This window comes from Amaranthus tricolor, chromosome 14, assembly GCF_026212465.1.
Source record: "Amaranthus tricolor cultivar Red isolate AtriRed21 chromosome 14, ASM2621246v1, whole genome shotgun sequence".
In the NCBI taxonomy this organism is placed as follows: Eukaryota; Viridiplantae; Streptophyta; class Magnoliopsida; order Caryophyllales; family Amaranthaceae; genus Amaranthus; species Amaranthus tricolor.
The window spans coordinates 4959097-5030970 of NC_080060.1; the positions used below are offsets into that span (position 1 = coordinate 4959097).

A 71874-nucleotide genomic window follows, 5' to 3' on the forward strand; every position below is an offset into this window, starting at 1 on the left:
AGTATGCTCATTGTAGAGCTGGCTGTGTCGAGTACCAAATGTCATTGGCCACATGGTTCTACGTAGAACGGTCTTAAATTATTCGGTAATTATAATCAAAGGTGTTCATTCGGATCATCGAGTTGATTTCGGATCAGATCTTTTGGGTCGGATTAAAATTGGGTGTTGTGTTCATATAGGTTTTACATATCATTAAATTCATTTGAAGTCGAGTTCGGTTACATAGTCGGATAAATATCGGTTCGTTGGGTCTGTTTTGAACCAGAGACGGAGCAAAAAATGAAAAATACTATAAAGGCCCTCTGTAATTTCACAAATTACAATATGTTTCTAATAATTTTATATCTTTCATTACTTAACATATACTACATAATTTAATATTAAATCTTTTAATTTTTCAGAACTCTGTGTGATCGAACATGTTAAATTACATGCTCAAAACCTCCTCTATATAGAATACCTCTAATTAAAACTACATATAATTTGACTGAACCTGTAATAATCCTTATATATAAATATTAAATCAAAATGTCAAGATATATATTTACGTACATACACATAAGAATAAAATTTAATTAACCTAAAGCGAAAGTGTATTTAATAGCTATATATCCGGTGTGAAAAAGCATGTCGTTTCCGGTTGCCCACTGCTTATTATTATCCATAATAAATCGTGTGGACTTTGTTCATTCCATTCTCATCTATTTTAACATGCCCTACATTTCTTATTATAAATTACTCTATGGATTTTCAAATAAAATTACTATATGGAACATACTGATACTAATATAGTATTTAATTAACAATTAATGATAGATGTAATACAACAATAGTTAATAGAAGTAATAATTTTTACTTTTTCCATCTAAACATATGTGTTTCATTTTTTATTAGTCATCAGTTCACTATAATTGTTTTTTTTTTTTGAAAATTCGATGTGGTGATTTTGAATTTTTGAGTTTTTCACAAATATTTTTTGAATTCATATTGTAATCTTGAGCTTTTAGATTTTCTATATAGTAGACAAAATGTTAAATATGTTGTCAATTAGGGTGATCACGAATTTTATTTTTTGATAAAAATATCATTAAGTTGGGTAAAAATAGCGTAAAGTTAACAAAAAACACTTTATTTTTGTCTACCACATGGAAAAGTTAGAAACTCAAGGTCGGATTAAAACAAATATTTGTCTACCACGTGGAAAAGTTGAAATTTTAGAATTGCCACATGAAATTTCCCTTATTTTTTTAAGGAAAAATTACCGTGAATAATACAATATTTTGTTAATTTCCCTACAATAATACCAACTATTTATTAACCATTAATAATACCAACTTAAAGGGGTGTTTTCCTAGAAAATTTCCAACGTGTTAAAAATCAAACTATCGGTGATTATAAAACAAAAAAAAATTGATATATTAGTTAATAAACTAAAATTGGTATTATTCTAGGAAAAAATACCCCTCTAAGTTGGTATTATTCATGGTTAATCAATAGTTGATATTATTGTAGGAAAATTAACAAAAAATTATATTATTCACGCTAATTTTTTTTTAATTAAAAAGTTATTTTCACAGCTATTTGAGTCTTACAAGATTCCTTAAGAGAGATACTCTCCTATCATAGATAATAGGACTTCAAGTTGTTTTCTAGACAAAATGGTCACGGGTTTGAACATATATACCTTATACAAGTGGAATATTTAATACATGTTAAAAAATCAACTCAACCAAAAATTTAAACTGATGTTTGAAGCCTCTGAATGCTCTTTTGTCTCAGTCAAATAATTAACCTAATTACTTATGACACGAAAATTAAAGAATTGAAATATAGTGAATTAAAATAGTGTGGTATTTAAAAAAAAGAGAATATAAAAATTAAAATTGATAAAAATAACATATATAGAAATAAAATAAGATAAATTTATTATGAGAGACTAAAAAACAAAATGGTAGCTTGTCTCAATCAATCCTCGACTAATTTGACCAAAGTCAACGTTTACAATAGAATGTATGTCTAAGTAAGCTCAAATAAATAAGAATTGACTTTGCATTGTTGGCCCCTACATAAGTTCTTGTTCAAATGTGAAATTATAATCCTTTCAAAAAAAATGTGAAATTATAATTAGATAAATGTTTTAAAAAATACGTTAGTTTAATTACCAAAGCAAAAGTTGTATCTCTCACATCATAATTTTCAAAACATTATTATTTCAATATGCATTAATTACTTAGCGTTCAATTGAGAAATGAAAGTAGATAAGTGCACATGATCCACTTTGTTTCCATTTGGCACCTAAATCAGACTATATTCTACATTTTTATTTGAAAATTCTCAAAAAAACCAAATTTTTTTCGCTATTTTTTTTACAAAACTATCTTTGAATTAAAAATATATCTTTGTTTAGATAAAGAATTAACTTACATTGATAATTCAAATTTATTTTTTTCCATTTTTTTGTACAATAAGAGCTAAGATTTTGATTTTTATAATATTATTATTTATCTATTATTATTTGTCTATAATCAAATTGCAAACTAAAAAAAAATAAAGGATATTAATTTTAGGACCACAATTTAAACCAATCGCTAAATTATTTGTCTATATATATATATATATAGTGAGGATAAAATAACTAAATTAAAACGAAAAAACATACAAACATTATCATCATTATATTCAGGGTTTAAGGAGGAATGAAAAGACTTAACTCATATCTATAAAAAAGGATGCGATTAAAGAGTTTCTCAACTTGAAAAGATCCCATATTAAGAGATTCTTAAAACGTGAGAGAATAAATGAATCTAATTAAGTGATAGATTTTAGAACTTCCTTTAACTTTACTTTTCATTACCTTAATTATTTATTTGTGTTTATATACACATTTGTTAATATATTCTTGCAACACATTATAGGTTTTCATTATGCCTAAATTCTAGAATTAAAAAGAGTTGCAAATTTGATGATGTACGAACAATAATAAAAGGCAAAAAGAGCATGTGTAGGTTAATTGAACCACCTCAAAAGTTAATAGAAATTTGAATTTATTATGTTTCCTGTTTTTTTGGATGTTTGTCTTGTTGGGCATTTGGCAATTGGTAGGCATAAGCTTTTAATTATAAATAACAAAGGAAAGCAAGTGATTGTATCATCATTTTCTTATCAAAATTAAATTTTAAAATTAAATTTTATTTCAGTAAGAGAGTAAATATTACTATTATTTATAAGTGATTAAATTATTATTTTTAACAAAAATTAAATCTCGTTTCAGTTGATGAGTAAATATTACTAATTTAAACTAGTTGATCAGCCTAATTCGTAATTTAAAAAAATCATCATTTTGGTATATTAGAACTTCTTATCAATCAACTAGTGTTGGACATTATGGGCTTATGGCTATACCCTCCTATAATTGGAATAATAAGGCCTATCAAATTTTTGTTAGAGAACAACTTTTAAAAAGTTTTGTATTTTGTATTTATGTGATGGCTGCATCAAGAAAGAGATTTTTATTATAATAATAAAATAAAAATTAAATTTTATTTCAGTTGAATTTTAATTTCTTACTAACCCTTTTCCTATATCCTTCAATAATCACAAAATGACAGTGTAAATTTAACACCTCACTCAAAATTGGATGAAAATGAAAAATCTGCTTGCCTAAGAGTTTAGCCAAAAAGGTGTAAATGTAGTGAAAATTTATTGTAGAATTTCTAAGCGAGAACAAACATTTTATAAGTCATTCTGAAGAGCTAATAAACACCTTAATAAAAACGAGCTATTCTTATGAGAAACCATTTTATAGATAAACGACCTCAAAACAAAAAGAACTTCTATTATTAAGCTATTTAAGCTAAATATAAAACATATCTAATGATAAGACTGTATCATACGAAAATTTATGAATAAAACAAAAATCAAGGCCATCATAAATAAGATGCTAAGTACAAACAAGGGATTAAAGAGTATTGAATCCCCATAATAATAGTGGACTAGTTAGGACGAATAATGAGGATCATAAAAGCCAAGAACTCTATGTATGAAAAATCGCACCTCGGCTTGGCCTTTGAAGTGAGGGATGACGGTTAGATTTGAATTCGATCTTGACTCGACTAGATAAAAAAATTCATTCGAATTTGAGAAAAAAATTAGATGAAATTTGAGTCCGACAATATAATTCAACTTAAATCAGTGGTGAATTTCAGGTAAAATTCGATAATTCAACTCAAATCCTACTTCAATTTCACTCTAACTCCGATTTAACCCAACATTTAATTCTGATTCTTACCCTACTTTATCCCAATACTTGAGTGTATATAGTTTATTTTATACAAATTTTTATATTTAAAGATTGACGGAGACATATGGATGTGCTTATGTTATACTCCTTTCTATTCAGCTTAAGTGTCCCATTGACTTTATGCACTCTATTTAATGCACTTATTCAATCCTTAATATATCGAGTTATGTATAATTAAAAATTATAAAAAGTTGATATTGATAATCTTTACATCATAACGAATCAAATAAGATCCCACATTACTATGTTTTAACTTATAGATTAGTAATAAAATGCAATTTAAAAGTGATAAATAAATAGTGTCTCAAAAGTAAATGGGACACTTAAGGTGAATAGGAGGGAGTATATTTTATACTCATAGTTGGTCAAGTTCAATTCATCCAGTCTTACTAAAAATGATTATTAAAAAATTTGAGTAAAAGTTGGAGATAGAGTTGAAAAAAGGTCCTGAGTGATTATTATTCTAAATAACGTCAATGCATTTATTATCCGATCTGAGTCTGAACCATTGACATCTCATACTTTAAATATTAAAGCGAAACTTTGTTTGTATTATTATTGATCAATTAATATCTAAATTGTGCGCTTAATCATAAACACAACCGATTTGATTTGAAAATCAATTGTGATTAATTGAGTGAACAAAGATTAAAGATTAAGTTTTTAGGTACTTTCAAGACTCGTATAGAATATAAAGACGATATTTGGTGGAAGTTAGATTGAGGGGTAAGATTGGGTATGAATCTAAGATCCTACCAAACGTATTAGATTTAATCTTAATAATTGAGTTCAATTCTAATAAGTATAAATAAATAGGAAAATTTGTTGGGATGATCATGATTTTTTGCTTTTTAATGTAGTAGATAATAAATTCATGTAGTGATTTTGAGCTTTCAACTTTTCATGTAGTAGACAAAATATTATATTTTTGGTTTAATCAAGAACTCATTTTGATTTGATTACAAAATGTGTGGTTAATTAGGGTGATCGCGACGTCTATTTTTTAAAAAAAGTCATTATGCTATTGAAAAATAGCGTAAAGCTAAAAAAAACACTTTCCTTTTGTCTACCATGTGAAAATGTTGGAAGCTTAAGGTCACTACGTGCATTAAAAAAAGTGTTTATCTGCCACGTAAAGTCAATAATTTAGGATCACCACGTTGAATTGCCAAATAAAAATTAGTATTGAGGAGTAACTTGGAGGAATAATAGGATGGAAATGAAAGGTATTGATTTGGTTTAATTTTCACAAGTCTTCTTCTGTCCTCAGCTTACCTTGTAATAAAAACATGACAAGTCTTATATAAGACTCTTTTATCATGAAACGAGACAATACATTTAGCTCATTTTTCTAATAGATCACTTTAAGATTTTAAGTGATTACTTAGAGGTTATAAGTGATTACTTTAAAGTTATAATTAGTCACTTTAAAATTATATGTGATCACTTTAATATAAAATAATCACTTTAAATTGTAAGTGATCACTTTAAGGCTATTGATGACTTTAAAATTGTAAATGATTATTGTAAAGTCATAACTAATTAATTTAACATTATAAATATATATTGGGTCAATATAATAGAAATAATTTCCCCATAGAACATCTTATTTGAGAATTTGTGTGAAACAAAAAGTTAGCATAAAAAGAGAAGCGTTGGATTGGGTTAATGTCAACCCTTGAGAGTTGGAATAGACAGTGAATCTTCTATACAACGGTCGTAGATGTGCAACTTCTACCGGTCCAACTCAATAAGTTTTTCAAACTTTATAATGTCCATTCTAAAATATATAAGGTCAATTTCAATACTTTAATTGTCAATTTTAAACATTAACCTCAGCAAAAGCGCAATCAATAATTTTGTTTTATTGTTTTATATATAATTTTTTTTCAATCTAAATTTGAGACTTAAAAAGGTCAAATCTAAGATATCATTAGAATTGGTCTTTTAAGCCATGAATTTGGTCTATTAAGTCTTAAAATTGGAAATTTTTAAAAAAATATAATTATACCAAATTTTTAAAACTAAATCTACTTAAATTTTGAAATTGGTCTTTTAACTTTTAGATTGGCTATATAGGTCTTACGTTTAATCTTTTAAGGCTTAAATTTAGTATAATAATACTACAAACTATTTGACCTATTTATGAATAGTTGCATCCACACAATCATTACATACAAAATTTTGTGTGAAATAGGTGGGTCTATAATTTGCGCAAATTATAAGGCCCATGGTCTATATGTAAGGTTGGAGACGAAGTGTTATTTAGTCTATGTATGGAGCGCACCTCTCAGTAAAACTATCTCATGAAACAATTTGTGTAATTTAATAATGGATATTTTAATTTTGATTGAAATAATTGAACTTTTTAACTCAAGTACAATAATTTTATATGCTTCATTTATTTTTAGTTGTTTCTGAAATATAGAATATTGAAAATGAGTAATTAAACAAAAGTAATTTGATGTATTATAATGTAAACTAATTTTTTTGGTTCATTTTATATATTCCCAAAATCACATATAAAACATTCACACAAAATTCTGGGTTGTTATGTTTTGTGCAATCAAAGTATTCATAGAGGAGTGTGTTTTGGAAAAATAGTTTTTTGGACAATTTTGACCTAAATAATGGGTTGAGCGGTAAAACCATCTAATGCTTATGTTTGGTAAATAACTTAGTTGAAACAACTTGTTAATATGAATAAGCTATTTTTAAACAAACTGCTTATAGAAACATGTATAAAATTATATGGTCAAATCAATTGATTAAATCACTTTGTCAAATTGATATCTACAATCAGTAACTATCAGCTATCAATCGTTTGTCAAACACTTCTATAATATGTTTAAGTAATTAAGTATTTCATCAGCATATCTAGTTTGCAACTTAGGGATTGACTCAAATACTAAAAGATTTTTTTTTTTTTTTTGAGTTGATACTAAAGAATTATTTAATTGATGGGAGAATAAATTTCTTTTAATCAAACACAAATATTTTACTCAAAAATCAAGCTGCATAAGATGATGAGAATTAAACTCATATATGATAAAAAATATTAGTAAGGAAACAAAATTAATACAAATACTCACAAAAAAATAATAAGAGTAGGTGATAAATAAGTAAAGAAACAAAATTAATAAAAAAGAAATAATTCCCATACTACATTTACTTTACTAAATCTTACAATCATAATTCATAATTGAATCCTATGATGAGGAATGAGGATGGTAGTTAAACAAAGTCTTAAGGCCCACTGCCTAGCCAGTCTCTAAAGCCCCATGAAAAATTTACATCATTTCAAAAATGGCTAAAGTTACACTGACCCATTAAGTCAAAATTTCTGATTACCAAAACTTCAGAAAAAATTAAAAAAAATTAAAAAAAAATTAAAAAAAAAAAAAGTGCTTCCCCAAGAACACTATAGGAAAATGGAGCTTAACAATGGCCATTAATGGCTAGTACTAGTACTACTATACTAAGATAATAGCAAGGTCTTCTTCACCAGTGCTTTCAAAAAGGGTAGTTTTAATATGTTGAGCCACATGAAAATAAAAAATTTACAGCATTTTCCTACAAACGCCAGGCTCTATAATCGGCTCTTACTACTTATTCTTCCTCTTCACTGCTTGTCGCTTGTTGCCTACCCGGTTTTGCCCGGATACTGGTGCCCATCGGAAATGGTTCCTGTAGGTTAATATAGAGATATAAATTGATCGGGTGATGGTTAATGAATTCATCTTCCAAGATACGCTTCATAAAAGGATGTAATGGGGACCAGTTCATAAGATACTATCAAAGACGCAACGGCAACATGGATCATGTCATTTACATTACGTCGTTAAAACCCTAATGAATTTGTGAATAGTGTAAAAGTCAAACTGTAGTTGTTAAAAAAACACATGTAGGTGACAAACGAAAAGTTATGCACCGATTGTGTTGACACTTGAATGTGAACTGTCGGTGAAATTTCAACACTATGTTCAAAAGTACGTTAAGGTACCAAATTGTCGACATAATGAAACCCTTCTGAACCAAATCATTTCCATCCTACATAAGCTCAGATTGTCGTTAATCGCACAAGATCGATATTACATTACCTTTGTGCAATTGTGTTACCTCGCAACACGTCAAAGTTGAGTACTAACTCACCAACACCATACTTAATTCTCTCTTTAGTGAGGTCAGCTGATTGAATACATGTAACCTCCTTATTCATATGCAAATGGCATGTTTACCAACTCTTGGCCCTTGTATTCAGAAACTACCTAAATATTGACCCTTCTAGCTAACCCCCTAAAAAGGTCAACCCATCAATGATTGAAACAAAAGAGGTATACACCTAAATCTACTCACTATTTTCTGAATTTTTGTACTTGTGTACAAGCGATTCCTAAGGGTCTGGGCGTCTGGGGAGGTTAGGATGACAACAAACCATACCCTTATCAGAAAAGATAAAGAGGTTGCAGCCAGTGAGACTCTAGTCTCAGCTTGAGAGTAAACTGCAAATGCAAAGACGCAGAACACACCATTGGCAAGACAAATAGCAAGGCTAGACGAAGCAAGCATCAAGGATGATAACATAAATGAAATGATAAAGATATAAGAATCATAAAGGCACAAAATTATTGATGAATAATACCCATTAGAATTTGATTTCCTTTACTTAGTACGGTACCCCAAATATATGATATGATTTATACATACCCAATATGTCTGATGCTCAGAAAAAGCGAGAAAAAATATTGACAAACCTGATCACCAGCATTTGGACCATCTGTGTGAAACAAAATGGGACGGCACCGTTTATCCTCATTCATTAGGCTTGAATTTTGAAAATGTGCAATAAGAGCGGCTTTCCCTTGAATACGAGCATAAGCAAGAGATGCAACCTTTTCACTGTTGAACTTCTCCCACTTTCTACCTTCAAATGTCTGTTACGGACAATGACATTTCAGTCTCAGCAAAGACAAATCTCTAGGAAACAATGAGATAAAAGTCCCTATAAATCAAACCTGACGGAATGCAACAATTTGGAGAGGATCAATCATGTTGATGAATGCATAGCCCATATTACATTTATTCTGCCAATTCAACAATTGTGCCATTAGAAAGCCACAAATAATGCTACTTGGACTCGGGTACTGATGTCGGATACTGGTACGAGTCCTAGTGTCGGATACGTCTAAATATTCAATTTTACGCCTAAAATGAAGTGTCTAAGTGTCATACTAATGTCCGAGCATCAAGGATTGGACACAGGTACGTGAAGCAAAATGAAGAGCAAGTAATATAGGTTTTACATGTAGTTCTCTAATACCGATACCAAAGAAAGCACACCTTGAAATCTATTGGTAAGTATATAAAATCGTATTTTCCTCGGTGTTGCTCGTCAATGGTAGCCAATAGCATTTTGGAGGTATACCTGGAGTCACCAAGACATGGCTTAAAGAACAGAGACTAGAGTGATCCATTAAATGATATAATAAACGCCTAAAATTTAACGACTACGTAAGTTAGCATATCAAAATACAAAATCAACTACATACTTGTTAGGGATATTCTTTATCATTAGCGTTGTTCGGTTGTCGTCGCCGCGCAAAATACGATCAATATTAAGCTCGTAATGTTTCCTGTCAGCATGAGTCAAATTAGTTTCATTTCGGCTTCTTCTAACGCGTTCACTGGGAGAGCCAAAAGATGTCGGAAGTGAATTCATCGAATTTCTCTCATGAAACAAGTGATTCATTTGTTGAGGTGATTGTATCCCAGCATTTTTAGACATCTCAGCATTATGAACATGAGTGAAGCTGATCGGAGACGATATTTCTCGGGCAGGAGACGCAGAAAATCCAGGAATACCCACATTCCTCATGGCACCGATTTGATAGCCGGAAGCTTCATGGGGTTCTCCTCCATAGATTTGTTGTCTGTCCCAGAGTTGGGCCTTCACTACTGGAGCTACAGGAGCTGAGCCTACCTGAAGGTGGTGTACAGGTGAAACCATATTCATCATAAGATGTGGAGCTCCGGGAGACCCAGGAAGCATTCCAAGGTGACGGCCATGGTTATTATTCAATAATGATGGAGAATTTGGCATAAGCAAAGATCTTAGATGATTTTGTTGATATGAGTTGGACTTGCTTGCCATAGATTGATGTACATGAAGCCCATTGGGAGAATAGCCAAAAACTGAAGAGAAAAAGAGTTGTAACTTGTAAGTAAAAGCACATTGTACCTCGAAACAAACAAAATTCGGTAAATTCGCTTAACATTGGACATCATAATGTGTTAACTGGAGGTATTCCTGATGTTATCAAACTGAATTTCTATTACACCATATTGCAGTGTAACATGATTCTCCGGCTAATTAATTTTTAAATTGCAACTCCCTCAATATAGCCCAAAAATAGCCCAAAGCTGACCATAAATAGCTAGTTCGATTTGAGATTCACGAGGAGATTAATAAATCATGTGACATGGTTTTTAAGACATAAAAACAAGTCATTGGAAAATATTATAAATTTCAAATTACCTCCGTCATTGGCTTCCCTAGCATGTCCATTTAAGCCCAAATGATGAGCTTCCAAGTTCAAATTTTCAGAAACCCTAGGGCGAAACTCATCAGCAAAGCCGGTTACACCGTCCAACGAGTTATTAGGAATCACATTAACACTATGTATTGGAACTTGCGGAGAATGAGAACGAAAATTAGGAATGCCTCTATTATCGAGCTGAATTTGAGGAAAAGATTGGCTGCCTTCAGTATGAACATATTCATTGCCAACAGACGCCACTCTAACCGGAGAAGGAAAACCATTGAAAACACGAGAATTTTCATGAAGTGATGCATCACTCATCACAGCACCATTGGACAATCTTGTATTAGAATGGATCCGGGATCCATGATCCATCACATGAAGGGGGCGCGGCTGATTCTGATGAACTCCCCAATGATATCCCACATTTCTCCGGCCAGCTTGTAAATGTTCTTCGGCATCTAACTCTATGCCACCACTATACGTAAACACATCAAAGTCGTCTAAATCATCGACAGCGTTAGCATTATTCATTTGTCCCATTTCATCAGCAATCCCCGAAAACAGCTCTTCTTCATCAGGAAGAAAATTATTGGTAATCTGCCCTTCAGTTTCTTCATGGGTGTTAAAGGGTTCCACCTCATCTATTTGGGGAACAACAGACGATTGTCGGGACTGAAATTTATTGGATGACATTCTAACTGCAAAACGGGAGCCATGTAAGTAAACTTAGATAATGGTAGAATCCGTCAGCGACTCAACATACAATCAACCTGTTAACTTCACAGTTTTGAGACAAAATTAAATGTGTACATTCAGATGTTCAGCTAGGTTTCGCATATAACATCTCGGGCAAAGTTATTAGAATTGCAATTCTGATCTACGATTCTACACCTTAAAACTTTAAAAAAAGAACAAATATGATTGATAATCAGTAATCTAAAGCACATTAATGCATACTTGTTGGATCACACGACCTCACGATCCGACTCCACCGATTTCGATCCTACCCCTCAACGATCCTAGTTAGAATCTCGATCCTAATAACCTTGATCTTAGATAGGGTTAAATTTGATTCTTGTGTGTACATACATATCTTGACATTATAATTTGATTTTTATATCCGGGTTCTTTGGGGTCAAGTTGAGTCATACAATTTTGGACAACTCCGATAACAATAATATGCATATTAAGTGCATCGCAGAGACAAACTAGGCAAAACATATTGGAAAAAAATTGTGTAGAGGCGGAGCTTACGCTTTTGATTGAACAAGTCGGAGAGCGAACTCGAGAAAAGACTGCTTTCATTTTGAGCCCCAACAACACCAACAAGATTCCGGTCCCCATTCGTATAAGGGGAATCAAGGTACATTTCAGCGCGTATTGGTTTATTCTGATTCACAGATCTCGAAAGACCTCTATGCACACTAATACTATTGTTTCCATCTTCTCCAACAACATCAATCTTCTGGTCTCTAGCTACAGAAGATTGTGACATTACCAAGCAATCAGAAAGCTTACCAACGGCCGAAATTTTCTCCAAAGATGACAAAGTAACCATCTTTTTCTTGCAGCTTTCTATACCAAAATTTCAGTAGCGCCCTACACAAGCAAGAACAGAGCAAATTGAATTAGTTTAACTTAAATATAGATATTACTCCGGCTATCAGGGTGTTTGGCAAAATAGCTTATTGGACTGATAAGCTAATATACAACGACTTGCTCCCACCAAATCAGTAGATAGAAATCAGCCGGTTAAATCAGCTACTAAGCTAATATACAACTAGTTGCTCCTACGAAATCAGTTGACAAAAATCAGCTACTAAGCTAATATACCACAACTTGCTCCAACCAAATTAGTCGATAAAAATCAGCCGGTTAAATCAGCTACTTAGGTAATATAGAACAACTTACTCCCACCAAACAGTTGATAAAAATCAGTCGGTTAAATCAGCTACTCTAATAAGCTATCAGCAGTTTGAGAAAACCCTAATAACCATGAAATCAGTGACAATTCTAAAAGAAAACCCAAAATTTTTTCTTTAAAAACACTCAACCCCACTTCACCTCAAGCATTAAATTCCTACATAAATATAAAAGATCTACAAAATTCAGGCAATTAATGATATAAATGAATAATAATTTAACTCACATGAGTCTTAAAACTTGTTTCAGAACTAAATGTACAATGCATCAACAGCTGAAATTGGATTAAAAACTCAACCTATCAAATAAATGAATCAAAATTTATAAACCCAAGAAGAGAAAATAGGCAAAAATTTACATTTTAATTTTAAGTATTTAACAAAAACTGAAATTCTATAATTGTACAGATCATAAAAATAGTAAAGTATTTGGCTTTTATAATAGAAGTAGAGAATACAGATCAGAACCAACAAATAAGATAAGGACTTAAATTAGCTACTTTGTAGGTAAAAGGTAGACGTAGCAACAAAACTTTACTCATTTTTTATAATTAATTAACTTATCATAAAAAGATTAATTAATACCTAATTTGAAAAGAAAGAAAGTAGACCAAATTCTAATTGGGTCATAATCATATAAAGAATCCCCATTTCCGCGTTTCTTAATATTTTAATTTTAGTTAATAAAAATAAATAATAAATCTGTCGACATTAACTATCAACTTAACTTTTTGATTGACATATCAAAAGCTCAGATCACAAATTCAAATCTCCGAGTACGGAAAACCCTCTCTATAAGTGGAACAATTAACGCTAAATACGAGTTATTTGCTTTTGTGCTTCAAAATTCATCAACCCAGAATTACATAATCCGCAACAAACAGTCAAATACCAAAACGTCAAGCAAGAACAGATGGGGAATTCAAAAACTGTGTCATTAATTAAAAATTAAAAAGTTTTAACTTTAAAATTATAAAAATAAATAAATTATAAATTAATACCAAAAACCAATCAATTAGTCGGAATAATAAAATAGGAAGGAATAATAACTAGGTGAACAGCCTACGAAAATAAAATATTCTCTACCTCAGACCAACAAATTAGAAATCAGAATTATATTTTTTATAATAATTATAAAAAATATTAAATTTAGAAAATATTCAGGAGATAGATCGGAACATGATTTTCTCATTTTATCACTTAATAACTACCCACAAAAATTAAAACTAAAAAAAAAAAAGAGAGAAAACAGTAAAACGTACCGTACAAGTCTAAACTACCAGCATGGAAAATGAATTTCTTCTCTGAATTTTGATTTTGAAGTGAAAATTAATTTAGGAGATCTTCTGCATTGCAAAGTTGGAAGGAAAAATAGGTTTTATGGTTGAATTTAGGGGAAAAAAGAGAAATTAAATCAACCCAAGTATGATTTTGGGATCCAAAATAGAAAATCGGGTTGAATTTTTCGGGTACTACACAAAAAATTGGGTAAAAAAAAGAATGAAAAATTGAAAAAAGAAAGTGGGTAAAAATTGTAGTGGTGAGAAAGAGAAGGAAGAAAAAAGAGGGAAGAAGAAAGCAAAGGAGAAGAAGGAAGGAGACAAAAGAGAAAGGGAAGAGAGGGTAAGTAAGATAGAGAGAGAAAGAAAGAGAAGGAGGGTGGGTTGTTTTATCTTTTGTTTGTTGTATGAAAGGGATGAGATTTGACACATGAAAGACTTTTAAGAGTACTAGACAAATAATCAGTGTTTTATTATATTTATGGAATTAAATGTTTTATTTTGATTATTTATATTTTTTTATTTTATTATATTTGTTATAATTTACTTTTTACGTAATTTAATGTATAATTTTTAATATCTTAAAATTACATTTAATTAAAATTTATAAAAACTAGATATTATAAAAGTATGCAATTTGACGATTTATCAAAAATCTCACATGACTACATTTTTATTTTACATATTAGCCGTAATATAAAAAATAAGTTTGAAAGATGAATAGTGATAACAAGACTAATGTAGCGAGTATTTCAGATTGGAAGAAATATATTAAAATATGCATAATTAAAAATTGCAAAAAGTTAATATTATGAAATTCTGTAATTAGACAATTCAAACAAGATGATAAGTATTTGACTATTTTTTTGCACATTAACCACAATACATAAAATATGCTTAAACATTGAATAGTGAGAAAATTTTAATATAGCAAGTATTTCAGAACGGAGAAAGTATACGACAAAAATATTATAGTCTTTTTTTTCCTTGAAATTGATATTATTGTATATTGTATGAAAAGTAAGAAACAATGAAGTTATTTACATTACATAGAGGATAATAGTAATTAGAAGTAAAAGTTGATAATAATATGAGAAGACTACAATACCTCTGTACGATACAATATGAAGATTAACAAATATTGAGATTATTTAAATTACGTAGATGATATTAATAATAAAAAGGAAATAGTGGAGAGATTTTCAGCAAGAGTTACTATTGTGAAAGTTTGAGAGATTGTCTATCGATTAAACGAGCTCAAAACAAGAGATATATATACTGATAATTTGTATTCGTTGGGTTATTTAACTCGTATATGGGGCATATATTATGGTGAGACTGTCTCATTCAAGAATTTGCGTTTTCACCAAAGAAAATTGTAGTAAAATAGAAGAGATAGATTAAAAAGGAGAATGCGACAATTTCTTAGAGATCGAAAAAGTATATTTTGCTCTTTTATCTCTAATTGTATTATTTAGCAAAAGTATTGGCGTAAAATTATTTGGATTAAATTATTTATCAATTATTGGTTGTTTTTAGCAAAAAAAGGTCTTAAAAACTAAAAAAATGAAAAAGTTACGGTGAGTAATTTTTTGATTTTGACTTAAAATTTTGTTTTTGCTAAATGATCTTTTTTGTTATTTTGCCTATTAAAAAATCAACTAAAACACCAATAAAAAAAATTAATCGTTACACCCTATTGTTTTAAAAGGTGTTTATTTGATGTTCAAGTTATTAGGTTTGTTCACTTGGACACACACAACTATCAAAATAGTAAACGAGATAAATCACTGTGTCACTTTTCTTTTTAATCTTAATTACTATACTTGTTTTATAATTGTTTCTCTCAATTAATATGTGATCCTGATCACACTTTTACCATTCACCCAACAAAGTAAAAAGGTTGACTTATTAATTTTTAATGGGTGATTAAAAAACAAGTATATGAAACAATTATGCAATTGAGATCAAGAAAGAAAATAAATTACACGTAAATAAAATTTAAATGTAGCAATAGCAAAATAACAAGTAATGATTCAAAATAAAAAGTACCAAGATGTGTTGGGTATTATTAATAAGGACAATTTGTACCGGATGGATAACAATCCAATATTTATTTTAGTTTACTAGCAACATATCCTATTATTATCTATTATTAGTAATAAGGTATATTGTGAACAAATTTATCACAAATTAAAGGTTGGATTATTAAAAAATAATCCAAAGGTATGATTATTTACAGCGGAAAGATTGGATTATTAATATCAATTCTTCTTAATTTTTTTATCAACTCCAATATTATATTGAATGTGCATAACAATATAATTGAACGAAGTATTATTGTTGAGATTAATTTTAGTAAAATAAATGCATTACTTTTGCTATAAAAATATTTTGTTTCAAAATAAGAATTAATAAATTATACAAATTAATAATAGAGAAATAAATGTAATTTAATGAAAAAATAAGTTGCTTGCATAATATTACAATAGTAATTTTGAGAATCGACTATTCTCTCAATTGGTGTAAATACTATTACTTTCTCATAGGAGTATAAAATTTAAATTATGATTTTCATCTAATATTTCCATTCTCTCAACCTACACTATAATTAAAAAATAATAATTTTTGAATATAGAAAGAATAACTATAAAATTTCATAAAATAACACTACCAAAAAGAATAACTTAATTACTTACTTCATTTATGATAAATTTTTATTATCCATACCATAGATGCAAAACACTCCAAAAAATTATTTAAAAAATTTTTTTGGAGAGATTTTAGTCTTATCAAAATAAGAATGAAAGAGAATTAATTTTTCTTATAGGTATCTTTTTTGTAGATTTTATTTTATTTTATTACAGAAATTTATTATATTAATGTTATATGGATAATTAGGGGATTGACTCTTGCCAAAAAGATCGAAATAGAAAATCATCAACCATATAGCATTTCATGATTTTATCATCATCATATTTAATATATGTCGCAAGTATAAATAAGCCAGGATTATAAAAATATTCTTATACAAGTGACTAGTGGTTGTTGTTGGATGAGAAATTTGGAAATAAATGGTGTGTAAATAACGCTCTCTTCCTTTCTAATTTCTAGTACTAGTCGTTGTCTTGGAGTCACACATACCATTTCCTCTCAATAAAACAATATTTGCATGAACTAATTAATTCACCTTGCTTTCCTTCCCTATTTATGAATTATGCTTCCCTTTTTACTTCCTTTTTTCCTATTTTTTATAACCTCAAATACGACTTGCCTTTGGTGTTGAAATGAGTAATATTTAAAGTTGTTTAAAATATACTCTACTTGATATTTATCTGACCATATATAATTATATTCGACTTCAAAAATAAGTTTATAGTGATGTAAAAATTAATATACACACAAAATTTAATTTCTATTCCTTCAAAATCAATTCAATAATTCAAATCAACATCTGTAATACTTAACTTTCAATCAAGTTGATTGCAAATTTGAAGACCTATGATGATATTCAAGTTCCTATATACTTTAACCTATTTGATTATTTGTACCCTTTTTTGTTTGAATATATATATATATATATATATATATATATGGTCATTCGTATTATTCATGGATCTCTTATAAACATGACTAATACTTCTGTCTTTGTAAGTTTGTTTTGTTTATTCAAAACCCTTGCATGTAAGGTTGCACACGGTCGAATTTAAAGCAATTGGACATCTACATTGGATCAAATTGCAAATTGTAATTGAAAATACTTCTCTAATCGAACCAAACTTTATAGCTAGCCCTCAAATCAGATTGGACAAAATAGTTCAAAACGATTTTGTTTAATTTTATATTTTTTTTTTTAGTTTTTTGATTTAACCGTTGTTGCTCTTTAGTCCTTAACTCCTTACTTTGGATATGTCACAAACGATTTAAATACGAACTCGATCCGACCCGACCCGACCTGATGTGTTTGATAGTAGAGTAATAGCAATCAACATTTTTAGGAAAAGCTAATCGTTAGGAATTAGGATAAGTAGATTGTAACTTTGGTCATCTAACTTTTCCCTATTCATAGAAAACTTTATGCAATCTTTAACTCAAACAATTTCGGCTTTTTTCTTATATACTGTTTAGAAACAAGTATTTTATTTCAAATTATGAAATTTAATCATGAAATCATAAATAAAGAATTTAAGAATGATAAGGTTTGAATAGTCGTTTTCGAATTCTCAACTTTAACTACTTTAAAAACAATGGTGGAATTAGATCCAAATTGAAATTTGAAAATTTTTAATTTGCCAAACAATAAATTTAAGCCAATTTCAAATTTCCAAATAAACTTGAATCATAGCAAAAATTCTATTTAACAAATAGAGTTGAAGCTTCCGTATAATTATTCTTTCTGAAAAAAAACTAAGTGTTTTTGATTCTATATATTTGTCTTCTAAGTCTAAAAAAACACTATTAAAATTAAAATAGCAAATTTGTAAGCATACATACTAAAAAAAAAGATGAATGTGAAATTATGAAAGATAAATAGTAATGACGTTATAGTATTAATTAAATTTATTAGTCTACTAAAAATAATAATTCAAATTTGAGTTTGATCTATTAACCTCAAGTTACAAATATGTTATCCCAACTATTGACCTATAACAATTTTTATTACAATTATACACTCTTTAAATTATATAATATATTATTAAGGAGGGCCAAAGCAAAAATTACAAATGATCAAATTTTCGACAAGGGGGGCAGGGCCTCCGCCGGCCCCCGACGTAACTTCGCTCATGTAAGTAATCACTTTAAGACTATAAAAAGTAATTATATTAAAATTATAAGTGATCATTTTAATGTTATAAGTGATCATTTTGTCTTAATAATAATTAGGTAAAATTACCGTGAATAATACAATATTTTGTTAATTTCCTTGCAATAATACTAACTATTGATTAGTCATGAATAATTAAAGGGTTTTCCTAGAAAATCTCTAACATGTTAAAAATCAAACTATAGGTGATTATAAGACAAAACAAATTGGTGAATTAGTTAATAAACTGAAATTGATATTATTCTAGAAAAATACTCCCTAAGTTGGTATTATTCATGATTAATCAATAGTTGGTACTATTGTAGGAAAATTAACAAAATGTTGCATTATTTACGATAATTTTTCCTAATAATTATTATCCAAAGTATTATACTTTTCATATTTAGTAAGTGATTATGGGGAGTGAGAATGAGATTTAACCCCCTTAATTTCCAAGAAATTAATACCAAGGAGGGGCTGGTGATAGGCAGGTGAGAACTGAGAAAATGTTGCTAATTTATCCATAATTATTATAAAAAAATTTATCCATAGTTATTAAAAAAAGAATTACATATGTTATTTTATTTAAAAAGGGCAAAATGACAAATTTTACAACGTATTTCCAATCTCATTCTCACATATACCATTTATTGTAATAATTTTCAACAATTAATTTTCAATCTCAATCTCACCTTTTAATTTCCAAATTTCCATCCCCACATACGAAACCATAAAAAATATATTTTGATAATTTTTGGTGAGTATTGAGAATATGTGGGTATTGAATACTATCGCCTATTTTGATTAATTGTCTTATTCGATTTTTAAATTTTTGGTATCATTCATCAGTTACGTTATATAAATTTCAATATAAATTTTATTAATATTGATACAAATATAATTTGAATTTTTGCATAAAACAAATGTTTAGCCAAAAGAAGATTGAATTTGTAGAGAGGAAAATTGAGAGAGTTGAGTCCAAAATAATTTTAGGGAAGACAGTGTTTTGTCCTCTTTGTAATCAGATTAAAACCCACTGACACTATGTGTTAGATTATTAATTTCATTTTATCATAAAAATAAAGAAATTATTTGGGAATAAATCCAAGTTTTTACTCAATACTTAACATTAAAGTTGTCAAAAGCTGACCAGATCAATCGAAACTTAGTATAATTCAAACTGACCCAAAATAATTTATGTATAAAAATTAAAATTAAATAGTCAAGATATTTTTCATATTTTTAAAAATGAAATTATTTTATACCAAGATATTTTACCCCAGACCCGCCCGAACAATTGGTCACCTATACGGCTATACCCATGAGCCATGAGTCATGCCTACTCGAGTACTAATCTTATTTCTCCATATAAAATTAATTAAATTAACACAAATTTTTGTATGAGACATGAGACATGTCTCATATATGAGTGAGACATACCTCATATTTGAGTTAAATAATCTAAAAATAAAATCTTTTAGCTTAGAGGGTTTTAAGATTATCTCACTATGAGACGATTTCATATAAAATAGGATGATTAATTAATTAATTATTAGAGTGATAAGTCCCCACCAAAGAAAAATGGCACACGTGTTAGGCATCCTTAACTTAAGGAACATCACGAAATGGGCTTTCGTCGTCAATTTCTTGGAGAAACTCACAAGCCACACAAACGATTTTACTCAGAAATTGGACCTACTCAAATTTGCACTCTAGTCAACTACCCACATCATTAAAATACTACTCCCTTGATTCCTTTTTGATGTTTTCATCTGTCGTCTTAATCGATTTTATTGATGTTCCTACACATAATTTATCAATTTATATCATACTTTTTAGACCTCATTAATCTTAGTCATTTTAATTTTATTGTTCATATATATTAATATATTTTTTACTAATTTTATTTTAATATTTTTTAATATTTTTAGTCTTCATAATTTCCTCACTTATTATAATCTCCATTTATTTTCTATTGATTTTGTTATACAATAACATAATATCTCCATTATTTACATTGGTATTACTCTCATGTGAAATATTCTATTTTCTTAATCTAAATAAATATTCTATTATGATTACATTAAATAAAAAAGAATGGAGTAAAATTCTATCACAATACCAAGCACAAGTACAAGTGTACTCTACTTGTCTTTCCCATCAGTTTTGCAATAACTAATAAGTATAATACTTTCGTCTTTCAATATTACTTACACCAAACCAACTTTTGCACTATTTATTATTCTATGTTAATTTAATATTTCGGCTATTATACAAGAAAAAAATTTTCGTCTCGTCGCATATGTTCATAAATTTTTATTATTTTTAATTATGTATAACTCTCTAGATATAGCGATCAGACAAACGCATTGTATTGCGAAAAATGTGTTTGGTGCAAGTATTTTGGAACGGCGAAAGTACTAATTATTATTTTATCAGTTTGATTTTAATAGTGTATAATTATTAGTATTAAATGATAGTAATACGTTTGATTGTAATTTTTAAAATCTTTCCTAAAAAGAAATACTTACTATGCAAGGTCGTTTCTAAGGATAATTTTGAGGTGCAACTACCTAAGGCCCAACTTAAGTTAATCCTTATAATTAAAAATTATTATTTGTATAAATAGCTTCCAGCATGAATCGAACTTGCAGCATTAGGTTTTTCAGTTAAGCTTATGATTACTGAACTACATAGGTAGAGATTAAAAATCGACTTTATTTTAATAAGGGCCTTTTCTATTTTTCGCCTACGGATTAAAAATTATCAAGAACGAGATTGTTACTATGCAACTTAAACGAGACCCAGTTCTCAATTAAAAATCTATAATATTAAATTGTTTGAAGCCATTTGCGTTGACTTGTCTGAAAATGAGTAGAAAAGTAAAAAAAATGTTTGAGTAAAGAGGCAATAATTAATTCGATACAAGGTGAAGGTACTTGAACTTGGAGTAAGTACAGCTGGGTTATGCAATCTGACACCAATTCAAAGTCATAATTAATAAATTAATACCGGAGCTATTCATTTTTGGCTACACAACTCATTAATCTCATCCTAACCACGCAATTTCTACCTCATCAACACTGCTCTAATATTAAGGTTTTCACTAGTATATTTTATTTAATTTATCTTATTTTTTTATTTTAGTCTGCTTTAATAAATTTTTATTTTATTTTTATTTGTAGATATAATTTCACCATATTTATCCTCTATACTTAAAATCCATTCATTTACGTCTTTTATATCTAATTCTTTAGTCTCTATATAAAAAATAAATGAGACAAAATAGAAGAGTATTTGTTTGACCATTTACAATATACCAAATGTACTAACCATTTTTTATTTAAGCTTGCAAAATAAATAATAGATAAGGACATGTGCAAAATGCATTTTAAATACACCTTCATAAAGAAATTATAATCAAATGCATTTTAAGGGCATCCACATATTCTAATTTAGCTTATTAAAACATTGTTACCACTTTCCTTATCTTAGCAGTTACATTTTATATTGAATCAAATGATGAGAGATGAGATGTTCAAAACATCAAAGCTAATAGATTGTTTTGTAAGATATTGTTATTTTCCGATTTTTTTAAATTTTAGTTATATGATAGGCCAAGAAAAAAGAAAAGCTAAAAGAAGAGAACAATGAAAATTAAACTTAAATTCCTCCCGAATAAAGTGAAATAATAAACTAACAACTAAATCCTATCCAGTCAACCTAAAATAATAAAATAAGCTTAATTTATAATAAACGAAATTCATTTAATGAAAATTAATACAAGGAAGAAAGAGCAAAATAAAATATAAAAATCCTAAAAATAAGCCCAATTAAACAAAATTGAAATACACTAAACATGACCTTAAAAAATACTCCTATGTGATTTATTAAAGGTACAAAGAATGCTAACATATTGTATCAATGTGTTCTCTAACTACTCCTATAACCCATGTGCAAAGTAGGCACTTCGGGACCCAACAAGCAAACCTAAAATGCCATTCATTATACATGGACTCCCTTGTCCCTTCCTCCCACTTATTTTACATTAATTGTCATTTTGGTACGTCCTACTCATTTTACATTAATTTTATTTTTGAATAATTACCGACTACTTTCTTTTAATCCAATTAATACATTTTAAATATTTTAATTTCATTCATAATTCATTCTTTCTCTTCATATTACCAATATTCACTTTTTCCTTAAATAACACTCTATTTCTTTTTGATAATGAGTGGGACAGAGGGAGACGGAGGGAGTACTACTACTAGTAAATCCCATCATGGCATCATCCAATAAGGAAAACAGAAAAAAGGGTGAACCGAGTTCTGTAAGTAAAAACAAGTTCCTATAACAGAAACAGATATTTTTGGAATTGCAATAAAACCAAATTCATATATAATCCTATAACGGTATGTACTAACAGCCTATACTAAGAAAATAGGCATTAAATTTACAAGGACCAAAGGCACAAAACAGTTATACGCCATAATTCTTCTCAGATAAATATACAAACATGTCACTGAAAACAGTGCGTAACTTATATAGTTTCAATGTGAGAGTAAGACCCTATTTAAGCAATTATCTATCAGCCCATATTAATTGCTGTAGGAGCATCAGTTTTAAGGCTGTAGCACTCTCGTATGAAAAATATGCTTCTCAGCCCCCTACCCTATAATATAAAGGCAAATATTTATACAGTCTACAGAGCTTACAATACCTCTCAGTCTGAACTCGGGCTCATAACGGGCTTTAAATAGAGCACATATTAATAACATTGCCAAATACAGGCATTTTTCTTACTAAACTTGAGAAGATTTATTTATCCATCATCAATGTGGGAGGTCCTGCGGGTACTAGTTTAGTAGAGCACCTTTCCTATTTCCTAGTGGTCGACGAGAATATTTCCGAAGAAATCAGTTTTACGAAAAATGGAAATATGACGTAAGACTAACCACTTTTTGAGAGAACTGTAATCAGGGGTCGATATTCTCGATGGCACTTGTAGTAGCTTTGTCATCCTTCCTTGAAGCTTTCTTTCGCTTTCTCTCTGACAGAGGTTCTTTTGCTTTGAGGTCATTGCAGAAGGTCCTTAATTGCAGTGAAAGGTTCTCATTTCGATGGGCTGCAGAAACGTTTAAGATGTTTTGAAGTTGTCAAAATTTAAGACTCGACTGTAAAACTACATAAATTTCACTATACTGACTGATGAATCCTGCAGTCATTAAACATGTCATTACTCTGATGCCACTTGAGTGGCTCCCTATTAGGCAGAGTTTGAGAGGGTCGGATGTACAATACGTGACCCTTGTAATAACAAAAGTTGTTTCTTTTGACTCTTGATTGCAGTAAACAAAAGTATACAGATTCTATCACGGATATACTAGCCTCAAGAAATGATCAAAGACAGATTTCTATGGAATCAAACATCGTGGAGTTTTGGACATGTTTGTGGGCCAAGTAGGAAGAGGATTAGAGAATGCTGTCTATGAGCATAGTGCTTTATCAACACAAATGAAGAGCTGCACTGATATATCAATCATTTACATAATCTAGGACTCTGTCTAGAGGAGCAATAATCACAAGATGGCCATAATAGGAATGATAACTACGAATAAACACATAAGACTGGCACGAAAATAAACAAATTATGTGGTGCTGAAAAAATAGTTTGTAAGCAAATAATTCTGGGACAAGCTATGAACCACAGATGAACTGAAGTCTGGTAAAATGAAATCTGTCTATCAGATTAAAAAGATAAAAAAGAGGGGTTATTTCAGAAAGTAAGCAACCCTAAAAGAAGAAACTTAGAAAAGAAAATCGGAGGCGATGATGAAGAACCTAAAATTAAAAAATAGAAAGAGTCTTATAAAACTTGAAAACTTGTTCTGCATTCATTATAAACTAGGCAGCTTTTCTGTGAGGATTGCATCTATCTTTTATCATCCTTAGGTTATGCAAACCACTAATTATGTTCTTGAGAAAGGCTAAAGCAAAAGAGCATTTTAGCAATGTCTGTTCAGAAATTCATGAAAACCAATGATTAGGATGCTATTAGAATAATCCGCCATCCTATGAATTATCGGTATTCTTAATTTTCTATGAAGTAAATATAGTATACTTCTCAATTTATCATATAGTTGAACTTAATTCCAAAGCCCAAGCTATGCACTCAATCTCTATTGCTTCCACCGAACCACAAGGATATGATTCGGATGATTTGAGGAGCACTAGAAGTGAAGGATATGCTTTCACTCTAGGAGCTGGAGCATTTTCAAAAGGCAAGCCATCATCAATTTACAGTAGAGTGTAACTCCTGCACAATAGTCAATCAATCTATTGTACTAAGAAGGCACTTGCAGAATTGGATTCCATGCAAGCTGAAGTCACAAAAATTTAAGTCAACCATTGCCATTGCAAAAACAATTCAGTCTGTCAGCACTCAGCAGTAATATTACACATATAAGAGTTGGTTACCCAAATGGTGACTCTTAACAAGTACGTACTTAATAGGAGAATGCTTAATCTCATATGTTTACTGCTTTCAAATTGGCAAAGGGAAATCTCTCAAATTTGTGGCTCCTACAGGCTACAATCCTACTAAGAGATCCCATACTGTTGGTAAGATTTTGGCAGTACAGTCATACTAAGAAAGATGGCTATGCTTGTGGTATTTGCAGCAGCAAGATCTTGCACTTGCTTCTAACAATTAGATTGACTCTATTCTTTACATGTTGACCGGACTGGATTTTGTCAATAGTTGTACTATTTTTCTCCATGATGGACGATTTTATGTCAATAGTCAACCATAAATGATGAGAATAAAGTTCTAACTTCTATACTCATGTCTAAATACAAGTCTTTATTTCAGAGGGGGGAAATGAATTTTCATTATTAAGCTATGGACACATAACTTTGACATCAAGCTAATAGATGGGGGTTGGTTACTAGGAGGATAAAAAAACAAGAAGGCTTTCTTCGTCTTTTTTAACCCCAAACTCTTTCCAACTGCTAGCTGCAGAGAGGAGGAGCTTCTATTTCAAGAGAAATGGAAGTCAACTCAAAAAGGTCATGTAAACGTTCCATCTCTTGGAGAAGGTGAAATGGCCAGTGCACAACCTAAAGAGAACACAGGTCTTGCAGAGGTAGATAGAATTGATATTTACAAAGTATTCGAAGGTCAGATTATTCCAATAAAGTAAAAGTAGTTGGGAGTTTTTTAGAAAGGAAGTTCTCACTGAAACCTAGGAATCTGCCATTGAGACTTTAATTTTTTTTGAGGCTGTTGAAACTTGAAGGAACTAGTATCAAGAATGGCTACAATTTGGATTGGCTCCATCTTTTGTTAAGATAATAAACTTCATGATCCTAATAATATTCAGCAGCAGAAAACTACTGGGATGGAAGGTTGATTTACTCCCTATGGTTGAACCGTCTACTATAAGAAGTGTTCCTACATTCAATCAGCAAGCTGAATCAATATTGATTCATCCTGTTAATACTATTGAGTATTGATAAGACTTTGTGCAGTAATACCGATAATAAGACTCTAGGCGTGGATGGCTCTAATGCCTATTTTTCAAGCAAGCTTCATCAGTCATTAAGTTCGAAATTTATGGTGTGAAAGACTTTTGTTATGACTCGGATAAAGTGTACTGCAATAACTCTACTTAAATCCTAAATTATTTTATCCTTGTATAGTGCAACACTTTTGGCCACTTTCCAGCTCTTTTGTTTACCACAAGTCATAAGATTGTTTCTTAAATTCTTACTTCATGACACCTTCACAGTCATGTCTGAGGTACTTCATGAGTCTCAAGAAAGTTTTTTTCAGAGAGCCAAATTATTGATATTGTGCTGCTAGCTACAAAGTCTATAAAATGCTATTCTACAGCACATATATCTCCAAAAGTAAGATTACAATTGATACCAAAAAGGTAATAATTCATTGGAATGGTCTTTCTTATATTAGTTTTGCTAAAACGGAGAGCAAAAAATGGCAAGCCTTCTTTTTACTTCCATGCTCAAAAGGGCCTTAGACAAAGTAATCCTCCATGTGTCCATTCATCTTTTCGTTATAGAGATGTATGCTTTTCCAGATGTTTGAATCAGATGTCTAGCACTTTATTTTCATCTGAAATGCATGGATTCCAGCTCATGAAGTAAAGTGTGCTGAAAATCTACTATTGCTTACAGGAGCAGAGAGCTAATAGGAACTCAATGTCTTCTCTGATTGAGGCTTTTATGAAGTTTCCAAAGGCTTTTGGCTTCGCAGCTAGTTGAACAAAACAAATGACCTAAAAAGTCAAAAAGATTATCCTGCTCCAAAATTACATCTCAAACTTTTTGCACGGCATTGAATACTTCTTACCATAGTTCCAACCTATTTTAGTCAGACATGAGTACGTGTCCAAGAGTCTGTTTCAACTACTTCATGAAACATTTCCATAATTTGTCCCCATATGAAATTTCAAATTGTCGAGTTAAAGATTTGTCATAAGTACTTGAGGTGAAATGAATTGTCCAACACAAAACTTCAAAAAAGGAATAACATACTAAATCAATATGCTATATTCATATTGACCAAATAACCTTGGTGATGCCCCCACACCCTCTTCTTCAAAACAAATGAAAAAAGGGAGAAGGGAAGAGAAAGACCAAGGAAAACAAGGAAACAGAAACAAAATAAACTAAGATTTTATTCAGATAAACATGGTTGTAGAGAACCAACTGGAATGAATTTGAATAAGAGCGGTGTGAGAAATGACAAATCAGTTAGCATAATGTAACATAAATGTGTTAATAGTGATAAATATCAATCCTTCTGTAAACCTCAATTTTCAACAACTGAATTAACTTTGAACTTGTATGGAATACCTGCAAGAATAACATCCTCGGTATTCACTAATTTACGACCAGCATGGTGTGCAAAAAGCTCAAGGTCCTTGGCCAGATGCTCTGCCATACAAAAAGATAACCTCCATTAGCATGAGTTTTGCAACTGACTAAACTCTAAGATCATTAATAGACACATGATATGTGATATGTAACTGATGAACAAGTTATCCACAAAGGAATATAGAAGTCCCTATGTGCAATCACCACAGATCATCTTTTACTAAGTAGAGGCATCAGTATATCTATTGAAAAAATTGTGCTTGACAAAAACAAGTGAAAGAATAAGATTCAAGCATTGGGTCAACTGTAATATCTATCTTCATCATCAACCATTCACTCCCCTCCAATCTAAGATCCAGCTTGTTTGATTTTAAGATCTTAATAAGAATATAAACAACTTGAATTAATGTATCATTCTAAAGGAGTTCCAACTAAAAGCGTACGCCTGAAGTCTATGTATGACGTTGCTCCTACAAATTATTAATTTGAAAAGGCTTATATAAAACGGAATCCTTTTACTATGATAACAACTACTTTATCCCATCAAATTTGTACAATTTTAATTTTCGTCCGCCTAATCGAATTAGGGTCATTAACATCTTCTTTTTGGAAATGACCACTCACTTAACATTTCGCATCCACATATTTAATATCTTTTCATCTCATCCACACATTTAAAAGTTTTGACTTATTCTCCCTAAAACGAAACAACAAATTAAAAAAGTAGGAAATTATACTTGTAGCGAACTTCATGGGACTGAGGATGTATTTAATTAGAAATACAGTTAGAAGATCATAAAATTCCGGCGCCAAAGATTATATCCTTGGGTAATTGAACATGAAGTATGAAAGCCGGTACCATTACAAATGATATCATCATTTCCCAACATTGACGTTAAAAATAGTTCAATTTTAAAGTTGATTAAGAAAAGTAAAACTTGCGCTTAATATTTAGGTTAAGTTAATTCTGTTACACTCGTCACTCAATTACAATTGCTAATTTTAACAAATATTTCCAAATCTAATGCATCAGTAAAAAGGTTTTCCAGCTATAGAACAACATTTCAACAAGATTTAATCACTCTCAAGGTTGAAAAGGTGATGACAAATGAGTATTATCTTCAATTTAAGAGAAAAATCTCATTACAAAGCTATAATCCTAATATTTGTAATTTAGCTAACCCTAGAGGAGCAGAAAATATGGAATTAGAATAAATCGAAGACTACCTGCATAATTAAACGCTAAATTGGAAAGGCAAGCAACAATGGGCTCAGATACCTGCATTCCATTTTTCTTCGCTGCATAAATTTGCGAAACAAAACTGTAATAAATATTAAGCAATTTAAAAAAAGATAAAAGATTAATAAAAGAAAAAGGACCTTCAGATTCGACAATGGAGATAGCGGAGAGGCGAAAACGATCCCTCAAAAGTAGGGTTTCTTCATCGTCGTCGTCTTCTCTATCCATTTCCATATCGCTGCCTGTTCTTCCGATTTCCATTTTGAATATTCTCTTGTTTTCAATTCAATTGATTTGATTTGGAAATTGAGAATATTTAAGGCGCCAAATTTGTGGTGCAACAACACATGATTACATGAAAAACCTCGAGAATGGGCGGGCTGATGGGTCATTTGGCGGTTCAACTCTCAATCAACTAATTAACCAATCAGATAGTTGTTGATAGCCGGTAGTTGATAGTTAATTTCAATGGCTGATTTGACCAATTTATTTTGAACCCCCTGCTATGAGCAACTTGTTCAAAAATAAATTTTTCGTATCAATAAGATGTTAAACCAACTAGTTTATCAAACATTTAGAATTGACTGGTTTGGCCACTCAACCCTCTATTTATATCAAAATAAGCTAAAATTGAGTCATTTTGCCAAACACCTCATTACCATCTAGTTCTCTCCCCTCGACGTGTTTATAATAACAAAATTTTGGTTCCACTTGGTATGATATTACGAATTGGTTGGAAGTTAAAACCCTAATTATAAATCGTTTAACTTCAATTTTCAGTTTGAATTCGATATAAAAACAAATCAAACTAAATTAAATTTAGTTTTAAATTTTTCGATTGAAATTCAAACCAAATTAAATTGAATCTTACTACACTTAAAAAAATTAATAAAAAAAATCAAACATATGAATCAAAATTTGTGAAAGTAATTTTTTTTTTTTTTTAAAATCTCAATATAACATGAAATTGATTAGTTACAGTTTAAGTGATCATTTATAATAATATTAAAGTAATCACTTGTAATTTTAAAATGACCAAATAGAGAAATAAGTTAATTATATAGATTCGTCTTATAGCAGGGTTAGCACAGATTCTCAAATGAGACTATGTTAGTGATACTATCTTTATTGAATTGTTTCAATGTACACCTATATCTCAAGGCGATTAAATATAACTTTAAAATGATTAAAGAATTTGACTAATTATACGGGTTTGTCTCATAATGAAATGGTCTCATACAAAACTTATTGATTAACAAATCCTTAGTGTGAAACGATTTTACCGTGACACATGTCCATATAAGAATTGTATAGCCCAATTAATATTTCCTCCGTTCGGCAATACTTGCACTTATTATCTATTTTGGTTGTTTCACATTAGCTGCACTTTTTCGCATTTGGCAAAAAGTAACTCAATAATTCTCTATTTTATTCATAATTTATTCTCGCTCATCACATCATTACTTTTTAATTAACTTCTCATCCACAGTAAGTAAAATAGACAAAAATACATTGAAAGTGACTTTCGTTAATTATTGTGCCACCATCTAATAGTGCAAGTAATTCCGAATTAAGGTAGTAAATTTAATAGCATATGATATGACCTCCTTATTTTGAGGTCGTTTCACCGTCAAGGTGTTCATTCGGGCCACCGGATTGATTTTGGGCCATATGTTTCGAATCAGTTCAACATTGTGTTTTGTATCCACATAGGTTTTTACATAACTATATATCCATTTTTATTCAAGTCAAATAAGATTCAGTTACTAAATCGATAAATATCGAATTTTCAGATTTGTATTGAACATCTCTACTCATTGAGACACGATATCTCAAGAGAGTACCTATACCTCCCAAACAGGGAAGTAATAATCATAATTAACTTTTATCAATTATACATTTATACCCATTATTATTGGACTTGTAAGAAGATATTTCAATTTTATTGTTTAACAAAAGTAACCTCCCCAAATCAAACAGAATCACAAATTCATTAACCCTACTTAATACCCTAAAACATTCCCCTAATAAATTAATCATCCTCCTCTATTCCAAAACAACCCTATTCCATTCTAAAACCCCACAAATCCCAAAACAAAAGGGGTTAAAACACAAAGATAAACTTTAAATTCTGATACTTTTTCTTTACAAAACATTAAAAATGGCGATAGAATCATCATCCAATGGTGATGAAAAGAGTAGAAGACACCCTCGATGGACGAGACAAGAAACGTTAACATTGATTCAAGCAAAGGAAATTACAGAAAACAGTCCAAACAAAGGAAGAAAAATAATTTCGACATTGACAGGATCATCGTCAGAAAACACAGAACCCAAATGGGTAATGATTTCTACTTATTGTAAGCATCAAGGGGCTAACAGAGGACCTGCACAATGCAGAAAAAGATGGAGCAATCTTATCGGTGATTTTAGGAAGATTAAGGTTTGGGAATCTAAATTGACGGATAAGATTGAATCGTTTTGGGCTATGAGGAATGATCTTAGGAAGGAGAAGAAATTGCCCGTTTCGTTTGATGTTGAGGTTTTTAAGGTTCTTGAAGGGAGAGAACTGGGTTCGAATGGGGCTGTTTCTCCATTGCCATTACAGGCAGTTCCGGCTGTTCCGGAAGATGTTAATGAGTATATTGATGGTGATGATGATGAAGATGATGATGCTGAAGAAGAGGAGGAAGAAATTGTGGGATTGGTGGGTGGAGAGAATAAGGAATCTATGGAGATGGAGAATGGTGTTGAGAATGGAAAACAAAATGGTGATGAGGATTCCATCAATGGAGAAATTCATAGTCCTGCTATCAAAAAATGCACATCAGAGCCTGTTTCAGGTTACATTTATGTGTTTTCTCTTCATTTTGATGTCTTCAATTATTTTGGTTGTTTAATATCATGGTTTTATGAATGGGTTATTATGGTGAATACAAGGTAGTATTAAGTGAGCCCAACACTTATCTATATCTTTTGTACGTGTGTTGAACTAACTCGCTATTGTGTAACAATGTTATATGTTGTTTTTAACTTAATTATGTATAGATTACTCCATTAGCTCGTTTGATTAGTGGTACTAAATAGCCGTAAAAAATGATTTATAATATAAAATATCATCAAAAGTTTCATGTCATTCCAATGGTGATGAGACTTTAATTACAAAAAAGTTTTTTATTTACAAATTTTCATTACCACATAATACCAACTCTCCTATTCATAATGCATTGGAATGAATTTCATGAAGAAAATGAGATGATTGAAGTTGGACAAGTATGACCATCAAGGTAGTTAAGAGATTTTTCAATCAAAATTACACTAGTTTTTATTCTCATTTTCAACATTTATTACCACCTACAAAACGGGCAATATGTGGAATGAATGAATGATGGATTCATTGTTGGTTGTTATTTATACTCCCTTCTATTCCTATTATTTGTCTTATTATAGATTAGACACTATTTATCAATCAGTTTGTTGTCTATACCTATAACTTAAAGCGTAGTCAAATGAATATGTGATGTCTCAGTATATTCTCTTTGTCTTATGAAAATTGCTTTATTGACGACGAATGGTGAGAAAATTAAGAAAAGTAGACAAAATGATATTTTATAGGAAAATGGGACAGCTATGTGGACGAGATAAAAAGGTGAGTTAAATGAATTAAAGAAGTGTTGATAATAGCAAAATAAATAAGACAAATTTATGAGATTGACTAAAAAGAAAAGTAAGACAAATTTTATGATACCGTTGAGTAAATTTTATTAATAACAATTGTTTATAATTTTTATAAAGACCAAGTTGTACAACTATTTGACTATGTGGGTGCGTGAAAAATCGAATGATAACTTGATAATGGGTAGTTGCTTGTAATGCATTGACTTATTTGACCAGTTAATTTTAAACCCGTTATTAAAAGCGGCTTGTTAAAAATTAAAAATAAGTCTATTTTTAACAAGAAGCTGAATTATTTAATGAATTTACTAAACATTAATATAAGATGATTTACGTCACCAACCCTTGTGTTAAAATCAGTGAATTAGTCAATAAGTTGTTTTACCTAACACCCATAACAACATTTGCCGACTGTTTTCTGTTTTCTTTTAGGCATAAAAAAGCAGCAGCTTCAAGCATGCCAGGAACAGAAGAGAAACTCAAATTTGGGTATGAGATTTTATTTTATTTGCTTAACCATTTTCTTCTTTGTTTCTTGATAAAACTCTAATTTGATACAATATACAACTACCTCTATCTTTACATTTACTTGATTATGTAAGTAGTCAACAATGGGTTGATAAGTAGCTGCAATCTTCTTATCTCCTTTTAATATTGGTATGATTTATCTTTTTTAATTTCTCTCCAAATACCGATTAAAATTTTTGTAAGCGAAATATACCATGTGTAATGATCTTGATGATTCACTATAATTATACATCTTTGTAGTCCATATAACTTGATTCTTCCTACACGAAGTCCTCTACTTTCTAATATTGGAAACTTCGACAATGACACTTGATAGTTGATAGTAAATACTAGTAGTATTTGGAACAAAAACAAAAAATCATATACAGATGAATATCACACTTGGGCACGTGACATACCCATGTTTGACAATAAACTACCCGCTACGTCCTTTGGAGATCAATATTTAATTTAGATATGCGAGTTTTTTTTGTGTTAAATGGTGCTTTTTCAGAAAGATTGAGGGAGCGAATATATTTTGTCATGATCGTCGATTAACAAGGGCAAATCGGACTACCGCCTAAGAGCTAAGACCTCATATTTTTTAGGGTCTAAAAAATTTATTTTAATTTACAAGGGTTATATTAATTTGAATTAAATTTAGATATAATGTATAGTTTTTCTAAGTAATATGAGTTATTAGTCCTTTTTATATAAAGTAGTTCAAATATCAACAATAGTTTATATTATTTATTACGCCTTAAGTTTCTAAGAGTCTTCTTACCATTCGCTCTGGGGGCCCAAAAAAGAAGGAGAGGAACCTTTATCTAGTATAAGCTTGTGATGTTCGATGACACTAACACTGCAACAGATGCTAAAAGAAAATCATGGCCAGACACCAGTAACTGTGATACACAAGACAAAGGGAAAAGAGGGAGACTGTGCTTTGAAGAACACAATCCTAATTGCTTTGAGTCACAAATCTTAAGGGCATTGGAAGCAAACAACAAGCTGAAGAAGGAGCACAACGATGTACTCATTGCTGCTCTCGCCAAGCTCACAGATGTGGTTACCAAACTTGCAGATAAGCTATAGTTTTTCGAGTCTTAAAACATCTTTAGACGATGGAGGAGTACATAGATGATAGATGATTACAGTGGCAATAACGTTTAATAACGTTTCTAGATGTAGGGAACGAACTTACACCACATGCTAAGGATTTGGTTATTGATATTTGAATTTTTGATTAATGTAGGAATATCTTTCTTTTATTCGTTTTTCACCTAGTTTATTTTTGTTCTTCATATATCTTCTATTAACTTTATTATAGTCCCGACATGTATCTCTCTAATTTTATAAAAATATCTTTTTATTAATTGTGGTCTTTATATATTCTTCACTAACTTTCTTTTAATATTTTTATAATGTTATGGTCCTCACTTTTCCTCTATTAAATTTATTATTTAATAACATAAAACATCTACTATCTACAAGATTTTATTTTTTTTAATTCCGTAAACATTTCTTGTAGGAACTTCATTAAGGAATGGAGAAAGTACATGTTAATAAATAATGAGTTCACAAATTGTAGCACGACTGCATGAGATGAATAAGTATGCAAGCTACCGATAACTATAGGCGGATGTAGCGTATAACATTGGGAAGCACGTTCTACTCATTAATTTAACAAAAATCAGTTTTGAGGGTGAAACGAAGTATTCACGCAAACGCTTTGCATTTTTAGATTTAGATTTTTTTTTCTTCAGTGTCTCTCACACTTTGTCTTCATCCTACTTCCCATTCGATCGAATCTCTTATTCTTCACTCCTCGGTGTTGTGCTTCTCTTCAAATTGAATATCCCCTTCTCAAAAGTTAGACCTCAGTCCTCGACTCCTTGATGCTGACGTGTTGTGTTGCAGTGGACTGGACATTGGTGCTTCCAAGTTCCAACTCACTCAATCGAATCACCTTCATCCTTAGGACCTCAGTGCACAAAAATAATTTGTCAAATGTACTATTTGGTCCAATTCAACATTTGGAAATGAATTTCAAATTGACAAACATGCTATAAATAGTTAATCAAATGAATAGAAATAATGAATTTTTAAAATCGGCTTTTAAATTAGTTGGAGCTTATATCACTTTTTTCAGGTAGGATTTGAATTTGATTCTCGCCGCCTCTCCTCTAACTCTTTCATTTTGTCCGAATAAACTGTATAATTGATCAACTAATTTAAATTAAACCACATTACACAATTGGGGAACAAGATAAATTAGAAGGAAAATATTCAAAGACAAAGGAGAATGATTATGATCTTGATCATACAACAAAAATAGAGAAATTCACGAAAAAACTTTGGGTATCTTAAAATACAACTTAAATCATCAATTGTATTTTCAAAAAGCAATACACACTCACAAAATAAAAACTTTGGGCACTCAATACGAACATCAACAATCTCCTAACATGGGCTACCTCACCCAGCATCATTATCATACCCAGTGTATATGTATCTTACTTATAGAAAACTATAATCAGAATCTAGATAGAGAAAAAAGACTGCTTGGTGCTTGGGCATCAACAAGCTTCACCCCACTTAAATTCAGTCTTCAATTTCTTCTTAAACACCTTCACTCATTTCTTGATTCCCACAAAAGTCAATACGCATGCATGCACTCCATAAAATTATGATATTATACTTTAAGGTGTGGATTTATCTGGCATATAAAATGAATAAATATAAAAAAAATGATCTTTAATTTTAATCTGATGCAATTATTTTTAATAATTGCTTGAATTTTTATTTTTTTTATACTATGATGTCCAAATAAAATAACATTAATTAAAACTGATTGTGAAAAAAATGAAAAAATGATAAGTTAAAAAAAATATTTCTATAAGAATTGGGTCAGATTAATTAGTTTCTTTTATTATTAGTTTTGCATATTTTTTTCTTTTATTAGTTTCTTTTATTATTATTAGTTTTGTATTTTTTTTGTTTTCTTCTGTAGTTGGTTCTACTTATTTATTTTATTTATATGCACTTTTTTATCTTTTTCGTATACTTACGTCTTATTATCTTTCTCGAGCCGAGGGGCTCATTTGGTCGCGCTCTCTTTTATGGATATGAGTTATCGCCGTTTTTCCCTCCCCAGACCCTGTCCATAGTTTTTCTATGAGCGGAATATATTGAATAAGATGATGATGATGAATTGGGTCCGATTAAGATTCATTTGACGGACGACAATTTTGAAAACGTTGAATTTTATCCTTTGAAAATCTGAAAAATTGATACATTTATCATTTTGGCTACTCTATTTGATTTCACTAAGAATTTACAGTTTTTTATTTTTATTTTTTGATTTCAGTAAATGCGACACTTGATTTAATATCCAACATCAAAACTTTAAAGCTGCTTACCTCTTAAATGAGATCATCTAAATTATCAAATAATTAAAAGGGAGTATTTTTAAGCTTGAAAGTGAATGTTTTATAATTAATTTAATTAGCTTATTTAGTCTAATTTCAATTGTCTCACGATAAAATCATTTTGAATTTATGCTAAAGATTTCATTTTTTTTAGTTTTGTCTAGTGCATCATTTTGAGTTATTCTCCCTTTGTTACTCTATGGTACTTTCTATTTTAATCAAATATTTCAATTTCTCAATTACAATACTCCCTCCGTTCTTTTTTGATCTTCCACATTACTATAACGGGTAGTTTCAAAAGTTCTTCCACTTTAAAATACTTTCTATTTTTAGAAAGTTTTTATCCCACTTTTACCCCTTAAAACCCCCTTTTCTTTTAATGTACCCCTTTTCTTTTATTTATAATTATTTTTTCTCTCATACTTTCAATACAATCATTACTTCACACTACTATTTAATTAAAATAATACCCACTACAACCTCATACTTCCAATACAATAATTACTTCACACTACTATTTAATTAAAATAATACCCACTACAACCCAAAGATTCTATCTTTCTTAATATGTGTGAAAAACCCAAAGTGGAAGATCAAAAAAGAACGGAGGGAGTATATATTCACAATTAATATCCCATTTTCTTTCTTATTTTGTAAACATTTCTTTTTTTATTATACCTTCATTCATTTCATCAACTATTTATCCAATTGTTATTACATTATCACTTTTTTTCCTTAATCACTCTTTTCATATGATTTCAGGAGACTGAGTTGCAAAATAATGTTTTGTTTAAATTGCATAGTCCAAATTACTACTTCATCTGTTCCTTTTAATTTTTTAGACTCAAATATATAGAATTTTTTAATGTTATGTTGAAAATTGAACAGACATACGAATCTAGTGTCAAATTTAACTGCTCTTCAAGAAAAAGTACTCATAAATACTCCTTAAAAGTTCCTATTTCTATTTGCTTATTTCAGTAGTTAGTGTGGAACTGCTGGATTATAAGCAGTGAAAGGTAGAATTATTCTCGTTATTTATCCTAGATAATAACAATTTATTTATCCTAGATAATAACAATAGCTTATGGACGGACGACTTTTTGAAAAGAATAAGACTTTTTAATAACTTTATTCAAAAAATAAGCTTCGTTCAAACTTTATTTCCAAAATAAGCATCCTTAGCTTCAAAGCTAGACTTGGTGTATATTCGCTCTTACTAACAGCGAAATAAAAGAAATGGTCAAAAATTTAGTCAAGGGTAAAGTCACTCTTACTAACAGCGAGTTATAGGGTTGACTGGTTAACTGTATAGTCGCTGTTAGTAACAGCGACCCTTAGGCTTGACCTGGTAGGAGTCCGACGATCTTCCCGAGTAGCCAAAAATCCTGCACCTACTCCTGTTTATATTGAAGTGTGTTTTCTCTCCTTTGCTTAATTGTCGATTTGTTTCCCCCTTCTTAATTTATCATTTTACTCATGCTTTCTCTTGATTTTGTAGGTTCAATACCCTCGATTATCCTCGCCCGGAAAGTGAGTTTGGTTTGAACAGGAGAAGCTTATCTATGTGTCTAATTCTAATAAAACGACAGTTTAATTCGATTATTAAAGATGGATTAAATGAAAAGTATTGTGAAAATTGCAGGAGTTATGGAGTTGTAAGGGGAAATTACGAAGTTGCAACAGAAGAAGAAAGAGCCTACACCATTAAAGTTGCAGAGAAATTGACCGCTAAACTTGATGAAGAGGGTTTTCCCACTCTAGTTAGACCCATTCTTCCTTCCCATGTTGCTGGTTGTTTTTGGCTGGTATTTTGACTATTTTCATTTTTCTTGTTAATACTCCATTTTTCAGTTGTTCACCAACACCAAAATTGACGAAGAGCTTAAAGTCGTTGTTACTAACAGCGACTTTACAGTTGACCAGTCAACCCCATAAACAACGACTTTATCCTTGACTAAATTTATGACCATTTCTTTTAATTCGCTGTTAGTAAGAGCGAGTATACACCAAGCCTAACTTTGGAGCCAAGGACGCTTATTTTGGGAAAAAAGTTTGAGACGAAGCTTGTTTTTTGAATAAAGTTATTAAAACGTCTTATTTTTTCAAATTTTCATGGACGGACATAATAGCCAAGCCAAACCTCGTAAATTCAATGTTATCATTTGATTCATTGCATTAGTTTCATCTTATTACTTGCATTATCAGGCACCTCATTGTTCGCCATCTTCAAACTACAATATTCAACTCGATCTTTTAGTGTTTCTCTACAAAATCCTTTTCCTTCTCCATGATCAATTGTCGAAAGAAAACCAATTACAGCTGAAAGATAATTAGTTATTAATACCTCCGGCTCCCAGTCATCTGAATTTTCAAGAATAAAAGAACATCCAAGAGGCTTGAAGCTAAGTATATGCAACATAATCCCAACCTTGAATTACATATTTACATTACTAATGCAGAATGACAACTGTTTTGTGTGACTGAAAGACAGATTCATACACTCACTAAAAAGACCCAAGTTGTCGTTCCGGAAATCACATCCAAGTTACCAAACAATGGCCGATTTAGATTATCATCCTAATCTTCATCATTGTCGTTCCGGAAGTCGTATTCGACCACAAGACCCAAGTTGTCAACTAATTTGTGATGCTGAAGACACCCTGCGCACTGGAAAAAAATGGGGCAAATTTTCAGTGAAACAGCGATGGTAATTGGCCATTTAGAGCTTAAATTGTGAAGATTTTTCATTCATGTGAAAACTTTCAGCCATTATTACATACCATTTAATGACATTTTGTTTTTAACAAGCACGCAAAAGATTTCTCAAGACATGGAATATAAGTTCCCAACAATCCGTCAAAGAATATTTTCGATTGCACTAACTACGAAATATTTGTTATTTGAACAAAAATTTGTTATTTGATCAATTACAGACTCATCAGAAAATAACAAACTTATAAGGATCAATCATTTAAATTGACCAACCCTAAACAACAAAATTACATTGCCTCGCCGATGCAGGGTTAGGGAACACATTTGCAAGTTCACATACATAGGAAGGATCTACGGGTGATAGTGCAATATGATTCCCCAGCTAATTAAATTGTCCAACCCTTGTTTGTAAAAGGGAAAATGAAAAGTATGACTCAGCACCAAAACAATCAGCTGGCAGCAACACAAATAAGATAGTACAATAGTACAGTCTGGTCCAAATTGATAGGGAATATTCTCTGCTGTATGCAGTCCTTTTTTTAACAGCATTATCAAATGTATTAGCTGGCTCCTTCCTATAAATAGAAGGTTGCTCTTGAAGAACCGGTGGGATAAGGAAGCTTTGTGAATTTTGCTATAGGACAAGTGACAAAAACAGTTCCTTTGGAGGGCTGTAAAGTAGAAAATTCTTGAATTCTTTTAATATTTTCAAGAGGTGCATGACCTAGCTATTATGCCAAAGAGTAGAGGAAGAAAGCAGAGGATAACCTTGTATAACATGAGGAATTTGAAGAGTAGTGCTGGCACTAGAATGTTTAGGAATCTTAGATTGAGCCAAGGAATCAATAGCCTGGTCTACTAAAAAGTACAGAACTCCTTTCAGTTTCTCAGTTGATGCATCAAGAATAAGGCAATAATTATTCTGAAAAATGACTTTGCACCCATTTTCTCTACTTAATTGTTGAACAGAAAGCAAATTATGTTTAAAGTCAGGAACATAAAGCACATTACTCAATTTTAAGGAGTTGTGAAGCTGAACACTGCCAATGTGTGTGATATGGGATGTTTGACCATTGGGAAGATTTATAGAGGACTGTTGTTGCAAGGATACAGGAAAAGAAAGCAAGAAAAAAGTGCCAGTCATATGATCAGATGCTCCCGAATCAATGATCCAAAAAGGTGACTTAACCTCTGCATGATAGCATGTTACCATGCCAGCATAAGGAAGTTCAAGTTCCTCATCAGTATCAGATGGAGCCTTGGAAATAGCGTTTTGTTCAATACTGTGTTGCACATTTCCAGCTATTCTACCACCTCTAGTTCCTATGCCTCCCCTATGCCATCTACCTCCCTTATTACCCCTACCATGAATACTTCGACCACGACCACCATTTTGGAACAGTGGATGCCAGGAAGGATAGCCAACGATAGTCCAACACTTGTCACTTAAATGACCAGTTCTACCACATGCAGTGCATGGACTATTGTGCAAAGTGGAGGGACCTTTGCTCAATATAGCTAGCATATCGAATTCATTGTTGGTGTTGAGAAGGATTTCTATTTGATTTTCTTCTTGTTGAAGAATATTACAAGCTTCATCTACACTAGGTAGAGATTGCATCATGAGTATATGACTTATGTGAACACTATAAGATTCTTCAAGACCATTTAAAAATTGAAATAATTTTTGCTCATCCAATTGTGTTTGCAGAGACTTTAGAAAGCTTGTGATTTCTGTGGTGAGCGTGGTTAGTATAGGAAGAGCATTCATAGACTCAATTTCTTCCCATAAAGCACTCAGTTCTATAAAATAGTCTAAAATAGTCTTATTTCCTTGTTTAAGATCATAAATTTCTTTAATAAGCTTGTATTTTCGAGATCCATTTGTTACAAAAAACGTTGTTCTAGTTGTTTCCAAATGGCATGAGCAGAGTCAAGGAACATAATAGACTTTCTTATGGAATCAGAAACATTGTTGATTATCCATGACCATGAGATCACCATACTATTACAAGTGTCCCAAGCTTCTTGTTTTGTGCGATTGTGTGTGTCTTTGTGTTCTGTCCCTGTGACAAATCCAAGCTTACGTTTAGATACAAGACCAATTTCAAAAGACCTTCTCCAACTTCTATAATTGCTTGCCCCTAAAAGCTTTTCCACACTGATGGAGTTGCTTCCATCAGACGGATGCAAATAAAGAGGACTGCTAGTATCAATAGAAGTATTGGAGTGAGAGCCTGCCATTAAAAAAAAATAAAATTTTAAAAAGGGTTACTGTTTACTCAAGGCTCTGATACCATGAAAACACTGAAATTTGATTATGTTTACAGTAGCTAATAAGAAAAACAAAGAAAGGAAGAAAGAGCTATAAGCAAAAACATAAGCATTTTGATTATGTTTTCATTTCTTGATTGAAAAACAAGAGCAACCTTTTATTTATAGGAAGGAGCCAGCTAATACATTTGATAATGTTGTTAAAAAAAGGGCTGCATACAGCAGAGAATATTTCCTATCAATTTGGGCCAGACTGTACTATTGTACTATCTTATTTGTGCTGCTGCTAGCTGATTGTTTTGGTGCTGAGTCATACTTTTCATTTTCCCTTTTACAAATTCATTATTCATTTAAAATACCCCAAAAATAACCCAAAGCTAACAATAGTTCACTTTTTTTGTTCTCATAGAGGTCCTCCTACTGTGTCAACTGCGATCAATTGTTAGTCAATATGAAATACATAGTTTGATGTATTTAACATTGATATTTGTTCTGATGTAATTTAATAGTTATAAGAAGGTTTATGTAAATAATAAAATAGCTTATCTAGGATAATATTTGTAAAGAGCATTCTTAGTGGGAAGTTGTAAGGCTCTGGATTTTCGACAACAGCTTCTGGAAGTTGGTCCACTATGTTGAATGTAGAGATACTGAGTTCTTCGAATTGTTAAACGTTGTAATTGAAAAGAAGGCGTGGGCAACTATTTGAGGGTACTCCTTTAAGTATTTCAAGCTGCAAGGAAGACAACTTGAAAACTTTGAAGGAAAATTCAAATAGCGATCCTAGAAACATTCGAGCGAAAAAAGTTCCCACATATCAAGAAGCGCTCCAAGAAACCTTTAAAACACATTCTCTACGAGCCTATTTCTGTTTACAAGTTGCTTGTTAGTTTGTTTTGTAAGTTAAATGTGTAGATGGAAATTAAAGAAAGAATATAGGTCATGACAAAAATTAGAAATGAGGCAAATATAGTGGGATAGACTAAAATGAAAAGTGGGGCTAATTTTTTGGGATAGAGGGAGTGTCTTGCTATTAGGAAAACTCTTAGTAATAATTGAATTCAAGACCTGCAAAGAGTTATGCAACCTTGTGCATATCCTCCACCAAACTAAACTAATTAAAACCATTCAATTCAATAAAATTTGAGTATATGTAAGAACCTCAATCTGGTTTTCAAACTTTGCCTCAATCTTTAATAGTATAAGATTATTGTGATTTTATCAACAAAAAGGATCTTGATCCCTCATATCGAAGGCAACTTCAGGGAATGTTCAAAATGTAAATAAAATTACAATTGGCACATCTTCAACAGAAACATGTATTTATTAGTCCACTCAATTGAGAAAAGACGTTAATTGAAACTAACCTGGACAAACACAGTTCCTCGTTCATAGGCTAATCTATTTATTAGTCGCTCTGTTCTTTCACCACAAGCACCACAAGTAAATTGTACAAGCAATCTTCTTCTAGGAAGCTGTATATCAATGCTTGATTCCTGCACATACACAAAAAACAAGATGATCAAGATCATATGAAGCAAATAAGGACCAGCACAATACAGCTATCAATTAAATATAAGAACTACCATTTGTAATTTTCATTTACTAAGGAACATGATGATCCCATAGTATCTAGTACAAATGTCCAATATCAACCTATGCTTAGAGTAACACAATCCAGCTATATATATGTACATTGTATTCGGGATATTTCAAAAATTACATCTATATTTTGAGAAATAACTACATACAATGGATACAATCCAAAATTAAACCAGAGAATATTCAATTTGAATAAAACCAAATTGGTTTTTAATTGTCTTCCATAAACCAAATTAATAGCGGTTAGCTAGCAAATACAATGTACATATACATTAGCGTTATGTATGGAGATGCATACTACAACTCCTCTTGAGTTTTCTGAAAACAACAATATTTATATATATATATATATATATATATATATATATATATATATATAGGGTCAAGTTCCAGTGAGAACCAATCTCTCCGATAAAAATGTGTTACTTCTTCATAGAAAAAGTGATACTTTTCAACAAAAAATGTTATTTTTATTTTTAAAAAATCTGGTACTTTTTAACAAAAAAATGTTACTTTCAGAAAAAAAAATATAAATACAAAGTAACACATTTTTTTCGAAAGAGTAACACCTTTTATGTCAAAAGTAACACCTTAATGTGAGTTTCCTCAGATTTTTTTTCTTAAAGTAACATGTTTTTGCCTAAAAGTATCATCTTTGTTTTCAACAAAAAAAAAGTAACACTTTTTACCTAAAAGAAACACCTTTTTAGTAAAAAGTAACACTTTTTTATCAGGCAGATTGGTTCTCACGGTTTTCATATAAGGATAGTTCTCACTTGAACTTCTTCCTATATATATAGGGTCAAGTTCCAGTGAGAACCAAGCTTATATGAGAACCGTGAGAACCAATCTACCCAATAAAAACGTGTTACTTTTTACAGAAAATGTGCTACTTTTGGGCAAAAAAAAGTTACTTTTTTTTAAAACAAAGGTGCTACTTTTTAGCAAAAAAGTGTTACTTTAAAAAAATCAGAAAAAAAATAATACAAAGTCACGTTTTTTCCGAAAAGTAACACCTTTTTGTGAGTTTTATTCAGAATTTTTTTCTGAAAGTAACACTTTTTTTAAAAAAAGTATCATCTTTTTTAAACAAAAGTAACACTTTTTTGCCTAAAAGTAACACATTTTAGTAAAAACGTAACTTTTTCTTGTCAGCTAGATCGGTTCTCACGGTTCTCATATAAGGATGATTCTCACTCAAACTTCTTCATATATATATATATATATATATATATGCACATCGTATCCTGAATATTTCAAAAGATATAATCACATATGATGGATCCGACCAAATTAAACCAGAGATGATTCAACTCGGATAAAATCAAACCATTTCTTATTTGTCTTTTACCAAAATCAACTAATAACCTAAATACCCGATCTTGGACTCAGAAAGTATAATCCAAAATCAGCTATCAACCAAACCCGATTTAACTTGATATTCTACCCGGGTTAAACAATAAATGCAAATATGAAAGTGAACCTTGCCCAAGTTGATCTTCAATCAAGCAAAACCCAACTCCTAACCAACAAATTTGTTAACCGATCATAACCCACAAGACTCTAACAGTATAACTGTAACTGAATTTGACCCCAATCGACTCAAGCTTAGACCTGAGATTCACCAACCAAAACCTTGACCGAATTACACTCGAAAAAAATTAAACAAATGCACACCTCTATCCACATATTAACTAGCTATTAATACTTTGCTATGGTAATAAGAACCACACAAGAATCGAGATATCTCCTCACACAATGCTATGCTTAGCACATGCTTCAAAAACAGATGTTAGATTTCATCTGATCAAAACAATACTACAGTTTACTCTCAACAATACTTTTATATATGACATGAAACAAGATAGCCAAGTATAAAATAAAAAGGCAGTTACAAAACTTGATAAGAATATAATACTGAAAACAGAGGTTAGCTTAATTACCTCTGGGTTAATTTCTGTACTAGCACTACAGCAACAAGGTGTAAGTACAAAGTAATGTCTCTTGGATGGTATTGCTAATTTGTGAAAATCTTTTAGCCTGCAAAGAATATAAATGGGAGGAAAAAAAAGCCTCATTTGAAAATATTTGAAGAAAACTAAACAAAATTCAGAAAATAGAAATGGGAGAAATTAAGTTCCAGGCTTTCAGCCAATAGGCGTTGGGACCATTTATCGTAGGGTGTCTTCTTCAAAACTCCATCGGTACTTTCCTCATTTCACTTTCTTGTTGCACCCCAGTTACCAGTTCACTATATGGTTCTTCCAAAACTATCTAATACTAACCTAAAAGGATTAAATGGCCTCGAATTCTCTGGATTCGTAGAAAAGTTCATCAGCAAATTAGTGTAAACAATCCACAATAAAAACTCCCTACATTCCAATTTAATCATCAATTCATATTAGCTTAACCCCTGACAATGAAGGATACACACGCATTTCATTACCCCAATGCCATTAGTTGACTCCCACCTAGAATGGGATTTGGGAGGATCGGATGTACGCAACTTTGCCCTTGTTAATGACAAAACTAACAAAGAGGTTGTTTTCAATAGACCATTGGTAGCAAACTATAAGGGTTGCTTACTTTCCTCACTTAAGGGAACTATTAGAAATAAAAATAAATGTTCAGGTAAAAGGAAATTATTTTTTTTATCAAGGATATCCCTGAATAGTGAACGTGGTATTTATTCATGAGACATTACAAGTTCCATTTTTCCTTTGATTTTAAGAAAAGTACTAATATTTGATTTCTTTTTAAAAAAAAAAAAAAAAATTGGTGTTACTTAAATCACCTGCAAACTGTGACCATTTTAGGCTAATTTAGCATGATAGGTGATGAATTGCATATTCATACAACAAACACGGAATCAGTACTTTGCCCCAGAGATATATCCATAGTAAGCAAGTATATCATATGGAAAAACATCTGAATTTCATATTGGTAGTCTTGCATTGGAATATTGTATACTGAAACATGGATGGTATATTTCATCTCAGGGACTACATATTGTAATTTCTTTCTTTCAACTATTCCACACTGCCACCCCTTTCTCCCACTCTTCACTAGTGAGTGGCAAAATGACATAACAAATGCAATGACTATCATAAAAAATCGAAACTAACAAGTAATTAGCATTAGAATGTCGAAAAAAATGGTTTTCTATTTTCCAATTTAGGGACTCAAGTAGATTTTTGGAAGGAAAATAAACAGGGAGATCTTCGAAAAGCAATGGAAAAAGAATTTTCCAGCCTACATAAATTATTTTCCTCACAAAAATGAAGGATTATTTCTTTCTTTCAAGTTTCAAGTATCAACATCTACAGAGTTTTCTTTTAAACACCTGGGCTTTTTACCATTCAAAAAACTATTCTATTGGGTTTACGAACATGCATATCCATAAAAAGAAACGTTTTTGATCAAATCAAGCACCTCAATAGGTCATTCTATTAATATTCAAATTCACATACTGACTCCCATAATACAGAAATGCAGTAAAACAGTTATTTAATTCAACAAAAAATAAGCTTAATAATCGACTATCAAAGTTCTAAACCTAACCATGTAGTAAAAGATATCTAAAATATGCACCAATCACCATACCTGCACATGGAAAAGCTGGAAGCAGTTTGGCAAACACTTAATCGAGGATGATTCGGGCTAGAACAAGAAGTAATTGACCGAGCAAATCCGGAAACACCAACAACAACTGTTGAACACTTTGTCTTTGCATCCCTAGTTTTGCTAAGTTGTAGAGCCGAAACACCACCGAGTACAGCAGAAACTGAAGTCGTCATTTTTAAACCTCAATTATTATCCTCAAACTCCAAACTTGACAAAATCTCCACGCTTTTTTTTGATAAGGAAAATCAGCAACTTCTATATACCTGCAAAAATAAATCAATTGCAATAGGAATCAGAGAAATTAATCAAAAAAACCCTTCCATTCACCCTAAAACAAAAAATCACTCCGTTTTAAATTCTCTTTTTTTATTAACAACGAATAACTCAAATCTATCTATCTTCCTCCACTCAAATTTAATTTCCTCAGCATCATTAATTAAAAATCACAATTCATTTTTTAAAAAACCCTTAAAAAGTTCCAACAATGGAGAAAATAGTTGGAGTATTACTTATATTTGTTCTTACTAGTTACTAATAGTAATAATTACTAAACAATTCTATAGTAAAAACAAAACCTAAATACTCAAAATCACATTTTCAGTAATTGTTGAAATAACCACTAACCTCGAAGATGAAACTGCAAAGAGCAATACTGAAGGTAAGACAGGCGCCGACAACCAAATCACTATTTGAATTCCTCCTGACTTATATGCAAAAATGAAGAGATTGTAAAAGAAAGGAGATGATGAAAATAAAGAAGAGAACTAGGAAAACGTATGAATATAAACTTGAAAAACGTAAGAAAAAGAAGAGGAACAATGGAAGAGGAAAGAGGATCAAAGAGGGAAAAGAAGCTCAACAATGCGTTTTGTGAATTCGGATTTGCGAGGAATGTATTACTCGTTCTCGTCTCATCAACTTTTATAACTTTCACCAATATAGTGCTTTTACGATTGAAATTATTTTTATTCAGCTAGTTTAATTATATATTTACGAAAGATTGAAATAAATAAGATCATTTAGCATTTTAATTACAGGTATAAGATTGGGATAAACTTATGTCCCAAAATAAGCTTCCGTACGTCCAAGCCTAGCCTCGGGTAAAACAGCGACTTAAGGCAAAAAAAAATAAAAATAAAAAGTTGAAAGTCGCTGTTAGTAACAGCGACTTATAGCTTTATATTTTTCCAGAATCCTTCTTCTTCCTCACTTCATTTCGCGATTTACTTTTTCTCCCGCAATTCTCTACTTTCTCCTTCTTCATTCCAACCTTGTAAGGATCTTCATTCCTTCAACTAAGGTCATCAAGTTTCAAGTTTGTACCAGTAATTAGTGCTGTAGTCTTCTTAGATCGATCTAAGGTAATTTTTTTTTGGTTTTTTTTTCAATATTCGAAAAATTAGGGTTTGTTGTGTTTTAATCAATTTTCACATTAATGTAGGTTGACAAGCTTCCAATTACGTAATTCTTCTTGATCTACAACTAATTGAGGTTCGTTTTTATTATAAATTTTTTCATTTGGTGGTGAATTTAAAATGTATGTCATGTGTAGTGGGCATTTACACTTGAGCTCTACGATTATGTCAAATGTAGTTGTTATTTACATTGATCCTCACTTTTAAAAGTTTGTTCCAGAATTATTAGTTGAATGTAAAATGTATAGTGGTCATATATTTATGAAGTTGATGGTGATGTTGATTTTTTATGTGTTGTTGTAGAAATGGCTTCATTTCGTGTCACCGTTGTATGCTTTTGGAATTGTTCTATTCGATCAACTAGTAATAATGTTAAGTATGTTGGGGGAAAACGTAAACTGTTTGCATGCAACTCATACATGGATTTGAATGAATTTAAACATTTTATATGCTCTAGGATTGGCATTGACACTACAAGAAGTACTATTAATTTAAGTTTTAAATACAATCTGAGTGGAGATTTGTTAGCTTTTCCGGTTGAGGATGAGGAGGCTATAGATGCAATGTGGGAGTATTCAAGGTCTACCCCTAGTCCTTCTTTAGAGTTATATGTAGAAGAGGTACCCCTAGGGAACGAAGATGTGAACGTAGTGGAAACAAATGCATTTATGAATATAACTCCTTCTGCTCCTTCTCATACGCCCTTCCCTACCCAAGAAACCCAAAATCCCTTTATGCCATCTTCCTCTTATCCTTCTAATGAACCCAATCAACTTCAATTTCAAGTGACAAATGATGATACTTGTAACTTAGAAGATACAAATGAGCCTTGGGATGATGTTATTAGTGAGAGTAATGAATTCGTTGAAGCTCCTTCTGAGGATGATGTTGGTATTGACGAGGAGGCTCTAGCTAATGACATGACTTTAGGAAACATTCCAACAATCGTTGCCCCTACACCCTATGCACTGGTTCCCCCTCTAGATGAACACGTTGAGGACAACTCTTGGAGGTCTTGGGATTGTGATACAACCTACACCGACGAAGGAGAGTTTCAAAAGGGTATGATGTTTGACAACAAGGATGCCTTGTTAGACGCTGTTAGATTGTATCATATTCGTAGGAACGTTGAGTACAGAACTGAGACTTCAAATCAAACCGTGCTCACGTTGAAGTGTAAGAGAGGGTGTGGTTGGAGGCTTAGGGCTAGGAAGACCTCCTATTCACCGTCATGGGAGATAATTACTTATAAAGGGAGGCACGGAGGTTGTATTTTAAGTACTGAAAACGTGTCAGCTGGGCACATTCATTTGACATCTTCCGTGATTAACAATCGTATTAGAAATTGTGTTGCTCAAGACCCATCAATTAAGGTTTCTGTTGTCCGAAAAATGGTCAAAGACCAATTCGGTGTGGAAGTGACCTATAAGCGGGCTTGGTGTGCTAAACAGCAAGCCCTTCTCTTCATCTATGGTACGTGGGAAGATTCTTATCCTCTTCTTCCACGCTTCCTGAAGGCACTGCAAATTTCAAACCCCGGTACCGTAGTTGAGTGGTTCTTTAAGGAAGATAATGATGTCGGTGTGTATGTCCGTCCTAGTATTAGAACTTTCCAACGCGTGTTTTAGGCTTTCCAACCTAGTATTGAGGGATTTAAGTATTGCAAACCCGTTATTGCCATTGACGGAACACATTTGTATGGTAAGTATCGCCATACGTTGTTGACTGCGATTGCCCAAGATGGGAACAAGGGAATATTCCCGCTTGCCTTTGCTTTGGTCGAAAAAGAATGCATAGCCGCGTGGTCTTGGTTTATGGGCTGTGTTCGTAAGCATGTGATGCATAGTCCAGGGTTATGCGTTATTTCCGATAGGCATGCGGGCATTCTAGCAACTATGGAGGAGCCGGAATGGCAACCTCCAAACGCCCATCATAGGTTTTGCTTGAGGCATTTGTTAAGCAACTTCAATCGTCAAATGGGTAATGTGAAGTTGAAGAAAATGTTTGGTAGGACTGTAGAGCAAAGACAACCCAATAAAGTCGTCGAGGGATTGAAGGCCATTGGTGTTGTTAATCGTGAAGCACTTTTTTGGATTGATGAAGTTGGTGATATGTCTAAATGGTCAATATGTCACGATGGAGGGTATAGGTACGGTGTTACTAATACGAACTTGGCCGAAGTATTCAATAACGTGATGAAGGGTGTGCGTTTCTTGCCGATAACCACTCTTGTGGAGTTTACCTTCTATCGTGTTAATGATTATTTTGTAAAAAGACGTGAGAATGCAAACGCGTGGTTAATTGGGGGAAACAAGTACACTTCACACGCCACTAGAATTATCACCCGTAACACCGAGAAGGCAAACTACCATGAGATCATCGCATTTGACTACAGACGAGGCCTTTTCCAAGTTAAGACTGGGCGTGGTAATAGAGGATCGGCCAAGGGTGGTAAAATACAAAGTGTGGATATGAGCGAGATGAAATGCACTTGTAACAAACCGTCCATATTTCACTTACCTTGTTCTCATGTTCTTGCCGTATGCATTAAACGACCCTTATCCTATGAGCGATTTGTGGACTCCAAAGAGTATTAGGAGTGCGACCTCCGACTGAGGTAACCAAAGGGAGTAGCCTGCGTGTAACATGGCTTGCACAAAACTTCTCGCAACTCCCTGAAGGTGCTGATGACGCCACCGTTGAGAGATACGCTAGGGCGTATCTCCTTTATCTGATTGGTGCTGTCTTGTTCTCCGACAAGACTGGCAACCGAGTACAACTATTGTACTTGACGTTGCTTGATGCGCCATGGGAGGTCATCTCCGGGTACAGCTGGGGTTCGGCAGCCCTAGCGTATCTGTACAGGAGACTTTGTGAAGCTTCACAGAAGAACGTGAAGGAGATCGCTGGTCCCCTGATTATTCTACAGGTAATAATAAGTTATAATGCTTATTCTACAGGTAATAATATTGCTGTACCTCTTTTACTTACTTATAATGGTAATTCTTAGCTTTGGGCATGGGAGCATGTTCTCATTGGTCAACCGATGAGGAGTGGGGTTCTACCGCGATCAGCTCGATCTATTACGTGCTGACCAGGTAACAACTTCACCACAACTTGTTTTATAAGTATCAAATTGAGTAATTTATTAATCGAATTTTCACGTTTAGTTTCTATGGGACCCTTATCCCGCTGAGGCATACGCTGCATTGCCTCAGCACTCGGGCATATTGTCAGGGGAGTGGAGAGCATCTGTACCTCTGATCTGCTTCGACATGGTCGAAGTGCATCTCCCTGAGCGCGTACTGCGCCAATTTGGGATGGTACAGGGCATCCCGCCTCCATGCGACACAGAAGCGGAGCTCCACCACTCTCGCAAGGGTCGGGATCCCAAGAACTGGCTAGAGGTCAACTGGCGGCATGTCGCTCGTTGGGAGCACAGGCTAGATCTGCTTGCCCAAGGTGCGCCGATCGAGGCTGCAGGCGCACCTACTACGGCGGATTACATGCCGTGGTTCCTCTCCATTACTCGCCGATGGATGACACCACGACGTATCTTGGCGGCATCCCAGTACAATCCCGCAGCACCGACGATGACACACTTTGTAAGTATTCTTCAACTTTAATTATTATCCTTACAACTTACACTTTAAACATTTCATTAATAATTAAGTCTTACTGCAGGCACAGGGCATTGCATCAGTCATCGGCTCCTCCCAAGAGGAGCCCATACGGGAGATTGCCCAAGGCATACTCCAAGGCACGCAGTTTCAACACTTCATTCCGGAAGTAACTGCGCCCCACACCACTACGTACGCATACGAGTCATCTGCTCATCAACCCGACGTTCATCTTGAGGAGGTTGACTTAACGTGTCCGGATTACGGTGTCGGGTCCTCACAGGGTGCCACATCATCAAACTATCAATCCCCTCCCCTACCCGAGCGTCATGGGACTGCATCTTACTATCGTAGGAGGCGTCGTAAACCGTCACAATTAGACAGTGTACAGGAGGAGGATTAGCATTCCAATAGTTTTGTAATTATTGAACATTTGTACATACTCATTTGTAACTGTTGGTCTTTTGTGTGTAAATTGTAACATATATGTACATGTATATATTTTTACCGTAGTATCACACGTTTATTATGAGTGAATTGATGTTAACTACTCAAACTTTTGGGCGATGAATCATTCCGCGAACAATGCAGCATAAATTTAATCAAAAACATACAATCATATTCAAATAAGGATGTTGCTATTCAACATTCAACACAATTTCAAGCAAGTTCAACAAATCCAAATCCAATTACATACTTCATGCATTAAGTTAAACTACCGTCGCTAACTAAGAAGGCTTAGTTAACTTTCTCATAATTCTTTCAGTCTCTTCTTTCCTATGTGCCATATCATCCATTTGTCTCTTTAGATTAAATACCTCATCTTTAAGCTCTTGTTTTTCCTTCTCAAGCCTTATTATTAAGTCTCTCTGCCATTTTGTACCCTCCGGAGCAATCCAGCGAAAGTATGTGCATCCTAATCCGTCAGCCTAGTAGAAAGGGCAAGCAACAAATTCACGCCCTGGATCGAAGTCGCTCCAATCAGTATTAATCTCAACTTCATAACCACAATCACAAAGCTCTTCAATACAATGCTCCTTTGACATCTACATAATACATATAATATATTAACGTTAGTGAAGTTTCAAAAATAATGTTTACATTTACAATAATAAAACTAACAAAATACCTTATGTTAACTTTAACAATTGATGGTAAAGAATAAGAATGATGTAGAATGGATAAAATGAAGTATAAGAAATGATGGACCTATTTATACAACAACATTACAACGGCTATTTTCACATTCTAACGGCTATTTTTCTAATTAACAACGGCTAGTTTAGTTTTTAAATTTAAAAAAAAAAAAAAAAAAAAAAACGTATAAGTCGCTGTTAGTAACAGCGACTTTCAACTTTTTATTTTTTATTTTTTTTGCCTTAAGTCGCTGTTACTAACAGCGACTTACCCGAGGCTAGGCTTGGACGTACGGAAGCTTATTTTGGGACATAAGTTTATCCCAATCTTATACCTGGAATTAAAATGCTAAATAATCTTATTTATTTCAATCTTTCTATATTTACTACATAATTATTTATAATTTTAAATAATCATTACTTTTAACTTTTAAGGATTAGTAAAAGTCATTACTTTTAACTTTAAAGTAGCGATTAGAGAAATGGGCTAATTATATAGGCTCGTTTCATAATGAAACGGTCTATCTCATACAAGACTTGATTGCCTCGTATTATATGAGATTGTCTCACTATGAAAGGAGTTCATATAATTAACCCATTTAACTTGTATAAATTACAGTCCGTCTTATATGAGACCGTCTCACCATAAGACGAGTCCATACAAGTAAACCCATTTCTCTAAGTGATCACTTTGAAATTATAAGTAATCACTTTTAAGGTTATAATTTAAGTGATAACTTTAAGACTACAAAAAGTCAACACTTTAAAAATAAATATATATTGGGTCAACCCAATTAAAATAGTCTCGCCGTGAGACCATTACATATGAGAATTTGTGTACAAATTATTGTGAGAGACTGTCTCTAATTATATCTACCCATTATATTCAAAAAAGGGGAAAATATAGTATAATTACACGCTTATCGGTGAGGTTTTAGGATAATTCAAGTAGACATTTAGGATACGTTAATTAGGAGTTAGTGTAATTGCGCTCTTATCGGTAATATATTAGTATAGGGGTTCATAGTATGTCAAGTAGATGTGTTTAGCATGCTAAAGTTGTCAAGTAGATGTGTTTAGCATGCTAAAGTTGTCAAGTAGGTGTTTTTAATGGTCTGATTCTTGTAAACTTCAAACACCTACTTTGTATACCTCAAAACACTTATTTGAGATATCTCAAACATCTACTTAATGTACCTTCAATACCCACTTTAGATGCCCAAACACATACTCAATAGAAGTATATCTCAAACGCCTACTTTATAACCCTAATACCTTCTTAGTATACCTGAAATACATACTTCGTATATCTCAAATCCCTATATGACATACCTCAAACATTTTTTAGGTATACTATAAAATCCTTATTGGTATTTCCCAAATACGTACTTAGTATACATCAGACACTTATTTAACAACCCCAAATATCTACTTAGCACCCCAAATACCTGCTAAACATATCCTAAACCCCCTACTTAATATACCTCAAATCCTTACTTGACAACCCAAATACGTATTGGTATACCTCTAATTCCTACTAATATATCTCAAATATCTCATTGATGTATATCAACTTCTTACTTGGTATACCCTATAAATTCCTACTTGATGTATCCTATCCTCACCACAATGATATTTAAAAGATAATTAATTAACGTTTTTTATAATTAATTAACGTTTTTTTAATTATTCAATTTTTGTGGGCTTAGCCTCCTAATAGCCTTTTTAAGAGAAACAATCTCTTGAAAGTGTTGCTATTCTCTAACTGATCACTTAAAATTGCAACTTTGCAAGTGATCATTTAAATACGCTAAATCTGTATAAGCCAACAAGATGGCCGTAATACTCCCTTCTATTCAACCTACTTGACCCATTTACATTTTTTTATGCTTGTTGAGACAACTTTTAACGCTTAATTTATAGATTACGTAAAGATGATACCATTGAGACGAACGAATCAAAATTCCATTTAACTAGATTTTAATTTATAGATTAAGAATAAAATATCAATTATAAGTAAACGGTGAATAGTAATAAAAAAATAAATGAGACCTCTGGGAATAAAGGTGTTCATTTGGGCCATTAGGTTAATTTCGCGCCAGGTGTTTCAGGCTAGTTCAAAATTGGGTCTAATGTTCACATTAATTTTTATATAATTGTAAATCCATTATCAAGGGGTCAAATCAAATTCTATTATAAGGTCGGATAAAAACCGGATTATTGAGTTTCTTTGAATGAGAGGGAGTATACTGGCGTGTTTGGTTCTCAGGAATTAACAAAGGGAAAGGTAATAAATACCCATGTTTCCCTTAGTTGTCATTTGTTTTTTCATTTTGACATTTCCCTTTCCCTATTTTTCTTTTTTCAGTTCCCCAAAACAGCTGTTTTACAATTCCCCCCACCCCCTTGGGATTACAATTCTTCTATTTCCCTCTTTACCACATATTCACTCAGCTACCCACTTCTCTCTCTTCATTTTCAGTTGTACTCTGAAACCTAGCCTTAGGTTCATCTCTTTCATCAGATCTCCAGCGATTTTCCGGTAAGATCTTCTGGAATTTCTCCCTTTCATCATCTTCTGTGCTTATTTTTCTCCATTTTCATGTGGTTCTTTTATGTAATGGCCTTTTTTTGACATACTTGTTGTCTTTTTAATGGTCGAATATCATATTCTCGGACGACATTTTCTAGTTTGATTTGCAACTCTCTAGGTATATCTACTTTTTCTTTATAGTTCATAATTTCGATTTTAATTTCTAGATTTTGTGGGCATTTATATATTTTGTTTGTATCTTCTTCTTTTTTCCCAATTTCCTCTTATTTTTTGAGTGTGTTTGTGTCACTGTTTGAAATTGATTTTCATTTAAAAATTTCAATTTTTTTTAAAAAATCCTCTAATTTGCCAATTATTTTTTGTACTCCGTATTATGTTGTGGGAATTTTGTAGTATACGTGGTTTTTGATTCTTTTTTGTTAAAAAAATTCAAATGTATGTTTTCTCAATTTGTTACTACTGCTTGTATTTGGTGTTTATCAACAACTTTGTTTGTAGCTTCTTTCTACTGCTTCTTTGTTAGTTTCATTTTATTGGTTTGGCCATGTTTAGTGCTATTTTAATTTACTTCTAATATGTTGTTATTCATTCCAAGTGCTATTGATTGACAGGTTGTTATGACTATGTCTAATATGTGCTATAAATATGTACAGAAATGGCTCGTATTGGTTGTACTTTGAGGAGAAGAGATTTGAAGTTATTTCAATTTTTAATAGACATGATTATTGTGGTTAATCTGGTCTATTTGATGTGGTATTCCATGAGTAATACATTGAACAACTCGAGTCTTTTGGAAAGAAACAAAAGGAGTCGAAGAAAACTGAGAATGATTAATTTAAATCGAATAATAAGTTATGGTGATGTTTTGTGTAGAAGCCATCTTCGTATGAATCGATTTGCTTTTAGTAAACTTTGTGAGTTGGTTAGAGATATTGAAGGCTTAAGTGACACTAGAAATATGACTGTGGAGGAGATTGTTGCAATATTCTTATACACAATATCTCACCATAAGAAAAATAGAGGCTTTAGTTCTTACTTTTACAGAAGTGGAGAAACCGTTAGTAGACAATTTCATTTGTGTTTAACGGCCATTCTAAAATTACATGATGTGTTACTTAAGAAATCTTCTCCAATAACTGAAGATTGCGAAGACGATAAGTGGAAGTATTTCAAGGTAACATATATACAATCTAGTTTAAAGATATAGTGTCATTGAGGAAACTAATTTATGTTGTTGTTGTAGAATTGTTTAGGTGCACTTGATGGCACGATGATTAATGTGACAGTACCACCTAGTGAGGATCGATCAAAATATCGAACTCGAAAAGGTAGCCTTGCCATGAATGTTTTAAGAGTGTGTTCACCTGAGTTAGAATTTATATATGTACTACCTGGTTGGGAGGGTTCAGCGCTTGATGGTTGAGTACTTCGAGATGCTATTTCTAGGCCTAATGGGTTAAAAGTGCCAAGAGGTAACTAATTAAAACTGTTTTTTTTTTCCACAGAATACTTCAAAATCTAAAATTTTAAGTGTGTGATATAAACTTATTTTCATGTTTCAAAGGTTGTTATTATTTATGTGATGGTGGATATACTAATGGAGAAGGATTTCTTACACCACATAGAGGACAACTTTATCACCTTAGAGAATGGAGGAACGGAAACCGACAACCACGAAGTGCAGAAGAGTACTTCAACTTAAGACACGCAAGTGCTAGAAATGTGATTGAAAGGTGCTTTGAATTATTGAAAGGGAGATGGGGTATTCTTAGGAGTCCATCATAGTTTAGTTTGCAAACTCAAGGCCGAATTGTCCTAGCTTGCTGTTTACTTCATAATTTAATTAAAAAATATATGCCACCAGGATCGATTTATGAGGATATTTCGGATGATGATGAAGAGCTTGATGTTAGTGAAGATGATGATGACTTAGGAGTTGAGTACATAAATTCTATTAATGTTTCTGATCCATGGACAAATTTCAGAAATGGAATGGCTCAAACTATGTTCAACAATTGGCGAGCTCGACGACAACGAGATGATCAATGATATGTGACTTTGATGTTTGTATTGTTGTAGATGCAATAGTTCCTTCGATGTTTTAGTTGCTGTATTTTTTTAATGTTTGTACTACTGTGTTACAAATGAACTAAGATGTAGACATGAATACTCATATTAATATGTTATTCTGACATTAATTATGTTTTCTGTTTTCTAATATCTTTTTAATATTTTATTGAAATTGAGCATTATAATAGGATGGAGGAAAGTAGTGGTAGTGCTGGAGTTACTACTGGCAACAACAACATGGGTGGACGAGGTCGGCATAAAAGATTTTGGAGTGGTGAGGAGGACAAAGCTCTAGTTCAAGCACTTCATGAGTTATCTGTTGATCCAGATTGGAAATGTGAGAATGAATTTAGAAATGGTTACATGGTTCGCTTGGAAGAGTTGATTGGAAAAGCAATGCCGGGTTGTGGGCTTAAAGCTTCACCTCACATTGATTCCAGGCTCAAGACTTTTGTGGGAAAATTTAGGGCAATTCTTTTGATGTTGGGTACAAATGGCTTCAAATGGGATGATGAGAGGCACATAATATCTGTTGAGCGATCTGTGTATGATGACTTCTGCAAGGTAAATTTTTTCTCCTCACTTATTCTGTTTTTTCCCAGCACTATGCAGTGACTTTTCTTGGTATTTTTTTATTTTCAGACTCACCCTTCTTGCAAGAACTTGTATGGCGTAGCTTTCCCTCATCTAAATGTCATGATGGAGATATATGGCGAGTATTATGCAACTGGGAAGCCTGCTGAGGGTTTTTAGGAAGCTGTTATTAACATAGAAAAAGAGGACAGTGCTAACGTGAAAGTTGATATTGACTCGGAGGAAGATGATATTGGTCCGACACAAACAATTGAATTTGCCCCTCCATCTAAGAAGCTCAAAAGGGAGAAAACTAAAAAGAAGGGTGCTGCAAAGTCAGGTGAGAATGATCCAGAGGCATGCTTGCAACTTTTCATGAAAGAGATGAACAATCATCTTTCTACCATGGCTAATGTTTGGGTTCGTGCTGATGATCGTGAGCAAGAGATGACCGATAAGAACAACAAAGTGTTAGGTGAAATACTTCAATTGGATGGCATATTACCTACCCAAGCTTTGGAGGCAGCCAACATCCTCATTGCTCAACCGCACAAATTGATTGTCTTCTTCAATTGCCCTCCGGCCTTGAAGAATGAGTATGTTCAAGGTCTTCTGACTTCAACTAATATGGGTAGTTCAGGTTAATTGTCCTAGCTTTGTAATATTTTGGGTTAGTTGACATTATGACAATGGGTTAGTTGGCATGGGTATATATTATGGGTAAGTTGACTTGGATTTTTTTGGGTTCATGTCTAGAAATGGAGGTTAAATTGACTTGGTTTTTTTGGGTTCATGTCTAGAAATGCTAGATTGCAAGCAGCCTATGTGATATTTTGGGTTTAGGTTGCTACTTTGTACGGAGTACATAATATTATGTAAGACTATATTTTGGATGAATGTAGGCTTGACTAAACATTATGTAAGACCATGTTTTCGACAAGTATTTCTATTATGACAAATATTATGGCTCAAATTTGTGTGTTGAAATTTATCTTTGCTTTGAATCAATAGTGGCATGTGTAATACAAATTATACGAAGTATATGTTAGGATGAAAGGAAAAGGCTGGAAAAAAAATATGATTCCTTGTATTGAACCAAACTACAACAAACGGAATCATAGTTAATTTAATTCCCTTTCTGACACGAACCAAACAAATTGGGGAATCCTGTGTTTTTCCTTTCCTTTCTCCTAGTTTTCCTTTGTTGTTTCTATTCCGTTTCCCTTGCTTGAACCAAACGCCCCCTTAACATGATTGGTGAGCTTTTTGAAGCGGTATTAGCAACATATCTCGTCTCTAACAATATTATTTGATCACCAAAACTCCGAAGTTCGAAACTGACAGGCTTTAAAATCCCAAATTCAGGCTGCAGGTTTATTTAGTTTTGATACGTATTACGCCAACTACTGATTGCGGAGTTTGTTCAAACAAAATCGATTTACCGAGGTCCGAGGTCAATTGCATGAAATCTTTCCCATTTCCGGATTTTTTTCCCTGCTTTAAATTAGCAACTCTTCTGATTTCTCGCCTGTTTAGGGTTTATATCGATTACTGTTTTGCAGATTTAATTTGCTTGAAGGAATAGGAATGGGGAAAGAAAATAATGCAGTTTCTTCCATGGATATTGACATTGACAAGTTGGATCAACCTAAATTTTCCATTAATGGTACATGCATTTTTGTTGCTTGATTGTTAAATGCTATATTATATTTAAATCAAGTAATGATGATTCATGGGCTGAATTTTTGGATGGTGTTAGTTTTACAGCTGTTGAAATCTGCTCAAATGCAGCATGGACTTCGCCATGGTGATTATACTCGCTATAGGTATTTGTATTTATCTATTTTTTTGTTCAATTAAACAATTTACATTTAAATTAATTCTGTAGAGTTTGAGCTTCTGCTTTCTGAAATTGCTTAATGTAAAGCTGCTAGTTGGGGAGGGGGTACTTTTGATGTTTGAACACATTGTTTGTTTTGTTGAATGTTTGAACAAAATACACACAAAACACCCAAGGATCAAAGGCTTGATCTCAAGAACACGTCTCACATAAAACACCCAAAACAGAATTGATAAAATAAGAACACAACCAAAAACACACCAAGATTTAAGTGGTTCACCCCTAATTGGGCTACGTCCACTATCCTAGCCTAGATGTCTTATTGCTCCTTTAACAAGTTCTCCAATGGAGATATACAATTGATGATGATTACAATTGAGGAAGAAGAGAATAGAGAGTAGAGAGTGAAATATGTAGAGAGAGAATGAGGGAATGAAAGCAATGTAAGAATGCTATGTGTTTAGCCCTATTTATAGTTTATAGGGTCTAACACTTACAAATGATCATAAGGCAAAACAAGAAACGAAACAGAATTAGCAAGAAAATGATCCAGCGCCTATAGCCAAGTCGGCTTCCCTTTAGCCAGGGCGAAAGCCGACTCGGCTTTCTCTTCTGCCTCAAAATATCAACTCTTCCTTTTAAGCCTTATATCATATATCTAAAATTACCATTTTGCCCCTTCTTAAAACACAAACATATTAACCCATGATTAAGGACATTAAGTCACCCTAATCGCCACAATGTTGAGAAGTGATAATCTGTTGATTGGACATTAATGTGTCCGGGAAAGTCAGTATTAAACGCCCACATGCACGCAGATGGCAGTAGCATTTGTTTGGCTATACCATAGCACCCTATGGTATATTGGTATGCCCTCGGCCGCAGGACTGATATGATTCTTCATCTTCGTCCAAATTAAATATGCATCCTCCTTGTTTGTTCAATTAGCTTTCTCAGTGACTCCATCAACACCAATTAGCATAGCCTGTTAGCCTTCTTTAATGTTTTACATTTCGATGTTTTCTAGTCATTGAATTTTATTGGAGTTTGTTTTGAACGACTACACATTCACCTAGTACTACCCTATAGATTAGGAAACTTTCCCTAATATTTCTTCTTGTCAATGAATAATCAATTTGGATAGCAGTTGCTCTACCTCTACAAGTCACAAAATCATTTCTGCGTTTTCTATACCATGTGTTAAGTACTAATAAATCACAGGTGTATGCATATGATGAAGAACATAAAAAAAAAAGTTCTATGTCTGAACTTAAATATCTGGTTCTTGAGAAACTAGAATAATTCAGTGAACCGTTAGTTGACTCGCATTTTGTGACATGTTGGTGCTATTTTTCCTTTTTAGCTTTATAAGGGCTTATCTTGCTGTAAGATAAATGGTGTGAAAAAGTAATATTCATTAGATGACCATTGATTTACTGGAATGCTTCAATGGCAGACGGTACTGCACAGCTCGTTTGAGAAGACTGTACAAGTCCCTCAAGTTTACCCATGGCCGTGGAAAATACAGCCGGAAAGTTATTACTGAGAGCACTGTTATTGATGTAAGGTATGAAATCTTAATTGTTTGAACACTTGATTTCACTAGTTAAATTTACTTGCCTTGTGGCCTCGTCAAAATATTTTGAAGAAGTTTATGGTTTTTGGATGCCAACAGGTTTCTCCATATTCTTCTCTATACTTCAGAAAGAGCATGGAGCCATGCTATGGAGAAAAGACAACTAACAGGTCATCCAAAACGACGCCAGCACATCTATCTAATTGGCAGATTAAGGAAAGCTGTAAAATGGGCTACTCTTTTTGCACAGCTTTGTGCTATCAAGGGAGATTCGAGAACCTCTTTGGAAGCTGAGGTTTGCTCATGTTAATTGCCTAACTGATTTATTTACTTTTACTATTAAATTGCAGTGCCCCTTGACAATAGACTTCTCTTTCCTTTTCGTAAATTGTTAAAAAGTTTCATTTAGATATTATAGAAATTTTTATGGGAATAGACTGAATGACTTGTTATCTTGTGTGAGGGCTTCTTCCATGTTTAGTAGAAAGAAAGAAACAAATGTTTATGGGCTTAGCTTACATCAGCTGAGCATGCACCTCTGATATTTTTTGAACCTCAAGGGTTCATGAGGCTTATCGTGCTTGGTTAGGATTGTTCTATTTACAAATCCACTAGATCTTATGCAACTGATTGATATCTCAGGAAGTTCCATAATGTGCCCTATCATTATATTAACATGTTTGTTAATCACCTCTGTTTCTCTCTTTTTTTTATCCCGTCTCTTTCTCCATATTGGATTCTTATACTTGAATTTGATGGCATTCTTTCTCCATAGTTACAAGTTTCAATGTCACATGATTTGCTAACCTTGCAAATCATAAATCGAATCACATCTGTTGTATTTTGATTCATGAAGTCCCAATATATAATTTGTTTAAGCTTCTTGCGACTGCTTAATATGTTTATTATATTAGTGTATTTCAATAATATGTCCAACGTGGTTTTTGAAGTTTCTTTAAACTGCTATGGAACTGAACATGTGGTCTTTACCATTGCCAGGCATATGCATCATATATGAAAGGTAACTTGTTGTTCGAGCAAGATCAGAACTGGGAAATGGCATTAAGAAATTTCAAGAGTGCCAGGTGCATTGTGTTATTAAAAATTAATCTAAATAATGAATTTAAACCTGAAGATGCAATATAATTGCTTTAATATTCTTTAGTTGAATGGAAAACGCCTTTAGGCTGCATCGTTTGTATGATTTTGCAAAAGTTTCACTGTTCTGTATCAAGTAGAGCATATGTTTTTATTGGTATCTTATCATTGTAGGGCGGTCTATGAAGAGCTGGGGAAGTATGGAGACCTAGAAAATCAGCTTCTCTGTCGTGAACGTGTAGAGGAGTTAGAGCCTAGTATTAGGTATTGCTTACACAAAATTGGTCAGTCCAACCTGCAAGCTTCAGAACTTCTGCAGATTGGTGAAATGGAGGGGCCAGCACTGGACCTTTTCAAATCGAAATTGGAGGTAAGTCTTACTTAACTTAGTTTTTAAGGCAGAAAGTTGTGTTCACATTCTTGTCTAGCCTGTCGATCGTCTAGCAATAAGGAGTGAAAGTTATTCGGACTTAAGTCGAAACATATTCAAATAAGAATTTAAATTTGAATTGGGAATAAACTGAACTGTTGAGTTTGGATATGATACACTAGAAATCCAAAATCCAAAATCCAATAACCGAATAGCCAAACCAAATTATATCAAATGTCTCAGTTTCAAAAACTGAAACGAGTCCACTATTGGAATGTGCACTCCCATGCCCCTTATGCATCTCTTTAGTAGTCATTTCCATTTCCTAGACTCTCACCTCCTCATTCCCATTCTGATTTCCCATATTCTCTTTCTCCCCTTCTCTTTCCCTTCTTCTAGATTCACTTTCTCTCACCCCTTTCATATTCTTCATATCCATCTTCTTTCTTCTGATGCCATCACCACCATCGTGTTCTTCATCTCCATCCTCTTTCAAATTGGTTGAAGATTTGGAAATAATGTTGGAGATGATGATTTGTCCAAGGTATTTCATCTCCATCTTCTTCCTTCTGATGCCATCACCACCATCATGTGTGCACTAGCATGGTATTTCTTATTTCCACTTAATCAATTTTAAATAATTGTTTTAATCATAACATAAATATTTTGTTGCTTATAATTTTTTTGCATTTTGACGTAGAATGAATATAATTGTTAATTCGGTAATGCGTAATTGATTAAATTGGGGGAATCCAAGGTACTTATATGTTAATTCTAATTTGCAAATTGAGTGTAGACTCCCTTAATTATATTGTAATGAATTGGAGTTGTTAAACTAAATTCGGACTCCATAAAAATACTTCTAGGCAATAACAGGCAAACAAAGAAAGAAAGGGATAGGTATGGTGCAGGTGTGTAAATAGTATGAATAAGATTTAAATTCCAAGATACGGAGAAATATTCTTTTGTTACAGAAAACAATTATGAAAACTTGTCTTTTTTGATGACCTTTTTATTCGGTTTGGAAATCTTATGTTATATGGTTTGGACATGTATCTAAAAATCAATTAAGATGCTGTAGTGCTCAAGTGCACTCTTTTATTTGCTTTGTTATGTATGATATATTTTGCATTGACTATTGATCAGGTGTTAACCTTATTAGGTCTATATATTGGCTATAAATGTATCTTTTATATGTAGGCTGTTATGGCTGAGGCGAGATCTCAACAGGCTGCTTCAATGACAGAGTTCAATTGGCTCGGGCAGAGGTTTCCTATTTCCAATCCTAAGACAAGGGTTTCCATTCTAAAAGGTTAATATATGTTAGTCTTTTGATTTTAGAAAGAAAGTTACAAGAGTTATTACTTTTTTAGCATTTTATGAGTGGTGGACCTGGAAAAATTACACTACGATATCTAGCCCTTGTCAGATGATATTGTAGAAAAAGCTGTCCTTGTGTTATTCTCTAGATTTGTGTGACTCATATTTGAAGTTTGAAGTGCTACTTATCTCTAAGAAATACTGTCTTGCGAGAAGAATTCTCTAAGCAATTTTTTCTTGAGGGAAGAAACGATGGCTTAGATTTTGTCTGTGTTTAGTCCCTACGGATATATGCTTTCTTTATTTTCCTTTAAGGAGTACATAAATTTTTTTGACTGAATACTTTCTGACAAAGATGAATTGATTTCTTTGAAGAAATATTGTCATTCCAATCATGGCGTACTTGTCCCCTCCTTCTTTTTCCTGAATCCCAATAGCCTTATATTGTTTGATTATTGTCTTTGAATCATAATCTTCGCTTTGCGATTCCATTGGTACTTACAATGTTCAAATGAAAATGATTAGTAACACCTAAATTGTTGTGGTTTGATGTTTTCCCAGTCGCAGTGATGAGCAAACTGTGGCCGAACATGAACATACAAACAGTAGGCCAATAATGAATTGAGGAGCCAGCTGCATATGAAACACACTGTGCATTGATTTCTTATCATCTATATAGCTATCTATAGTAATTCTTTTCCGTAAAGTACTTAAGATGCTGAGGTATCTGGAATTGTAATGTTGTCATATATTGACAATTGCCTTATTCATCAAGGTGCCTGACAATAGTACTCCGAAGGAACTTGGTTGGAGCTTATTTGTGCAGAATTCATAATCACTTGAGGAGTTGTCACCTGTTTTGATAAGTAATATCATACCGAACTATTCCTCTCAGCATCGAGACGATATTAGGGAGACTTGTTTCCTTTATTGACCGACAGAATATATGATACACATTTTCTTTGATATATATCTACTTCATTCTAAAGAGAATATTTATTAAAGGTGGCTCTTGAAGCGCTTTAGAGTGAGGATTATTTGTAGGGATGGTCTTTCTTACATGTTGAGAGGTTTGATTGGTTTAAGATGTCTTGTTTTCATTTTTGTGATTTTATTGTTCATAATTTTATATAAAGACTAGGGAGGTTAATTTTTTTAGCGTCTGAGTTCCGAAGTTGCATGTTCTTATCACGTATGGAAAGTTAATGATTTATTGCTGTCCTTTCAGTGATTGTCAGGTTTCTGCTCAGTGGGAACTCCTGCATCTAGAATAAACTTGGTTTTTCCTTTTATGTCTTTAGACGGGGAATATTTAGCGTCCGAATTTTAAATTGAGAGTATGAGAGTATGAGTGAATTGTGATATACGAGTTAGTTTTTGGGCAGACTTGTCTAGGAAAATTGTTGTGCTGGTGGATAATCTTTTCTGTATTTTATTTCTACTAGTTGCTTGTTTCCGTGTCTTCACTGGCATTTTTGCCAAATAAGTTCCAGAATTTTGTTATTACAACTGTATCTCAACTACAAGTCTTCTTTTTGTTTACATGTGAGCAGCTCAGGAATTGGAGCAGAATCTGTATAGTTCTGCTGACTCAGTGTCAGCTGAGAAAAAACTTGCAATCTACGATAAAATTTTTTCTGCTTATCATGATGCTAGAAGTTGCATTCGTAATGATTTGGTATGCACTGTTTCCAATAACTAGCTGATTTTCTTATGTCGTTTGGTAGCTCTAGTTCAATCGTATCTACCAGAGTCCAATAGCTTCATTCCTAAAGTTATTGTCTCATAGGTCACTGCAGGCAGTGCTGAAAATGTAAAAGATGATTTAAACGGACTTGACAAAGCTGTAAGTGCTATTGTTGGACTGCGTACTATAGAGAGGAACCAACTCTTAGTCAGTATTTTCAAGAGCAAACTTAACAGAAGCCGTGATGACAAAAATGAAAAAGTTACCAAACCCGAGGAACTTGTTCGCTTGTATGATCTTCTATTACAAGTAAGCATTCAGAATTATTCATGTTTCAGAAAATTTGAAGCTTTTTTGATTGTGATGATGGACGGTATTCTATTCGTCCAAGCAGATTAAAATATGTGGCAAGTATCATGGTCAGGTTCGTTTCATTTGCAGAATGTTGCGGATCTATCTGATTTAGTGACTTCTGGCAGAGATAGGAAACCGGAGGAAGTGGCATTTGCGGAGGAATGTGCTCTCAAAAGTTCAGCTTTCCGAGCAGAAAGGTACTGTTCCTATGGTTTTTGCAAATGCTTTAGTCATAATTATATAGCAAAGCTTTGCTAAGCTTGTCGGAAATAGCAGCATGTGTATGGGTAGTTTTCTGCTTTTTCCTTCATTTATGGTCTATGGATGTATAAAATTCAAGGGAGCAAGGATCCCACCTTGTGCACTCTATTGAATGTTCACTAGCTTGTGTTTTCATAAGGATTTCTATGCTCTTGTCTCTTCATTTCAACTGTAAGGACTGTTGAGTTTTTCATTACGGACCAAAAACATGGTAGACTTTCATAAAAATAGTTAGGGCCGGGGTATGCGATTGGGTTTTTACACTCATTTGGAATATACATTCAGCTGTTAAAGTGCCCTTCTTGTGACGTCCTTAATAAAGAGCTGGAGTTCTCTGGATAATTTTATAACTTTCTTTTTCTTTACAGGTGCTTTTACTCGGCAAAATCCTACAGTTTGGCAGGAAAGAGAGCCGAAGCATACTTATTATATTCTCGCGCACTTTCTCTTGCTGAAAATGCAATGCAAAAGCTACAGAGCATCGCAAACAGTGAACAGGTCAGTATACACATCATGGGTTCATAAATATTGCGTATGTTCATGAATATTGGGCTCTATTCCTTGGTTTATCCTGACTAGGAGAGCATATTTGTTTTTCCAGTTAATCTCTTTTATTTCTCTCAGAACCAATGAAAGAAAAAGAAAAGTTATGATAGAAAGGTTTTGCCTGTTTATGATAAAATCTACAGTTGATGCCTAGGAAATTCTGTAGTGCAGGCTGACTGTTCTCTATTTACATTTGGATTAAGGATTGAATAATATTAATGACCTGAATAGTACTTTGACAGAAAGTTCTCTTCATGTCACAGGAAATAATCATGGCAGAGTTGAAGACATTACATTGTCAGTGCAGATCAAACATTTGCATAGAACATGCTGCAGGAATCTTGGAAGAGCAGAAGGGTCCTGAAAAACTTTCCAAAAGGATATCCACTTTGTCTCTGACCGCAGCAGAAAAGAAGGTTTGTCTATAAAAGAATGGTTTGTTGTAGTATTTCTTTCAAAAGTATTTCACCCCAATAAAAGTACACAAAAGACCACACTTATGACAACTATGCAAAACCTCTAAGAGGAAGAAAACTTCTAGGTTCCTGGTTGATTCTTTGCTGTTTTCTAAGTTTCTGCTTACAAATGAGATGTCTTGCAATTGATTGGATATATATTTAAATAGATTTTCCAAGTTAAAGTTCATATGAAGCTTCAACTTCGATTTTTTACTTGAATATCGTGTAACTGACTTTATTAACTGAACTGATTTTTTGTTTGCATGATGTGGCAACTTAATCAACTGGAATAAATGTTTATGATTCAGAGTACTTTTTGTAAATACGGATCATGATTACTTCCTCTGTCCCTTTGAATTTGGCACACAACATTCAAAAACTTCCCACTACGATTTGTGTTATGTAGCAAATTTAAAGAGACATAGGAATATATTTCTATACTGTTCTTTCGATTTATGTTCATTGCTATTCCCTTTTTTTCACGATTTGCTGTTCAGTTTTCTTCCATTGGCCTGCATATTCTTGCTCGTGTGCTGCTTTATGTTGTATAGTTCATTTGACTTCGTCCCAACAGGATAAGTTTCTTGCTGAGAAACTCGATGTGTTCAAGCCAGCTGTCAGTGACTCCAGCACAAAAGTACCTCCCCGTATAGAAGCTTTCCCTCCAGCTTTCCAGGCGATCCCAAGGAATCCAATCGTTCTTGATCTTGCTTATAACATGATTGATTTCCCGTCACTTGAAAACAGGATGAAGAAGGTGAGAGGCGGCTTCATGAGTAAGTTTTGGCGATAAATACACCCTATCAAATTGGTGCGATTCTGGCGTGCTCCCAAGATCCTTGAGTTTGATAGTATAGATATCTTAAGAGCCCATCCTTCTGCTCCCATGCTGGCTTCACCAATAATCATATAGCATTACTTGAAAATTTGAATGAATCAAGCAAAAAATTATAAAAAAATCATAAAATAAGCCACGTTTGAACTTATTTTCCAAAGTAAGCACTTTTTACCCAAAGCTGATGTTTGGCTTGTTCGCTGTTACTAACAGCGAATAAAGAGTCTGGTTAAAGAAAAGTCAAGTTTTTTGTTCGTTGTAACAGCGAACAAAGGAGACCTGGTCAAACAAGGTCAAACCTTTGTACGCTGTTACCAAGTAACTTTTGTTCGCTATTACTAACAGCGAACAAAGTACTTGGCTTTTTTTGTCCAGCCCTTTTTGTTCGCTGTTAGTAACAGCGAACAATCCAAACCTCAGGTCTGGGCATAAAGTGCTTACTTTGGGAATTATTTTGAAACATTGCTTATTTTATGATTTTTTATTTTTTTTTTTTGCTTAAAACACTTCAAATTTTCGCATTACTTGACATGTTTTTGACGAATGGACTATTTTGCTTATGCACAGTTTTGTAATTTCATAGGCTTAACATTCTCACGATCTCTTAAATGAGACTGTCTTATGGTGACACCATTTCTATTGGGTCGGCTCAATGTATACTTACGTCTTAATATGATAATTTATAACCTTAACGTGATTACTTACAGTTTCAATGAAATAACTTTTTATAGTTTTAGAGTGATTAGTTATAAGTTATAATCATAAAGTAATCACTTACAATTTTAACGTTAACGTGATTAATTTGAGAAATAAACTTAGTATATGGGCTTCTCTCTTGGTAAGAGGGTTCATTACAAAACTTGGTGTATTCTTCTTGGCATGACATTTTAGATGTTGGTATGTTAAAATATTCTTGATTCTTATGTGGTACATTATTAATTATTTAATTTTGAACTCTTACAAAGAAGATTATCTAATACACTATGGAATAAATATTACTAGCAATACAAATATTATTCTATTGATCATAAAAGGATAATCAAAATTTTATGGTACTACAATTTGTTAGATTAGAGTGAAGGAAGGAGAGTATTCGGAAGCTTCAACCTAAAAAAATGTTCATTTAGGATGTCATAGAACCTACAATGCTTACTAATTTCTCCATTTAATCTTCCAAATTTTTGAAACATCATTTACTTCTAATTTTTCATATTTACATTCTCAAATTCAGTTCCTTTCTACAATGTTTGATTATCCAAATGCTCTTAAACTTTCTCTCTAATAAAATTTCATACCTCATCTCACTTCTTAACCCCTTCACATAATATATTTTGTTAAACTTTTCTACTTAGTCAATTCAATTCTTTGTTTTTTAGTTAAATTAATTATTTATATATATATCTTACTAAACCAACATATCTAGTTACCATTTAATGGTAGGGCTTGAGAGGAGAAAAACAAACAAATCATACATATACCATCGCCAAAGAGAGGGCATGGGAAAAATGGTCAAAAGAGACACCCATATCGAATTACTGAATTTTTTAAAATCTTTGACTACATACAAGAATAACTAAATTTATAAGAAAAATATATTTTGAGTAAAATTAACATGATTACAACTTTGATTGTTAGAACCTATTTTTTCCGATTTTGTAAATATCTCAATCCGAACTCAATTTTAAATCTTTAGAAACTGAACATTCAAGCTAAAGAATCCAATTTTTAAAAACTTTATAAGTATCCAATTTTTGAAATCAGATATTTCAAATCATATTTTGCAGACCTATGCTTTATGGTGGCATTAGTAGAGGTAGGACCCATTCTTTGATGACGGTTGAGTGTTGACGTCTGACGGCTCCAATCCCAATTACTAGTACTAGCGTCGTATTAGTACATTTATTTTGATTATTTAAAATAAAATATACTGGTATTGACAAAATACACAGAAAAAATACAAGTACAGTCATACAGACATGCTTCCCATGTTGTTTAGGGCGGATCATTTCATTCCGTAGAATGCAGAAAGAATCAGTACTAATTATAGTGATCTGATGTAATATCATCATCCAAATCCCTAATTAATCTTCAAAAGCCGCCCATTTTACGCGCAATTCCTCTCTCTTATCTTTCTAATTCCTTTTTTCTATTTTCTATTTTCACTTATCCGCCATTTTTTTTACATTTTCAAGCTGTAATTATGTCTAATTTCATTCCATAATAAATCAATTCCAGATATTCTATTTTGTCTTTCTCTCTCGTTCTTAATTACCTTTCTTTTTCAGTTGATTTTTTTTTTCTTAATTTTTTTTAATTACTTCGTTTTCTTCAATTGAATTATCAAAACTTAGGAGGGTTGAAAACCTGAAATTAAGGTGAGAAGGGGAGATAAAACAAGTGTTTTTGTTGGAAGGAAATTGCATGTTCTGTTACAGGCAACCTCCTCGGGTACTCCTCTCATTTTCTTCATTAATTTATTTAATTTATTTTGGATTTTTCATTTATGTTTTATTTTAGGGAATTTTGATTTTTTTATTTTGAATATAATTTTGCAGAGAAGGATGAGCGGTGGCTCAAAAATGAACTTCTTGAAGCTTGATGATTCTCCCATGTTTAGGACCCAGGTTATATTCTTAACCCACCTCCATTTTTTGAAATCTTTGAAATTTTTATTATTTTTTATTTTTATGTGATCATGTAATAAATGGCTACTGTTTAATTGGGTTTTGTTTGAATTGGAATTTGGGAAAGACAGGAATGCTGATGCAAAATATCTGATAATAGACTTAAGTTAGAAATTCCAATGGTTTACTTTTACGCCCTGTTTGGTTAATGTATCAAATATCAGTAATGAGAATGAGCTTTAGCGTTAAGTTTGAAGAAATGCACTATGTCATTTCAGCTCTCATCTTCATTTTTCTCCCCAATTTTCCATGGGGTAATAGATGTGAACGAATTTTAAGAAGGTTTACTTTTATTACAGTAGGACAAGCATATCTTTAAATCTTGTCAAATGAAGTACTTTTTTCATGGTTAAATTACATTATATTTTCATTATCATTCCTGTCAATCCCATTAGTTCAATATCATTACACTACCTCCTTTCAATTAAACATGGTTGATCAAAACATCAAGATAAGTGAACAGTTAGCTGATCCTTGTTAGGACATGTATAATTGGAATAAAGACATTATGTTACAGTAAAAAAAGGAAGATCATACATAGAGAATTATGTGCCTAGGTATCTTTTTGTTGCTGAATAAGTAGGGACTTTGTCTTTATGTACAAATAACTTTAAGCTTAAACTGAATTTTTGGTTGATGCAACAGCTGCAGTGCTTGGAA

General features: G+C 32.4%; 6 protein-coding genes across 12 annotated transcripts in view; 3 read left to right on the forward strand and 3 right to left on the reverse strand.

Moving 5' to 3' along the window:
- Window positions 1-7561: 7561 nt before the first annotated feature.
- Window positions 7562-14467, reverse strand: LOC130799791 (protein MEI2-like 4). 3 transcript variants are annotated; one of them, XM_057663027.1, is made up of 8 exons: window positions 14027-14467; window positions 12097-12441; window positions 10836-11540; window positions 9850-10492; window positions 9641-9725; window positions 9316-9384; window positions 9055-9234; window positions 7562-7987 (listed from the first exon to the last, which is right to left on the reverse strand). In XM_057663027.1, exons 2-8 carry the CDS (start codon window positions 12398-12400, stop codon window positions 7910-7912), a joined length of 2064 nt encoding a protein of 687 aa, XP_057519010.1. In that variant the 5' UTR covers window positions 12401-12441; window positions 14027-14467; the 3' UTR covers window positions 7562-7909. The 3 variants fall into 3 exon arrangements, with proteins under 3 accessions (XP_057519010.1, XP_057519008.1, XP_057519011.1); XM_057663025.1 differs by lacking the exon at window positions 14027-14467 and adding an exon at window positions 12992-13982; XM_057663028.1 differs by lacking the exons at window positions 7562-7987; window positions 9641-9725 and having other exon boundaries at window positions 9096-9234; window positions 14027-14429.
- Window positions 14468-23370: 8903 nt separating this feature from the next.
- On the reverse strand, window positions 23371-29307 carry LOC130799792 (protein MHF1 homolog). The gene is made up of 4 exons (XM_057663029.1): window positions 29130-29307; window positions 28977-29048; window positions 27729-27809; window positions 23371-23976 (listed from the first exon to the last, which is right to left on the reverse strand). Exons 1-4 carry the CDS (start codon window positions 29248-29250, stop codon window positions 23828-23830), a joined length of 423 nt encoding a protein of 140 aa, XP_057519012.1. The 5' UTR covers window positions 29251-29307; the 3' UTR covers window positions 23371-23827.
- A 1665-nt stretch (window positions 29308-30972) lies between these two features.
- On the forward strand, window positions 30973-34501 carry LOC130799793 (trihelix transcription factor ASR3-like). Its single transcript, XM_057663030.1, has 3 exons — window positions 30973-31832; window positions 33097-33153; window positions 34043-34501. The coding sequence occupies exons 1-3, from the start codon at window positions 31151-31153 to the stop codon at window positions 34264-34266; spliced, it is 963 nt and encodes a 320-aa protein (XP_057519013.1). The 5' UTR covers window positions 30973-31150; the 3' UTR covers window positions 34267-34501.
- Window positions 34502-38779: 4278 nt separating this feature from the next.
- Window positions 38780-47756, reverse strand: LOC130799794 (uncharacterized). Of its 2 annotated transcripts, none has more exons than XM_057663032.1 (5): window positions 47442-47756; window positions 46797-47080; window positions 45137-45233; window positions 42959-43087; window positions 38780-39272 (listed from the first exon to the last, which is right to left on the reverse strand). In XM_057663032.1, the coding sequence occupies exons 2-5, from the start codon at window positions 46988-46990 to the stop codon at window positions 39183-39185; spliced, it is 510 nt and encodes a 169-aa protein (XP_057519015.1). In that variant the 5' UTR covers window positions 46991-47080; window positions 47442-47756; the 3' UTR covers window positions 38780-39182. The 2 variants fall into 2 exon arrangements, with proteins under 2 accessions (XP_057519015.1, XP_057519014.1); XM_057663031.1 differs by lacking the exon at window positions 38780-39272 and adding an exon at window positions 40041-41554.
- An 11616-nt stretch (window positions 47757-59372) lies between these two features.
- LOC130799752 (uncharacterized) lies at window positions 59373-69228 on the forward strand. 2 transcript variants are annotated; one of them, XM_057662970.1, is made up of 14 exons: window positions 59373-59638; window positions 59748-59851; window positions 59945-60011; window positions 61482-61592; window positions 61701-61896; window positions 62601-62686; window positions 62874-63069; window positions 64270-64381; window positions 65943-66067; window positions 66179-66385; window positions 66518-66627; window positions 67060-67189; window positions 67501-67653; window positions 68270-69228. In XM_057662970.1, exons 2-14 carry the CDS (start codon window positions 59773-59775, stop codon window positions 68486-68488), a joined length of 1791 nt encoding a protein of 596 aa, XP_057518953.1. In that variant the 5' UTR covers window positions 59373-59638; window positions 59748-59772; the 3' UTR covers window positions 68489-69228. The 2 variants fall into 2 exon arrangements, with proteins under 2 accessions (XP_057518953.1, XP_057518954.1); XM_057662971.1 differs by having other exon boundaries at window positions 59373-59631.
- A 1231-nt stretch (window positions 69229-70459) lies between these two features.
- Window positions 70460-71874, forward strand: part of LOC130799631 (ADP-ribosylation factor GTPase-activating protein AGD3-like) — a 13125-nt gene continuing 11710 nt past the window's right edge. Inside the window, exons 1-3 of one of the 3 annotated variants that reach the window (XM_057662789.1) lie at window positions 70460-70978; window positions 71086-71154; window positions 71860-71874. The exon at window positions 71860-71874 is cut by the window's right edge and continues 62 nt beyond it. In XM_057662789.1, the coding sequence (XP_057518772.1) occupies window positions 70952-70978; window positions 71086-71154; window positions 71860-71874 (111 nt within the window). In that variant the 5' untranslated portion in view covers window positions 70460-70951. Of the gene's footprint in view, window positions 70979-71085; window positions 71155-71859 lie in introns of those variants that run through there. The other 2 variants (XM_057662790.1, XM_057662791.1) reach the window with 2 other exon arrangements.

Coding starts and splice junctions, on each gene's coding strand:
- LOC130799791 (XM_057663027.1), bottom strand. CDS start 12,400: ATGGTTACTTTGTCATCTTTGGAGAAAATTTCGGCCGTTGGTAAGCTT. Junction 11,541..12,096: donor CGACTTGTTCAATCAAAAGC/GTAAGCTCCGCC, acceptor CCCGTTTTGCAG/TTAGAATGTCATCCAATAAA. Junction 9,385..9,640: donor ACTTACCAATAGATTTCAAG/GTGTGCTTTCTT, acceptor TTGAATTGGCAG/AATAAATGTAATATGGGCTA.
- LOC130799792 (XM_057663029.1), bottom strand. CDS start 29,250: ATGGAAATCGGAAGAACAGGCAGCGATATGGAAATGGATAGAGAAGAC. Junction 27,810..28,976: donor TTTAGCGTTTAATTATGCAG/GTAGTCTTCGAT, acceptor TTTGTATGGCAG/AGCATCTGGCCAAGGACCTT. Junction 23,977..27,728: donor CGAGGATGTTATTCTTGCAG/GTATTCCATACA, acceptor ACGTTTCTGCAG/CCCATCGAAATGAGAACCTT.
- LOC130799793 (XM_057663030.1), top strand. CDS start 31,151: ATGGCGATAGAATCATCATCCAATGGTGATGAAAAGAGTAGAAGACAC. Junction 31,833..33,096: donor CACATCAGAGCCTGTTTCAG/GTTACATTTATG, acceptor GTTTTCTTTTAG/GCATAAAAAAGCAGCAGCTT. Junction 33,154..34,042: donor GAAGAGAAACTCAAATTTGG/GTATGAGATTTT, acceptor ACACTGCAACAG/ATGCTAAAAGAAAATCATGG.
- LOC130799794 (XM_057663031.1), bottom strand. CDS start 46,990: ATGACGACTTCAGTTTCTGCTGTACTCGGTGGTGTTTCGGCTCTACAA. Junction 45,234..46,796: donor TCCAGCTTTTCCATGTGCAG/GTATGGTGATTG, acceptor TATTCTTTGCAG/GCTAAAAGATTTTCACAAAT. Junction 41,555..42,958: donor GAGGAACTGTGTTTGTCCAG/GTTAGTTTCAAT, acceptor TTTTAATGGCAG/GCTCTCACTCCAATACTTCT.
- LOC130799752 (XM_057662970.1), top strand. CDS start 59,773: ATGGGGAAAGAAAATAATGCAGTTTCTTCCATGGATATTGACATTGAC. Junction 61,593..61,700: donor AGCACTGTTATTGATGTAAG/GTATGAAATCTT, acceptor GGATGCCAACAG/GTTTCTCCATATTCTTCTCT. Junction 64,382..65,942: donor AAGGGTTTCCATTCTAAAAG/GTTAATATATGT, acceptor ACATGTGAGCAG/CTCAGGAATTGGAGCAGAAT.